The sequence below is a fragment of the Ammospiza nelsoni genome, chromosome 13, assembly GCF_027579445.1.
Source record: "Ammospiza nelsoni isolate bAmmNel1 chromosome 13, bAmmNel1.pri, whole genome shotgun sequence".
Lineage (NCBI taxonomy): Eukaryota > Metazoa > Chordata > Aves > Passeriformes > Passerellidae > Ammospiza > Ammospiza nelsoni.
The window spans coordinates 19232439-19303039 of NC_080645.1; the positions used below are offsets into that span (position 1 = coordinate 19232439).

The window sequence follows — 70601 nt, forward strand, 5'->3', positions numbered from 1 at the left end:
TGGTGGAGGAGTCCAACCCAATTCCTGATGGCTCCGTGTGTCATTTTCATTCCTGGCAGGGGCAGTTTATCTTCTGTGACTTCACCTTCCATAAAGTTTGAGTGGAGTTCGCCTAAAATGCCCGTGAGCTCCGTGCAGGGAGGTTGGCAGTGCTGAGCAGTTCCTCTGAGGTCCCTTGGACACCTGAGTTTGGGATGAATCACCCTCTGGAGAGGAAATGGCCTCAAGCTGAGCCAGGGGAGGCTGAGATTGGATAGTAGGAAAAATTTCTTCATGGAAAGGGTTATCAAGTGTTGGGACTGGCTGCCCAGGGAATGGTGAGGTCACCATCCCTGCAGAGATTTAAAAACGTGGGGATGTGGCACGTTGGGTAGTGGTGGGCTTGGCAGTGCTGGGGAATGGGTGGTCTTGGAGGTCCTTTCCACTCTTAATAATTCTATTGCATGCCAATTTTTCTTCAGGGCTTGCAGAGATACTGATTTTTTCCAGTCCATGTGTGAAATGTTAGTTTGGGATGGTGAAAATCAGGGTGACTGAGTGATGGGGCTCTCTGATGCAACCTCGTGGTTCTCTGACTGATAAAATCCCAATGAACACATGGAAACCACTCATCCCAAGGGCAGTGAGGGAAAAAAAAATGGAAGTTTGATTATTTTATTATTTCTTCCTCGTGTTTTGGTTCTCTGGACAGCATATTCCAGAGCTGTGTTTTCCAGTTTCTGTGCAGTGTTGGATAGATCAACAGTTTGGAGGAATTTGGGATGGATTGTTCCAAAATGGAGCAGAGTTCAGCCCAGATTCTCGCAGTTATTTGAGTTTGGATTTTACCATGTAAACCCAGCCTAGGAAAAGCTTGCTATCTTTGTAGGAAATAATTGGAAAAACAACATTTCCCTGCCTTAGAGTGAAACACTGCTAAAATCTCACCTGTGGAACACAATATAAATTCATTAAAGTACGTCTTGTCTTAATTTTGGTGAGGTGGAGTTTCACAAACAAATTGATGTTTTCATGAGTTGATTGTGCCAGATGTAATCTCTATCGAAACTCTTAAATTTTCAGACAGAGGATGATGTTCCCACGAATTTGTCAGTTTTGTTACCAGGGACATAACTTTAATTTTAGTTTTAAAATGTTGCCAAGGGTCCCAAACTTGAGTCAGAAACCGGCACCGTGTTTAACATTTGCAAACAAATATAGGAACCAAAATGTTTTGTTTCTGCCCTTTTAGTACTTTTAATTATGTTCATTATTAAATATTTTAATTGCCTTTCCTTCAGTGAACTTCAAAGTCCAGTTAGAAATGAAACCAACAATTTTTTTCCACAGAAAAAAGTATTAAATGAAACTTTTTCCTGTTTTCCATAATTATTTCAAGTGTTGATCAGCTGATCTCTTTCCAGAAAGGAAAAGAAGTCCTCTCAAGTATACACAAGGAATACCCACTGATATTTGTTAATGTGAGGAAATTTTTTTTTTCAAAAATATTGCAGGCATTTCTTATTTCTGAGAATTTACTTCTGCTTATGGAAAACAAAGAAGAGAAATTCCAACTGGTGCATGAAGGCATCAGGTGTTGGCTATGAAGCTCTTGCCAGGCAGGGACGGGTTTTTAAAAGGTCTTGGACCCCACGTAAGGGAAATGAGATTTTAATCAGATTTCACTCAGGTGTCCAAAAAAGGGGATTTATTTCTAAATCACCAGTGACCTGTGGCTACTTCTTTGCAAATCCAGTTGTTATTCCCAGTGAGAGCTCCTGTTTCTCAACACAGCTGAAATTCAGGCTCTTCCCATTTGGAAATCAAAGGGAGCCCTTTGTGCTTCTGAAATTCCGGCCCTGGCCAAGGGCTCTGCAGCCAAGAACAAAAGTTAAGTGAACTCAGAAAGAACAAGTCATCAGCCTGACCTTTGGTCGTTAGAAAAATGTAAAACATCTTGGAGTTATTCCCCAAATCCAAGTCAGGTTTCATCTGTGCTGAACATTTGGTGCAATAAGTGGGAATTTCACAAATTTCACCAATCAGCCAGCCTGAAGTCACTGCTGGCAAGGGGGTCTCTGGGTGATTTGTAATTGACAGTGTGTAAAGACCAGAATCCATCATTCCAACCTGGTGGAAAGAGATTTTAAGGGTTTTTTAGCTTGGTTTGAGTTTGGTCTTTTGTTGTGGGGTTTTTTGGCGGGGTGTCGTGGTTTGGAGTTTTTATCTTTTCTTGGTTTGTTTTGTTCTTCTTCTTGTTTGTTTAAATTGTTGTAAAGGATTTTTTTCCAGCATAGTGACTGGAGCTTGCAAAAGTTTCTATTTACTCCAAAGGGTTGTTATGTAAGAGCTAACCTCATTGTTCTAAAGCAAAATGAGTAAATGATAAATGAACGTGTTTGGCAGCAGGAAAGCCAAATAAGTTTGTCTGGAGAGAAAGGAGGTGAAGGCCCTGATATTTTTTTGGTTTTTTTTCCTCTCCATCCTCCTGCATGATGGGTGATGCTCTCCCATGTCCATCAGGTCATTGTCCATCATTGGACTTCAGAAATTTCTTGAATTATTTATATTTATGAATAATCATTACACAGACAGAATCTTTTTGGGAGGTAACAGCTGGAAGAACAAGGAGACCCTCCCAGTGGAGGTCACAATTTGTAGAAATGTAATGTTCATTGTAAAAAGAAATACCTGAAAATGGAAAGAAACATTTTGCTGTTAGTGCATCACAAATATCAAATTTCACCCAGGAAAGGAGGGAGCTGATTTACTAACATCTGCTCTAGATATCTTTGAAATGTAATTACATGTTAAGGATATGATTTCACACTGCTTATAATGTTAGAAGCCCACTGTTTCTAATTATACATTACCCAGAAAAGGGCCTTGCTGCCTTCTGTCCTTAAATTATTGTTTTTGTCCCGACACCACCTGTCCAGGTAGGTAGTATTGTGTCTAGTGTTGCTTCTGAGAACATCCTGATCATTGATGGATTTATGCTCCCTGCATAAAAACCCTTTTCCTGAACCCTGCAAGTTCACAGAAATATAATTATTGCTGCATTTCAGACAGAGGAAATTTCACAACAGTGGTAGGGGATTTTCAGTGGCTTTCTATGAATAAGAGAAGAAAACTTCTGTTCCAAAAATCCATTTAGTGACTTCTGCCTCACCATTTTGCATACCTACAAGTCTTTCATTAAGTTTCAGTCTCTCAGACACCTCTCCCCATATGCAGCACCGAGTTCCTTTCCATTAAAATCAGCCTCCAGAGATGGATGTGCAGCTTCCATGACCTGCAAACATCTTCCCCCATCACTTACCTCGCCAAAGAAATGTTATTTCTGACACCCTGCCCACAGTACTTTGTGTTCTCTCTTAATCAATCAAAGTGTCCTTATCTTTGCTGCACTTCATCTTGTCTAACAAGCGTTCCCAAGAGCACCTGAGTTTTATTTCTAGGAATAAAAGTGTTGTCTTATTGGTTCCATGTGTTCTTCAGAGCCTGCCCTGTGCCCTCACACGGGAGAATCCACATTGATTCATTCCCAGAGCTCCAACTTTGAACGCTCATATTATTTTCATTAAACTTACCTCTGGTTCTTTCTCCCTTCTCCCCTTTCCCCGGCACCCTCCAGCTATATCCAGCCTCAAAGCAGGAATCAATGGAAAACACATTGAAAAGAGGATTGTGTCCATGTGGAGGAGGATTGGCATCCATTTCCAAACTGGGAAGGTTGAGTTGTACCAGTTTTGCCCTTGGTTATCCATCTAAGATGCCTGTGCAGGTGAGTGAGTGCCTGAGCACCCAAGGAGGTGTCTCAGCACAAAGTGCTGGCCAGCCTCACAAATCCCTACTCAAATCCATCTTTCTGGGAAAGATTTGAGTTCTCTTCTCCCCTCCCTGGCTGCTCTCTCAGCTTGGATCATGGTAAGGCAATAAGGAACCAGCTGGAGATTCCTGGCTATTGGCTGGGCCACTGTCCCTTCATTGTCACTTCACAATGACCTGAAGAGATGTGAGGCCACCTCTGGGTGAGTTTCGTTTCTCCTGATTTTGGTAAAACTCGGCCCCAGCCTTGACCATGTCCTGGCTGGATTGCAGCTGTGGCTCAGAAAGTGATGTAAGAAAGCAGGGGGAGGAAAAAGAAGAAGCTGCCCAAACCTCAGCAAGGGTTTGTCCATCTTCAGGGCTGCTTTTGTGCTGGAGTGGTTTGGAGCAGGGTGCTGACATCTGTTTGGAACAAATGCCACGTTTTGTCCCTCCAGCTCCACCCTGCACAAGTCAGTCCTGATTATCTGTGTGGATGTGGTGCTGAAATCTGGTTCTGAGCTATGAAATTTGCTCTGTAACCTTTTGTCATTCCCAAAATGAAAATTGTCCAAGCACATCCTCATCCCACAACTTTCCTTGGAAATTATCCTTGACCCTCACATCATTCTGAGGGATGGAAAACATTGAGAGATCTCTAAAGCCAACAAGATCAGGGCAGGAGCCCAGATTTCTCCTCTCTGAACCACTGCTGCCCAAAATCTTGATAAATACCAAAATGGCTATTTTAATGGTGAGAAATCCATTTAAAAAACCAAAACCACCCCCCAAAAAACAAAACCAAAAACCTAGAATTGTAGAAATGTGAAAAAACCTTGCTATAATAGTAGCAGAGTGCTGAGAATCAGGCAAGATGGTGCCCACGGCTCAGTTTAAAAAAATAACCAACCAGATTAATGGGCATAATCAAGCCTGACATTGAGTAAGAGGCAAGAACAAGTAATCAGATCCCAACTTAGCTGATGCTGGCATTACTGGGAGCCTGGGGCACAGTCCAAGGATAAAAACATAATGTCTTATCTAAGCAAGGAGTCATTTGTGCACCACTGGTTACAACACGTCCTTAAAAAGGGAAAGAAGGAAAAGGAAAATATGGCACATTAAATTATTTTATTTCCCAGAAACGATAAGAAAGTAAAGCTGAAAGTTTCTACACCCAAACTTTATAGAGGAAAAGCCTGTCTGGAGTTAACCCCTTGCAATGTCCACTGTAAAGCCCCAGGATACGGAAAAAGATATTAAAAAAAAATTGAAATGGGGGTTGAATGAAATTAGTATAATGCAAACAGTTAAAACCTCAGATTTTTTGAGTATTTCTTGCTGTTTGGAGATTGCTGGGATCCTTGGGGCCAGCCTGCTCCTCGGTTCAGTGAGAGTTCAGGCAGTCTGGCAATCCCATCCTTTTGGCCAAGACTCCTTTTCTGGCAACACGTCTCCCTGTTTCTCAAGAACTCTTCTTTTCCTCCCAATTCAACAGGATGTTGACCTGGATCTCTCAGAACAGCTCATGGAGAGGAAAGACCCTCTGACACAAAAACCACGTCACTGGAGAGGGAACTGTAATGTCAGGGAGGGCATCTGGAAGATCAAAGTGGGAATAAACCAATCACTCCAAGCTGTATGGCTTTGCATGGCTGAGTTTTGTTTCCAGCCTTTTGAAGCACAGCTCATGTTCTTTCCTTAACAAGGAAAGAACTTTTTGTAAAATTCAGGAAATCAAAAAAGCTGGTTCGTGTAAAATTCAGTAAATTATAAAAAAGTCCAGACCAAACATCATGGGCCTGTGGGGGAAAAACTGGAATTTAATTTCTGTACTACAGACCTTTCCCAGAAAAGCCAGGCATGGGCCAGCGTGAAATGTAACACCACACATCTGTGGGGGATTCTGCCCAGTCCCCCCAGCCTTTTCCATTTCCATCATTTGCCATGTTTGGAACCTTCCATGATGACAATTCATCGGCAGAGCCCAGCTCTTCCCCAGAGGGAGCTCTGGGACACTGGGGCTGCCTGGAGTCGGGAGGAAGACACAGGTGAGAAGGGATGGAGGGTGGTGGGTGGAAGTCACCTCCTCCAACTCTCCTCTGCCTATGGAGCAGGGTGAGAACATGTGTAGGGCATGAAGGAAACATCATTTCCCCCTTCCAGCAGCAACTCACAGTGTGAGCACTGTGGTGTCTCACGGAAATTACTCAGGTTCTCCATGCTGACCTGCCTTAATGGTCCTCATTCGGTGGGACATTGATTTTTTTGTCCTTACCAGCCTCAAGTGACACCGTTTGCTCTTCCCCCAAGGGCTGGTAGGCCAGCAAGGTGACAATTGGTGATTGGATGTGACCACTGTGCCCTGGGAGAGTGACACGTGTGTGTCGGCCTCTCCCCAGCCCTTCTCAAAATGTTTGTGCAGGAGCAGCCATAAATGCTGCTGTATTGACCCGAAGATGCAATCCAAGGCGTTTGAGCCTGGGCCTTATCTGCATCACCTTATCAGGAGCCAGAGAGCGAGATGCACCCCGGGAAGGGAGGGGACTGTGCCAGAGGGTTTGGCCTCGTCCCTTCTCTTCTGGCACGGGGAGGGACTGCGGGCAGAGCTGGGTAATGATTTGTCACCGCCAGGAGCGGGGTGTCTCTCTCTGCAGAGGAAACCTTGGCCGTGATTGACAGCGGGGCTGTTTCTGCCACTTCCCTCGTTGTTGTCAAGTAATAATGAAGCTTTGTCAGTCCATCATGGACATGGATATGCCAGATTATGTCGACTCCTTGGACTCCTCTTATACCATGCTGGAATTCGACAACCTCCGCATGCTCCCCAACAACACGGGTGAGATTTTTATTCGTTTTTCTCTTGAATAAGCTCCGCCACTTTTGCTGTAAAGCTGGACACAGAGGAAAGGCTGGTGGGAGGTATGGGGCAAAGGGTGGAAGGGGTAATATTTAAGCAGCTGACCTGTCAACCTCTGTTGCATCCATGGTGATGTTTGGGCTGAAACGCGACCCCTTTGCTTGCCGGTCCCATTTTGGGTTATTCTTTTGGGTTATTCTTTTCGTTGGCGGGCTGATTGTCATGCCCTGAAGAGCCCACCAAGTTTTGCAGGTGTTGGTAGAGGTCTTCATGGCATTCCCTGGGTTTGTCCTGCTGTATAGCTTAGGAGGGGAGTTATTACCAATACTTGTCGTTCAAATGTGTGGCTCATTCCCATATACGACCTCAGTTGATATTTAATCCTCAGGAAAACATGTCGTCCCAAACGGCATTTGTCCATGACCGTGTGCCCTGTTTAAGTTGGTCCTGGGAACTTGAATTGAGAAGCAATATCCAAACCATTGCTAGCTTTGTATTCCTTTTCTGGCTACCAAGATGGTCCAAGAGTTTTTAGGGCACAAAGGACTTGGCTGGGAGGCGGGAGTGTTTATACGCCGACACTTCCGCTCGGTTCGCAAGAATAAAGCACTTTGTGTGGGATTTAGTTTTTCTGCAGTCAAAATTACTCTGGCATAAAGGGTACTCCTTCCTCTGAAATCAACTGCTCGCTGTCTAAAAATAAAGGACATTTTGGTCATCTTGCATGAAACCAATTGTACAACTGAATGAGATTCTGGTGTTAGCGATCCCTTTGGAGAGTTTTGGCAGGCTTTTAATTTGCTAAGAAGCTTAGTGAAATTAAGATGGGATTTTCACATTTGTTCATTAACTGGCTCATCAAAGGAAATCAGAGTTTCAGAAGGGATATAACCTACAATATAAAATTATTAGACTTATTATTGTGGGGCCTGGAGGGAGGTCAGGAGACAAGTAAAGTTAAAAGGCCCAAAGGAACTTGAATTTAAAATTGCCTTCTGTAAAGCTCTGACTGTCTCCAAATCAAGGTTTTTCAATATATATAATTTTTGTAAGCTCCAGCTACACTGGATCTTATTTTTGCAGAAAGCTTTCCACCCCCTATCCTACTCCAGAAATGTCATTTAACACAGATGTTTTGCTTTGTCACTTCCCATTGAATAAGAAGATATTTTCCACTTTTTGAAGCGGCACAAATTTCCCCGAAATTCAATATAATTTTGTAAACGAACCACCAATGTCTGTTTGGGCTCTCTGTTGATTCATGCAGTAGAACTGACAGGTTGAGTTTTTTTCTGAACTTTATCGAACTCGGTATTGTGCTATTTGTTTAGCTGTTAATGACTAACCAGCTCTCTCGGGAAGTAGCTGCTTTGAAATTAGCTTGTTTGTCTTGGGTAAGTGTCCTTCTCTATCATTTGTAAAAATAACTTCAAAAAATACATGAAATGGCCATGCATGGAAATCTATTGCTGTCCAGCTGAGTTCAGTCCCCTAAGGTAATTCCAAATTACAGTTTCCTTGTGGCTTCAAAAATATTTAAAAAATTCTTAGAATCAAAAAACAACCTCGTTTTAGGTACTTTTTGTAACTATATTGGATTTTTTAAAGATTGCTTATATCTCTCCTAAGGTTCATCTGTATTTTCCTTACTAGATGATGACAGCTTTGCCCTCTATAAACATGAACAGGAAAGGATGAAATATTTATTTTGGTGAACTCAGTGCAGTTCCTTATTGTCTGGACAATTCCAAAAGTGAAAATTGGAATATTTTCAAATAAGGTCATGCTTTCTTGAGAACAACTCTTTCCTTCTTCAGTACATTATTTCATCAAAATTTTGGGTAGAAAAATTGTGTGGAGCACTTCCTGTGCTTAGATGTTTCTTCTTTATGAAGCTGCTATCATTCTGAGATTTGCCCAGATATGTAGTTTGGATTTTCCACCTTCAAATAGCTCATAATTTGGCAAATGTTTTAGGATTAATTCAAAATAAAGAATAGAACACTTTATGGGAGTGATATAAGAAATATGTAAGGTTTAAACAGAACGACAAAAGGAAAGGAGCAAAAATCACTACTAATTCTGCCTTTCCTATGTGAAATATGTGTTGCAGCAGCAGAAATTTTCCCATTCTGTACAAATTTGTTTCCTTCACCTTGGCTGGCATTACAAACCATATTCTCAGTTTTTATGTGTGGTTACTGGCCATTCCCTCACACTCCTGTCAGAGCTGTCTCATTTTGGTGAAGATGTGAAGCGTTGCTGCAATGCAGCCCCAATTCTTCACTGGAGAGTTGGGGAGCACTCTCTGCCAGGGTGGTGGTGCTCGTTGTCCTCAGCCCCACACCCCACACTGATCCTTGGGGCCCTGGCACGAGGTTGGTGAAATCTTTCCCAGTCTGAGCCAGTTCAGAGCGTGCAAAAGCCACCAGAGATGTTTTGGCAGTGATTTCCCATCCCTTGAGCCTGGAACAGCACCGTCATCATCACTCCTCTAGGATGTGGGGTCACTAAACCACAGCTAGGTTTGATATCTCAAAAACTCCTCTGTTTGCTAAAAGCTGATGTGGAAAGAGGCTGCCCTGCACGTGGCCAGGGTTTAAACCCCCTCCTGCCCTACATTTGTGTGTACAGGTTTCACAATGCTGGCTTTGGCACCGAGTTTCCTTGTGTGTGTTCAAGCCCTGAACCCACATTTGTGATCTCTTCACATTCTAGCCCAGCACATGTAATCAGGGGATTTGTTAACTGCAAATTATGTGCACCAAAACTTGGATTTCCTGGTAGATAAAGGCCACTCTGGAAAGTATTACATGACAATTCTCTTTTACAATGTGCATCTAGAAGAGCTGCAGCCAGTAAAGGAACTGAAAGGAAAAGCAGTGCAGGAGTCAGGTATGATGAGAACATCCTCAGTGTCATTTCTTATCACTGTAAAACTGGCATTATCATAGACAATGATTAACATACAGAGGCAGTAGGTACCAAAAAATTTGTGTGCATTTCAGTTGTGAACTTGGCTGATCCCAAATCTGGAGAAGCCACTGGGTGTTCTTCTCAGCCTTAGGGAGTCTGCACACTGATTATATATAACTCAAAAAAAAAAAAAAAAATAGAATAGAATAGAATTCTGTATTATATAATATAATTTATTATCTTAATAATATATATTGATATAATATATGATATGTAATATAATCATATATAATAGATAATATTCTATTCTTATGTATTTCACATACGTTTTAATTATATATCACTCAAAAATTATAACACTATTTATTTTTATATATTTTATTATATATTAGATTTTAATATATTTTTAAATTATATATAACTCAAAAAATTATATATAGCTCAAAAACGAGCTTCAGATATTTCTGCCAGTGAAGTCGAGGGCAGTCCCAGTGAGGGGTCTGGCCACAAGCAGAGCCTCAGCTCAGCCTGGGAGCCACACAAAATCAGGATGAGCTGTGGTCTCTTCGTGGAGAACAGAATTGAATGTATTTCTGCAGCGGAGATTTCAAAGGCACCGTGGCACAGCACAGGAACTGTTCAGGTTATCTCCCTGTGGCAGGCAGGGATGGAGCACAAAAAGCAGATTTTACAGGCAGGCAGGGGACTCTGCTGCCAGGGATCCTGGTCTTTCCTCACAGAAAAACCCAAATATTGGGGAGGTTTGAAAGCTGTGTTAAAGAGTCTCCTGGTGCCTGTGATATCAGCTGTGCTTCTCTTTTCTCTGAGCTAATTCTCATTTGGAGCCCATCATTAGCTGGTGACAGGATTTTGTAATTATAATTGTGATCATAATTAACGTGCGTTCTGGATTAGGGCTTTCCTTTTATTTGTAAAAATTTGTGTCCACATTCAGCCAACTCAGCTGGAGAGCACACGTGGCTCCCTCCCAGGGTTTGAATTTTTAGCTGTGGAGCTGCCCTAACCCAGAGCCACCCAGCTCACTGGTGATTTGTTTGTGCTTCCATGGATACAAGTGAGGGCAAAATTTGGTTTGCTAATTTCCAAGGGCCCTCACACACACAGTGCTGATGGTTCCTCTCCAGTAACACCTGGTTTAAGGCCAGATTATTAATTTATTCCTTGTAACAGCAAGCAGATTCTCACATCCTATATAAAAGGAAATCAAGTCTTTTCTGGTGAGTAAATACTTCCCAGCATCAGGAATATTTTGCAATCTGGTCCTGGATGAAGAGTCTGTTGGAGATCTAAACTATTTGATCTTGGCTTGATTCCTCTGAAGTCTAGAGAAAGCATGAGGGGAGTGAAGAGGAAATTGGCTGCCTTATCTTTATTTCGGTTGTGCAAATTTTTAAAATGGAATCCAACACAGTGCCTTTGTTTATGGTCATGTGCTCCTCCAAAAAATGGATGGAACAACAGATGCCCAAATGTTCTGCAGTTATCCTCAAAGGAATATTCTGCATTGTTCATTTAATACTAAGTTATTAAGTAATATAAAATCAAGAATAATTGAAAAAAAAACCCCAAAATACCTAAAAATCAATCTAAATTGCCATTAAACATCTTTGACATAGATGTTGTTCCCAAAGGACCCACGTGTCACTTCCTGACAAATGTCAGGGCTGGGAGAACCTTACACAGAATTTGGGAAGAGGCAAATCTCAATTCCTGTCATTGTGACCTAGGAATGATTTTGGTGCTGTCATTCTTTCTTGTCATGTTGCTCCCATCTTGCTGTAACCCACTTATTTACTCATCCACACACCAGAAGGTGAATATGGACCAAAAGGGTTATTTTAGGAGGTGACAGGATGTCTGAACTTTGCATTAGTGAAATCTTGGCTAAAAATGTCTTAGTCTCAGCCTTAGCTAAGAAACTATCCAGTTTGTGAAAAACTAAAGCTTTGTTGGCTTTGCTATTTCTTTTTTCTGGGGGGGGGGGGGGGGGTTGATTACAGTTTTTATTGCACAGCAAATACTTTCACTATAAAGTTTTTACATGTATTCACACACAAAAATAACCTTCTCTCACTCTCTCTCTGTATATATCCTGTGTGTGGATTACCCAGAGCTGTTTTTATGCATTATGGATTAGAAAACGCTCTCTAGGCAGATCAGGTGGCAATTCCTCCCCTTTGAGCAGTTTTCTCTAAGAATCTGCTAAGCTGAGCATTCCCCACCTCTGTTGTGAGGATGTCCCATCCCAGAGACACATCAGGATGTGCCTTGTCCCAGGGACTTCTCTGAGGTCACTGGAGCACGAGATGGGATCTCCTGGAGCACAGAACATCCCAGAGGTGTGATAAATTCATAAAATCACCCTGCAGCCAGTGCCAGGCTCTGCAAACAGATGGAAGCACTGCCAGCTGCCCTCCTTGCAAGGGCCTCCTGTCCTTTCCTTCCCCAGTTAGGAGGATTGAGAGGGCAGCAAGTCTGATGGTTAGGGCAGAGGGAGAGGTTCCAGGGGGAGTTTTCAGCAGAGCTATTCCAGCCCCAAATGAGTGGGTACAAATAGAGGACATGACAGAGGGCATTCATATCACCTAATTTTAGGTCCCTAATTTAGAAATCTGATCTTCCTGCACACCTCTGTTGCTTTCTAGTGGAAAGCAGTGAGCATCTTCAGAGAGAATTTCAGAGCAGGGACCAGACTTGGAGCTGAAGTGATCCCTGTGGGAGCTGCTGTCTCTGCCTTCCAGCTGCAGAGGAGCTCTCAAGAGCAATCCTTTGTCTTCAGCACCTCTGTCATGGGCATGAAGCAGTTCTTCCTTTTTGCCTCTGCTGTTTCTTCTCTGCATTCTATTTATTCAAGTTAATGAGCTTTTTATCCATTTTATTCTGTGGACACCAGCTTTGAACCATGCTCTCCAGGCATCTCATTGAGGAGGTGGCTCCCCATCCCTCAAAACCAAAAAAATCACATGCAAGCGAGGTTTCTTTATATCTCTCCAGGAAAGCAGTGATAATTGATAAATTCTCAAGAGCAGTTTGGGCTATGCAGCTTGCAATCTCTCTGATCATTTAAGTGAAGAAAAACACCAATACCAGAAAGGAGCTGATCTTGGGAAGAGCATGACCATAAATTCAGAAGTTTCTGTGGTGGTGTTTGAGGGTCCCCAGGATGACAATCTTGACTTTATGTTTCAGAAGGCTGATATATTATATGATATTACATTACATTATATTAATTATATTATGCTATATATTATGCTATATATTATATTATATTATATTATATTATATTATATTATATTATATTATATTATATTATATTATATTATATTATATTATATTATATTATATTATATTATATTATATTATATTATATTATATTTATGCTATACTAAAACTATACTAAAAGAATAGAAGAAGGAGACATCAGAAAGTTAGAAAGGAATGAATAATAAAATCTCGTGGCAGACTCAGCGAGTCTGACACAGCTGGCTGTGATTGGTTATTAATTAAAAACAATTCACATGGTGAGTAAACAATTCTTTAAATCACATTTCAAAGCAGCAAAACATGGAGAAAAAATTTTGGCAAAGGGATTTTTCATGCAATATCCCAGTGCAGGTTTCCATGGCAGAGAGCTCTGACTGTCCCCATTCTGTGCCCACAGAGGCCATTGCGGCCGAGTCAGCAAACCCCAACCTGCTCCCCAACGGTGTCAGCTCCCTGTGCTCCATCTGTGGGGACAGAGCCACTGGCAAGCACTACGGGGCCTCCAGCTGTGATGGCTGCAAAGGCTTCTTCAGGAGGAGCGTCCGCAAGAACCACGTCTACTCCTGCAGGTACCAAATTTTGGCAATTAACAAAAAATGTGATTTATGTGGGAAATTATTTGGGGTTGGGATCAAGGGATTGTATCTCAAATGTCAAGTTGCCACGCTGTGAAGGCCAGCAGTAGCACTGCAATTTGGTTTACAAGGAGTAAACTCAGTCCTATCTCTAAATTCAGTCCTATCTCTTAACTCAGTCTTATCTCATTTGGACCCTGAGACCTTCTGTGGTGCATTGAGCGAATGCGCCATCACTGCTTTCCCTATGGGGTAAAATGAGGGAAAATCATAGACCTGAGAATGGAGGGAAACTCAGAGTCCACAGAATGGATAAGGTTGGAAAAGATCTTTGAGATCCTCCAGTCCAACCTAAAACCTGAGGTTTGACTGATGTGTAAAATACCTAAATACAGACACTGGGTGTGGAGTGGCACCATGACCCCGTCACAGCACAGCAAGGGGAGGCCAAGGTGGCAAAGGACCAAAGCTCCAGAGATTTCATCTTTCTTGTTTTTCCTGGTGAAAAACAACAGGCATCCAGGAATCTGTCACCTCCAAAGCCCTCTCACAGCTTCTCCATTCTTGTTTTGAAATACAATAAATTATGTACACTCACTTATCAGTGATGATTTTATGAATATTCTGAGAAATATGTGTGGACCAGAGATGATTCACATCCACTTTGGCACACAGGTATACATTTGAAAGGGTTTTTTTTCCAGGAGAAGGCTATAAATTATAAAGCTGCTATCTTGATTTGACCTTAGGAAAAATGATATTTATTTTAGCACAGGAGAAAGTGGAAAGAAATCCCAAACCTCAATACACTTAAGCCCTTCATCTCTAGTTAAAACCTGGAAGTTTTCTTTCTGTTCCAAAGCTTTTCCTCCTCTAAGGGCATTCCAAATTTTTCCAATGCGAGTCACCCTACTTGTTCGAAATGTTCCTGGTGCCCTTACCACTCCAGGACATGGAAGACACCTGAGGTGACAGCAGTGTCCATCTGCACAATGCCCATCCCATGAGCTGTGGGAATTCTGCAGGAGGAGATGAGCTCTGTAATGGTTTATTTGAAATTTCAGCTGTCGCTCTTCTGGGAGCGGAGTTGTTGCCTCTCCCCAGGAATCCATGAATCTCTGTGATATTTGACAGCTCAGGGAAGATCCACAGTATTGAAGCCAAGCTTGTGTGCAAGCCCTTATTTGGTGAGCTCAGCCCAGCTCAGAGCTGTGCTTATGGCAGATATGAATTCCTCTGAAAGTCTTTGGGCTTTTGTACCTTTGGCTTTTTCCCAGTCTGGGAAAGCGCCTCAGCTTTTACAGCCTGATGGTCCCACGTCGTCTCCTCTCTGCATGGAAGATTCCCCTTCCATTGTGTCACCCTCCATGGGGAGAGCTGCCAAGGCTGTGTGGGCCACCCCTGGAACAGCACAAGGGTTCCTAAATCCCCATGGAAAGGAGGAGGAATTGGGAGGCCATGGGCCTCAGAACAAGGCCGCAGCCCAAAGGCCTTGTGGCTCTTAACGCGTTTTTTTCTACACAGATCGTAGCATAGTTAACAAGTGAAACCAGACAAACCCCAACGCCAAACACCCAAAAACTGTCTGGACGTGGGAGATGGAGCTCCTACAAAAGCACAACTGGAGTCACAGTAGTGTTTTCATGGCCAAACCCATCCCAATCCCTGCAGGGTGGGTGGTCTGAAGCTCCCAGCTGGAAGGAGCGGCGGTGGGGAAGACGAGGAGCTGGGCCGAGCCAACACTGATTCAATCCATTTCTGGAAAACCTTTGACTCCTCTCTAGGATCATGCAGAGAGGAGCTCAGGGAGCCCTGGGGCTGTATTTGGGGCTGCTCAGGGTGAGGAAGTTGCTCCAAGTTGTATTTGCCATCTCCTCCCAGGTTCAACCGACAGTGTGTGATAGACAAAGACAAGAGGAACCAGTGCAGGTACTGCAGGCTGAAGAAATGCTTCAGAGCTGGCATGAAGAAAGAAGGTGGGTGCAAAGAGACATTTCCAGCCTTCCTGCTGCTGTCTTAGGCCCTGTTCCACTGCAGAGCATGGTGGGGAGCAGCAGCAGCACTGGCTGGAGAGATGATCATTGTGGGTCACAGAGAGATATTTTTTGTTGCAGCTGTTTGCCATTTTATTTCAATTTCAATGAGAGCCCAGTGAAGTTATTCACCCATCCTGTGAGGCTGGTTTTTTAGTCCTGGGAAAGGGATGGGCCTTATTACGTCTCTAAGTGCTTTACAATGGCAATTTCCTCTCTCCATACCCACTGGTGTGACCCCTAATCCCACCTGTGCCAATCTCAGCAAGGATCTGCCACCTCCAATCTCATAAATGCCATCAGTTTGCTGCTTCAGGTGGTGTGGTTGGCTCAGCTGATGCTCACGTAGCTGCATGCAAGGGCAAGGTACAGCCTGAAGGAGTGGGAGCCTCTCCTGCATGGCACAGGGCATGGGCAGAGCTCCAGCAGCAGGGTGACTCATGTGTCCCCCACAGCTGACTCATGTACCCCAGCAGGGGACATGACTCACAACAGAACCCTTTGGTTATGCTGCTGGTGACAGGGTGACTGTGGAGCCACCACCAGCACCAGCACTGAAGGGCCAATCCCATTCTGGCCAAGACTTTTTGTTGCATTTCCCATCATTTGTACTGAGGAGGAGCAGAGTTGTAGGTTTGGGGGCCAGTGACCAGCAGGATGTGCCTTTTCTAATGGAAATATTGTCATAGTGCCTAATGCTCTGCAAGAAAAAATTCATTTCTGTCAACCTGTGCCTACATGCAGCTTCCCTGGGGAAGTCTGGGATCTACCACAGCTCCTGTCCAGTTCTGCATACTGGGAGAGCATGGATGATCCTGTTTTATTGTGATTTTCCTTGTCCACTGAGTGCCTGACAAACTGGGGGCCCAACCTACCTAAGGTGCAGGTTCTTGGATGATGGTTTCACACTCTTTATTCACACTCTTTACCCTTTGTGCTGTTTCCCACTCTTTACCCTTCATTTGTGCTGTTTCCCAGCCCACAGACAGCTAAAATATGAGGGAGGTAGAAAAGAGCTTGAAAGTTTCTTTCCATGTCACCAAATTCACCCAAGGGGTGGAATTGTGGCCCCACAGAACCCAAGGGGAAATTTGCTGTCGATTTCTGGTAATTCATAAGATTTTACTGGTGATTAAATGATCTTTCCCATGTTCTGACCACATGTTTTCCTGGAGAAAAAGGTTGTTTTGAAACCTGGCATAAATCATGGATGGAGCAAAAATGCCGACTGGTTTAATTTAGGAGAAATGGAGTAAATACAGCAGATGGAAAAACAAATAGTACTCAAATTAATAAAGACAAAATTGAAGCTGATTTGGTCAGTTCTAGATGGGATCAAGCCAACTGCCAATGCAGCAAACTGCACTGCTTGGAAAGGCTGAAATCTCGCTATCAGATCTATTCTTTGAGCTGAAGCATGATTTTTATTGGTTTTTATGGTAAAAGTTATAAAACCTTGGCTCATGCCTCCATCACTGAGTGCAGCTTGATGGGACATGACTCATTTCAAGTTCCACATCGTCACATTCCTTGAAACTTTTTTATGAGTGCAGTCAGGTTGTGCGCTCGGAAAACGCTCCTGTGTTTGGCAAGGAAGATTTTTAGAGCACCTTGAGCAACTGCTGTGCAGAAATTCGCTTAGCTGACCAGAGCTCTGTCCCGAGCACATGTGCAGGACTGGGAAAGAAGAGTTCTTGCACAATTGTGTGCACAAAAAGAACACAGCTATTTGCTTTTGGGTGGTTCTAGATTAATATTAAACAGCATTGCGAAGCCTTATGGAGAAGGAGAAGCAATGTCTTGGATGGTGCTCACTATTGGAGTGGCCAAATATTTGTACAAAATCTTTTGGAGTGTGCAGGGGTTGGTCTGGGGAGGTGGCAGTGATGATATCAATACTGTGTCCCAGCACTGGCACAACCCTCTTTCCCTGGCACATTCCTTTGGGGCCAGCCCCAGTAACGGCAGTCAGAGTTTCCAGGGTGTGGCAGTGGCATTGTTTATCCAGGCAGAGGGGAAGGAGCTGGAAAGGATCCTATTCCCAGGCTGGCTGTGACAATACACCCGGGGTGGGGTCACCCTCGCCGTGCCCCACTGACCCACTGCTCTGTGTCTGTGTGCTCAGCCTGGAGAACTTGCTGTTCCCTGGCAGAACTAACTGATAAATGGGAATTTTGGATCCAGAGGGATTGTTTTTATTTTTTTTTTCTCCCCAATCTTCATGTGTCGTAAGACATGATGTGACACGTTTGGATATTTCTTTCTCTCTTTTTGTTTTTTTTTTTTTTTGGAAACTTTTCTAGTGCGTAAGGAATTACAAGGAACTGTGTAGCCTGGTAGAAGGGAAATTTCTCCCCTAATATATAATACAAATACCTGAGCTACATGGTGACCAGCTCTGCCTGGGGCTGCAGGATTATTTAAACTGTGCTGGCGAAGTTTAGGTTAAATATTAGGAAAAGGTTCTTCCCTCATAGAGTGGTTGGGCACTGAACAGGCTCCCCAGGGAATGGTTGAGAAAATTACCTGTTGATCTTTAGATTGCCTTGTTTGCACAGCCTGAATTTGATCCTATTTTCAGGAAGGACCAAGACTGCCCTCCACAAGAGGCCTGTGAACTGAGATGGGATCCAGGTTCCACCAGCACTAATGAGAGCAGGGAAGGGACAAAACTTGAGTCTTGTGGAAAGTCCAGTTCCCAGATTTCCTAGAAAACAGCTCACTCAGAATCACTGCTCTCCTGGTTGCATTTCTGGTATCAATAATTCACTTTAATAACAACCATTTAATTTAGGATGAGGAGGGAGGGATAGCCTTGCCTGAACAAAAACCCCTCTTATGTCCTAACAGCTCTGTGATCAGGATCTAAGATTTCTGCAGGAGATTCACTCCTTTATTCTTGTGTTGGGGCTGTGCCAGGGGGTGGTCTGGACGTTTTGGGGATTTACTGGCTGTTGCCCCTGAGTTCCTCTGTTGGCTCAGAAGCTTTGATTTCTATTGTCTTGCACAATGCCACCAGACAGGGTTTTGGGTCACTGCAGCATCAGTGGCTAAGTAGAACACCAGGTACTCAAACACCCAAAGAAAACAGCAGGATTCTATTTTTAGCATCTCCCTGAGATCATGTTTAACCTGGAACTAAATCAGCAGGGTGTGATTCCTCAAGTGAGCCAGGTCATCTCCTCACATGGAGCTGAGTGCCTGAAAACCTGGAAGCCTTTTAAAAGGGCAGCATTGCACTGTCAGGATTCAGCTTGCTGGTGGGGGGAAAAAAATGAGGGGCTAATATTTAACCTCTCATCCCCTTCAAAGCATTTTATGAATGCGAATGAACTTCTTTAGTTTTATACAGAAGAAAAAAAAATTGTTATATCACTTATTGCTACAACAGTAAGGAGGAGAGAGTTTTTGAGGGAGACTTTGAGTCTGTTCTTTTTTATTGTGAAATTGGACAGATTTATAGGACAGTTTTATTAGTGCTTCACAGGGCCTCTATCTTGTTTCATACCTTTTGTTTGCACATTTCTTTTGCCAGCTTTCAGAATGCTGGGACTGCAGTTTATTGCAAAGAAGGATGGAAAAGATAAAGGATCTTCTCTACCTTCAGTAGTCATAAATCAGTCCACAAGCCCCTGAAAGGATTAAATGTACATGTACCATTGGGATTTATTTGCAAATAAAACACACCACACCTACAAAATCCGAGGTAGCTCAGGAAAAAAAAAAAAGATTATTTGTGGATATAAATTAATCAGGCAGCAGGAGGTGTAAATCTGTCGGTGAAGACAGGAACACTGGTGAGTGCAGCACGCAGGCACTGCCCTCCTCCTGCTCCCTCTGTTACATTTATCACTGCATTTCCAACCCCAGCAGCATTAACTGAGGCTGATTTTAGTGGAATAATGATGGAAACAGTAATTCCTGTGTAGGCAAAGCTGGAACCCCTGTATTTGCAGTGGAAAGTTACTGGTTTGCTGCTCTCCCAGCCAGTGCCTGTGACGGTGTTCACAGGGGTTTTTGGTTGAGGGAAGAGACAGAGATCTGAGTCCATATTTCAGAAGGCTAGATTTATTATTTTATTATATATATTACATGAAAACTATACTAAAAGAATAGAAGAAAGGATTTCCTCAGAAGGCTGGCTAAGAATAGAAAGGAATTATGACGAAGTCAGCTGTCTCGGACTCTCTGTCTGAGCCAGCTGACTGTGATTGGCCATTAATTAGAAACAACCACACAAGACCAATCCCAGATGCACCTGTTGCATTCCACAGCAGCAGATAATCAATGTTTACATTTTGTTCCTGAGGCCTCCCAGCTTCACAGGAGGAAAAATCCTAAGGAAAGGATTTTTCATAAAAAGATGTCTGCAACAAGTGCCTGTGCCCCATTTACTGCACTCCCTGGAGGTTCCTCATCCATGGCAAGGCACTGAGCACAAGCAGTTTGGGAAGCAGGGGCTTGCTGCAATCCCACAGCCCCTGTTTGGTTGCCCAGAGCTGGAGGCAGAGTGTCCAGCCTTGCTCAGAGTAACAGAAAACCCTTCGGAGGGCTGCCCTGCGTCACAGGGAGCGTTTGTTTGTGTTCCCATCCCCTTCCCACTGCCAGGACATGCTGCAGCCAGGGACAAGTCCCTGGAGGGAGACACCAGCATCAATTCTGCCCTCTCTCCCCTCTCCCTGAGGGAAAGCCCAGCTTGGGGACAGGCTGTCCCTGCCCGCCACCATCCTAGGGACTCTTTGTAGGGCTGGGTGGATCTTTGTGGTGTTTTCTGCCTTTGGGAATGTGCAGAGAAGGGAAAAAAAAACAGCAAAGATTTTGCCAGGCACTTCTGGAAATAGCAGCCCCTGGGAAACAGAGGGATCCAGCATTGGGTTTTTAGTAATTCCTGCAGGTTTATTGGGTTTTATTGACAGCAAAGGCAAGATCCCAGCTGAGCCCAGCACCCCCAGGTCCCTGGAGCACTCCCACTGCCTCACCAAGAGTGACCTGTCCCTTCCCTTTCACAAACACAATAAATACAGCAATATAATCACTGCACAGTAATAGATTAATTTTTGTGGCAGGTGAAACATTAACTCTCCTTTGTATCTAATTCCATCACATCTTGGGTGCTTTCAGAGATAACACCCCAATCACCTTGAGAAAGTCACTCTGTACCATCCACTTGCACTGGAAGATTGAGCTTATCAGAGCATGAGGGAAGCACTGAAATATGTGCCATAAAAAGACTGGGGGGAAAAACAGGCTGAGGCTTCTTAAAGGAGTCTGCCATGGGGACCAGGACTGCCTGGCACTGTAGGATTTACAGAAAATCAGATGTGTAGCTTGATTGGAAAGGCAAAACTTGTCCTTTTTCTTGGCAGAGAGGCCCACCCTGAGAGTACATGGGGGAGCATCTGATATAAGTCCAGGTGTTTGGGGATTTTACAAAACAGTGATGACACAGATGGGGTCAAGCTTGTTTCTCCTGAGATGCTGCCCCTGACCTTTCTGGTGGTCTAGTAAAACCCATGAAGTGCCAAGATTGTGGTTCCTGTGACCACCATCACCTTCAGGCTGAGCCCTCATGCACAGAGCAGCTCGTGCTGCTGTCTGAGCAGGGTTAGCAAAGCCTCCCAAAAGCTGTTTGTTCTCTAAATTGGTGACAAATTGCCTCTCTGTAGTGCCCACAGTCTGAAAATGCTCCAGGGATGTGTTTGTGCGTGGCACCTGTCAGAAATGGATGCAGGTACAAAGCCAGGCTGATCCTGACTGACAGCCAGGCTGAGCCCCAGATCTTGGAAAATAAACCCTGTTGATAAGGGGAGGCATTGATTTTTGTCACTGCTGCTTGTTTTGTGCCCTTTTGCTTTGTTGGCCCCTCATCAGAGGTTGGTTAGGAAAACAGAGCAGTGGTTGGACATGAGCTGGGAGGAAAAAACACCTTCCCTCAAACTGTGCAAAGCAATGCCCACGTTTTTCCTTTGTATGGATTCCCAGGGATGAGTCCTGATGCTCTAAAACAAGACCCAGCAGTGAGGAAAAGGCTCAGAAGAATGGTGGCAAAATGACTCTGCTGATTCTGCAAAAAGGGAAAAAAAATTGCTGGAAAAATCTTCTCAAAGTGGCCACTTTTGCAGTAGTGTTTCCGCACCCAAGGGGTTAAAGCACAGAGTGAGTCGTGCTTTGGCAGCTCCGTTTGAGTCATTTTACCCCAAATAAAGTGAAATCTGTCTGGGATTGCTGCATGGAGGAGGAGGAGGGATGTGCTGCCCTATCACCACATGCTGAATCCTGCTCCCTCTGCCTCAGGGATGTGACAAATGCCTTTCTGAGCTGTTGTAGCCAACATCTGGGAGCTGCCAGGAGAACACTGAGTGTGTTCAGGCTCCTTCCCCAGCCCTGAGCTGCTGGACAGAGGCACGAGGGCTTGGGGGAGAAACCAGCACTGAAACCAGCTTGGGTTCAATTGAAATTCTCTTTTATGTTTTTTCTCTGCTGCTGTTTCACTTGATGGCTGCAGTGGAGGTGAGTCAGCTCTCAGAGGCTGCTGCAAAAATAAATGCTGAAGTGCAATCCCTGCCTTCTGTTCCCTGTGCAGGGCTGATGGAGCATGATGGATGTGGCTGGTGCTTCAGGGGGAAGGATGGCTTAAAGGGTGGAATGGGCCTCAAAAATCAGTGGGTTTTTCCCAATTCACCATGGCATGTCCAGCTCTGGGTTGATCTTCATTTTGCTGTGGTTCCTGCAGTGTCTCCAGGGTCTGTGGTGTTACTGTTTCAGGACTCTGAGCTGGTTTCCAGCAGCAATTTGCAGCAGCAGGGCTGGTGACAAACCCTGGCTTGGTGCTGTCTTCATGTGTCACAGGCTGGCTGAAATCAGCTGTGTGATGGGCAACACTGAGGAAATGGTTTTAAGGGAGATTTAAATTTCCTTCTCTTTGAGCTTCCTTCATGGAGTGACTCTTTCTATGCCCCAGGGGTGGGGATGTCCCCTGGGGTCACCAGCTCAGGGGCAGGGACACTCCAAGGCTGCTCTGAGGTGGCATCAGGGGATGCTTTCCCAGCCCTGCCATGAGGTGAGGTGCAGCCCCAGGAGCTCACCCTGCTGGATCAGGAGCTCAGCACAGAGCCCTCAGTGCAGCCATGGCACAAAGGGACACAAAGGGGCACAAAGGCCAGGGCTCCAGCGCTGCCAGGTGGAGAGAGGTCACACCAAACCCCCAAATTCCCCCTGAGCTTCGTCAAATTCTGTAGGACCAGCAAAGCCCCCCTGGGTGCTGCTCTGACTCCACATGGCCTCATCCCCCTCTGGTGCTTGGTTTTCTCCCTCTGGAATGGCCTTTTCCCCTCCCCAGAGCCTGTTTATTCCAAATCCAGCCACACTGGAGGGTCTTGAAGGAGCAAAGCCCCATCCACTCCTGTGAGGGACCACAGGGAGCAGCAGCCACTGCTTGGGGCAGATTTCTTACTGACACAGCCATTGGGATTTTCTCACTGCCACAATCACTGGGAATTTCTTACACAACCATTGGGATTTTCTCACTGGAAAAACCATTGGGATTTTCTCACTGGAAATACCATTGGGATTTTCTCACACAACCACTGGGATTTTCTCACACAACCATTGGGATTTTCTCACTGACACAAGAACTGGGAATTTTTCACTCACACAACCATTGGGATTTTCTCACTGCCACAACCATTGGGATTTTCTCACACAACCGCTGGGATTTTCTCACTGGCACAATCATTGGGATTTTCTTACACAACCATTGGGATTTTCTCACTGGCACAACAATTGAGATTTTCTCACTCACACAGCCATTGGGATTTTCTCACATAATCACTGGGAGTTTCTCACTGCCACAAGCACCTCTGTCTCTCCTTCCAGCCGTGCAGAACGAGCGTGACAGGATCAGCATCCGCAGGAGCAGCTATGAGGACAATGGCTCCCTCTCCATCAACATCCTCACCCAGGCTGAGGCCATGGCACAGCAGGTAGGACACGTGGGGACAGCCCCTCCAAATGGGTCCATGGCCCTCAGCAATCCCAGCCCACTATACCAGGGTTTTTTCTGCCCTTGGATGGCTCCTGCACAAACCCACAGGGAAGAAAATGCAAAATATCCAAAAGCAGACAGGAAAAATGCAGTATCAAGGCCATACATCCTGCAGGGAGCAGGTGCACCTTTGGTGGGAGATAGAAAGCTGAAATTCCAAGGACTGAGGGATGTTGGAGAGCCCAGGTCCCCTCTTCCCCCAGCCTAAATTGTGGCGGCACCTCTAAAATCTCACTGCATTCACACAGAATTTTATCCTTCCTCACTGCACTCTGTCCTGCTCTGAACACAATATTCCAGTCGTGGTTGATTGTATCTTTGCACATAACTTCTTTATCAAGGCAGAAAAATAATGTGAGTAAATCCACTGGGCTTCAGCTGACGCTGATTGCTTTTTTATTTCACGCCCCACCATTAATTTCACCCTGAGCCTCCTTTAAATTCTTATGCAAATACCCTTTCCCCACTGAAACACAGGGTCCAGATGTTGCACATTACATGCAGCAATGAGCCCACTTCCTTTTCAAAAATTATTGGTTTTAACCCTATCCCTGCCACGCAGAGATCAAAAAAGGCAGCTTTGGATCCCTGAGAGCAACCTGGGGCAGAAAAGCTGGATGCATTTCATGCACTTGGCTGGCTGGAGGGATTGGTGGGAAGCTGAGACACGGTGCTGCTGAGATGGGAATGTTGATTTTTGTCCTGGAGAGCGGGGAAGGAGGCTGAGGAGGGCTGGGTGTGCGTTGGGACTGAGCACCACCTCGTGGAAGCTGCTCCATGGGCTGCGAGTCGGACGCAGCTGAGCACGAAGTGCCCAACCACAACGGGAGCATCTCCCCAGGGATGAGCCCTTGCTGTGGAGGGGGATAAAACAGCTTTGTACTGGTGCAGACACGGCCAAAACTGGTTTCTCTTTCAGTATTTACCCCTGAGCCCCGTGCACAGTGCAGACATTGCCATGAAGAAGATTGCCACCATCAACGACGTGTGTGAATCCATGAAACAGCAGCTCCTGGTGCTGGTGGAATGGGCAAAATACATCCCAGCCTTCTGCGAGCTCCCCCTCGACGACCAGGTAAAAACCAATGGCCCTTCCCAGTAAATCCAGTGCCTTTGAAAGGAATTCCCAGCTGGGCTCTCACAGGAGAATCTGGCATTAACATGCAGATCACCCTCTGCAGAGAACAAACAAGAGGAAAGAAGGACCAGTTAAAAATAACTTCAGGAGCCTAAATCCCTAAAAATATCGATTTAGTCAGTCCAACCTGTAAAAGATCCAGTCAAAAAATTCTGATTGTGTCAGGCTGATGCAGTTCTGAATTACAGGGCAGTTCTGATTTTGCCTTTAGTGGTACCTAATAATTGAATATAGAATCTGATTATTTCCTAAGAACGCAAATTACTTAAAGCCCCTCTTCGCTCTTTTAGTTGAAAACAGCTTCTCTTTTAGTTTGCCATGAATGTAGCGCTTCTTAAAATGAACATACACTGGTATTTTCTAGCCCTGAACAGAACTTTATCTGTAGATCTGCCAGACCTAAGCAAACACCAAACTGAACAGCACCAGCTCAGCACTCCATCCTCTGCTTTTCCAATGGAATCTCATTTTTGTCTCCTCCAGGTTGCCTTGCTCAGAGCCCATGCAGGTGAACATCTGCTCCTTGGGGTGGCCAAGAGGTCCATACCATACACTGATTTCCTGCTGTTAGGTAAGGTAGTGAAACACACTCCTGATTTTATAATTCACCCCTCCCAGGTCATTCCCAAGCATTGTGCACCCCTGAAACCCCCTCTGCACTCCTGGGCTGCACATCTGGGTAGAGACACAGTGCTGGAGTAAAAAAGGAACAAATAAATTCACTGGGATTTTTGTAACTGTTCCCTCAATGCTTTGAAATTGTGGATGAGAAATCCCCAGGATTTAAATGGCATCTCAAATTGGGTTGTCTTGGTTTTGTACCTGAAACTGCCAAGGCCCAAGCAATGAGGTATTTGGATATAGATACTTAAAAATTGATCAGAAACGTCTATTAAAAATTACAGAGCAAATATGTGTTTCCTTTTATAGGAAAAAGAAAATTATTTATTTATTTATTATTTATTATTTATTGTTTATTGTTTATTGTTTATTGTGTATTATTTTATAGGAAAATAGGTGTTTTCCACCACAGGTGGGATTGTTCTCAGACAAATGAGAATACTGACCCTAAAAAGCTTCACATTAAAGGAAAGAGGGAGAGATAACTTTGTGTGAGAAAAGAAAACCAAAAATAAAGCAGCGCAGCCCTGCTTACAAACAGATGCTTGATTTAACACAGGGCAGAGCAGAGCAGAACATGGAGAAGGCTGTGTGCACAGTGTGGGTGAGATAAATGAGCACCCGGGGATGAGATCTGGGCCTTGCTTCTCTCTCAGATCAGATTATAAAGCTGCAGGCTGGAAACTGCTGCAAACAGCACTGGGACTATCAGGGAACTGCTGGATGAGAGCAGAGCCGGAGCCAAAACCTGATGGGGAGTTCCTCTTGTGTTCCCAGGGAATGATTTCATCATCCCAATGCACTGCCCAGAGCTGGAAATCGCTCGTGTGGCCACCAGAATCTTGGACGAGCTGGTGAAGCCCCTGCGGGACATCCAGATCGACGACAACGAGTACGCCTGCCTGAAAGCCATCATCTTCTTTGACCCAGGTGAGATTCCCTCTCAGGGCTTGCACAGCAGCTGGGGGCTCTCCAAAATCCTGGCAAACCCCTTGGAAGCTGCTCTACATCCCAGCCTGCCCGTGCTGTAATGGGCAGTGCTCAGTAGTGCAGGTTTAAGGCAGAAGTGAGCAATTCCTGAGTGTGAATTCCAGCCAGGCTGATGTGCAAGGCCCTGGAGGAGTTTGGGTGCTGTAGGAGCTTGGTTTTGGAAAAGCCCATCAGCCTGAAATGCAGGAGATGATCATTAAGGACATACATACCTGCATTAATTATGTATAATAAGCAGAGAGAGCCAAACAAGCAGCATTGTGGAGAGTCCAGAGAGCACCACCAGAAACCACAGAGAGCTGGGTTGCTCAGAGTGCCCAGAAATATCAGGGATGTGCTAATGGATCTTGCTGGAAGCCAGCAGCAACCCAGGGCAGGGCTGATCCACAGGATGGAGATCAGGGAAATACAGAGAAAAACCAGTTTGTTCTGGAGCTTTGCTGTGTTTATTCCAGAAGCACAGGGGGCTCTGCCTCAGCCCAGGTTCCAGTGGGTATCTGTCTGGAGCTCAGGGAGGACATGGGAAAACAATCCCAAGTCCAGACAATGCCCTTTTGTCTTTTAGCATGGAGAAACCAGAGTATCATCCATTAATTATTGGGTTTTTTTGCTGTATTCACTGATTCAAGATCAAGATCCAGGAGTTTCAGGAACATCACGAGCTTTGGCTCACCAAAGCCTGCTGTGAGCAGAGGAGGGATCAAACTGATTTTGACAAATTACCTTTCATCAAACCGATTTTGACAAATTACCTTCTCAGCTGATCAGTGTGCAGCTTTAGATCAATGTGACAACGAGGTGCTGAGGTTTCAGCTGGAAGGAGGGAGTGTGAAATGAAGTTCATCCATGCTAACGAGCAGGAATGTCCTCAGAGCTTGGTGCTGACACACAATCATTTGTTAACCACTTTATCTAATCTCTTGGCACTGCATTCCCCAAAATGTGGTGCCTGTGGATTCCTTGCAGACAGTGAAGGAAATGGGGCAGTGATCCAGAAATCTCAGGTTTAGATAGCAGCAGAGGCAGGAGTGGGAGGCTGCAAATGCCAGCACTCGACCCAACCCAGGGATAAATTTATTTGCTTAAGATGGACAAGTGGTCCTTGAAAAAAAGGATTGACCACAGGTCAAAGGCAGGAGAGCAAGACAAGAACCTGATGCTGCAGTGAGTGTAATCACAACATACAGGGACTATTTAGTGGTGGCAGTTGTGACTCAAAGTTTTCAGGGGAAAATTCCAGGCTGTTTCCTTGGAAGGAAAAATATTTTAACTTCTAAATTTTTCCCCTTGGCTAATGGCTGTAGGCAGACACATCCGTGTGAAGCAAGCTCCTATTTTCTTACAGTTTCCCTTCAAAGTCTCCTCAAATTGCTGTTTCTCCTCCAATTACTGTTTTCCCTCCAATTCCCCTCAGTTTTTCCTTGTTCCATGTGAGATGTGCAGCAATGGCAGCCCAACCTGCCAGCTGATCTTGGACGCTCAGAGCATCACTGCCATCTCATCTTTTTCCTTGCACACATCCTGCCTATGAGAAGTGATACCCACTTCCAAAAAATTTAGCAAGGTTTATTAAAACCTTATCAAAAATACAACAGAAGACAGGTAGGCTTTTCTCTATTCAATTGAATAGAGAAAATATTACGCTGCCAGGAACAGAGGGTCTTTCCCACCATGTGCTCACCCACACAATGGAAGCTTCACCTTTTAACCTTTTAGTCCCTCCCAAAGTTCTGTCCATCAAATCCTTCATGTCCAGTGGTGGAGATCACGTCCTTAAATTCTGAATGGAGCTCAGCTGTTGCCATAGTAACGAGCCAACCCGCCCAAATGTCCCAAACCCAGGCCACCCCCTGATAACAACACAAGGGGGTAAAACAGAGCTGTAAATCTATAAAACTTCTCTTAACATATATATATGATATTTAATTGTGATAGTCAACCATCCCATTACTCCCTATCCCCAACATCTGCCTGCACAGGTGTCCTAGGGTGGCCTTATGATGCTTGGATCCCCATTTGTGTGTTCTATTTATGCTGGATATTATGTGCTGTGCCTTCAAGACCGGCTCTGAAGAGTGAATGTTTTGGTTTGGGTTTTGTTATCAGCTGCTCTCCCACAGCTGGCGGGACACAGAGACAGGGCAGTACATGGTGCTGCTTTTGCTTTTTGCTTTTCTCCTGCTTTTTGCTTCTGCTCATTAGTTAGTTTAGCTAACAGTCCAAATTTTTCCCTGGACTGTTTTTCCTTTCTCTTTTTTGGAACCACTTGAGCCTGCTCTGGACTGGGACCTGGGAAACACCGAGAGTTTGCACCTTGTGGCTGATAACAGAGCGACCTACCCTAAGAGAGACTTTCTGAATTTGTCATATTTTTCCGATCAGTGACAGAGTGAAAGAGTGTGAAAGGGTGAAAGAGTGTTGTCATCTGGCATTGTTCATTTTGTGTGCTAGGGGGTGCTTTGCCTGTTAAATAAACAGGTTATTTCCACTTCTCTCCAAGGAATCTTTACCAAAGTGGCTCTGGGGAGGGGCTGTGTGGGTTTCCTTTCTGGAGGTTTTCCCCCAAATTTTCCCTAAACCAGAACACACGAATGGCAATACAAGCATCATACCCTCACCCTAGAACAACAGGGCAGCAACTGTAACTGCATTTCCCCCTGTCCCAGACTGCAGAGGGCTGAGCGAGCCGAGCAAGGTGAAGAACATGCGCTTCCAGGTGCAGGTGAACCTGGAGGATTACATCAACGACCGCCAGTACGACTCGCGGGGCCGCTTCAGCGACATCCTGCTGCTGCTGCCGCCCCTGCAGAGCATCACCTGGCAGATGATCGAGCAGGTGCAGTTTGTGAAGCTCTTCGGAGTGGCCAGGATCGACAGCTTGCTGCAGGAGATGCTGCTGGGAGGTAGGGATGGGGGGATTTTCTGGGGCTGTTGGAAGGAAATGATTGAAGCTGATTCCGTGTTCTTAAAAGGCTAAATTATTCTGATATATGATATGATATATGATATATGATATATGATATATGATATATGATATATGATATATGTTATATGATATATGATATGATATGATATGATATGATATGATATGATATGATATGGTATGATATGACATGATATTATATGATACTATAGGATATTACAATACATTACATTATATTGCATTATTTTATATTGCATTATATTGCATTGCATTGCATGATATATTATATTATATTATATTATATTATATTATATTATATTATATTATATTATATTATTCATAATATATAATTATTTAGATGAATATACAATAATTATTAATGCATAATTAATATTAATATATTAATATAATTATATTAATTATATTATGTTACATTGCATTATATTATATTACATTACCTTATTATATATTACACTACGTTACTTTATTATATATTGTGCTATACTAAAACTATACTAAAGAACAGAGAAAGGATACAGAAGGCTACAGAATGATGATGAAAACTCGTGACTCTCTCCAGAGCCCCGACACAGCCAGACCCTGATTGGTGATTAAGTCAAAACAATTCACATGTTGGATCAACAATCTCCAACCACATTCCAAAGCAGCAAAACGCAGGAGAAGCAAATCAGATAATTATTGTTTTCATTTTTATATGAGGCTTCTCAGCTTCCCAGGGATTTTTCAGAAAATATGACAGTGACAGACGAAGTGTCACTGGAGGGTGTTTTGGGGCAGGATGGAGGGAAAGGGCTGGGGGTGTTCAGCCTGGAGAAAAGGAGACTCAGGGGTGACCTTATCACTCTCTACAGCTCCTGAAAGGCGCCTGTGCTCAGGTGGGGTTGGGCTCTTTGGGAAATACAGGTTGGATACTAGGGAAAACGTTTTTTACAGAAATGGTGATAAAGTTCTGGAATGGCTGCCTGGGGAGGTGGTGGAGTCCCCATCCCTGGGTGTGTTTAACACAGCCTGGATGTGGCACTGGGTGCCAGGGTTTATATTTGAGGTGTTGGGACTGGGTTGGACTCGATGATCTTGAAGGTCTCTTCCAACCTGGTCATTCTGTGAATTCTGTGAGGATGGAGGGAAAGGGTTTTAAGCTGAAAGAGACAAGGTTTAGGTGTGATGTTGGGAAAAAATTCTTTGCTGTGAGGGCGGGGAGGCCCTGGCACAGGGTGTCCGGAGAAGCTGTGGCTGCCCCTGGATCCCTGGCATTGTCCAAGGCCAGGTTGGATGGCGTTTGGAGGAACCTGGGACAGTGGGTGGCATCCCTGCCCATGGCATGGATTGAAATGAGATGAGCTCTGAGATCCCTTCCAACCAAACCCATTTCATGAATTGTAGCTTGAAGGATCCTTCTCACTCCAGTCCAACCCCAGAGCCTTTCTTTCCAGCCTAGCTCTGGAAATTTGGTGAGATTCACAGCAAAGGAACCCCTCTGTGGTGTGGGACTCAACTCAGGCCTCCAACCTGAGGCATTTTAAGGAAGACAACACATCTTTTGTTGGAAATGTGTAAAAGTTATAACTTTAGGGGAAATCCAGGTATGAGCAGCACTTGGGACACAGCCCAGGCAGCTGCAGAGCAGCTGAAAGCCCAGACATCCCAGGGGGCTGCTCCTACACAGCCAGAGGCTGAGAGCAGGGGAAGGAAGCAAGGATGAGCCATTAACCTTCACCCACAGAGGTCTTCCACATCCTCTGCATGAAAAAGATTTAGCCCAGAGCATCTTGTGGGGAACTATGCAAGGAATGATATGAATGTCTCTTCCCAATCCCACCTGCAGGAACCTCTGCTGATCTCCAGTACCAGTCAGCACCTCCCAACCTCAACCTGGAACCACTGCCAGGACATGTCCTGCAAAGCAACATGACCTCTGTGATCCACACTGCTCCAGACCGTATGTCTCTCTTTTTATGTTAATTACAGCCCATTTTTACATTATTTACAGCCCGTTTTTACAATATTTACATTATTAGTGTCAGCACAGGCGAGGAACTGGTCAGCAGACACAGCTCAGAAAAAAACCCCCGTTTATTTAATTTATTTTAAATTTAATTTCTTTTTTAAACAGTTTATTTATTTAAAAAGTTTATTTATTTATTTAAAAATAAATTTAACTTAAGTTCTTTAAGTTTATTAAAGTAAATGTAAGTTTAGTTTAGTTCTTTAAGTTTATTTATATGTGTTTAAATCTTACACTGGAATCAGAGCTCACAGCCCCCCTGACTGACTTCTGTCCATGATTCCAAAGAGAAATTAGGATTTTTAATGGTAGCATGACCCAGGGGGGGTTTTGCGATGTTACTAAAACAACACAAGGCTGAAAAAATAAGGGCTAGAAATCAAGATTGAGTGTTTCTATGGATTTGGCAGCACTGGGAGATGCCACAATAGAGGACAGATGGTTCTTTATGGCAGGAGTTCCCTGTGGCTGCTGCCAAACAACAGGACCTGAATACAAGCCCATCCTCAATCACCCTGGGCACTGCTGGGGGTGGGTTAAGGCATTTATCCCCTGCAGGACCAGGCTGTGGAAAAGGGAAAGTAGAACAGGAGGTGGAATTTAACAACCACAATGTCCTGTACTCACAGTCTCCCTCCCTCTGCCAGTCACAATCATTTACCTCCTGTGGTGTATTTGTGTACTTAGTGTATTTTGCTGTTTCTCAGCTATACAAATGTTGGCATCATGAATTTTAAGTGGCTTTTATTTAGCTTTTTAGTCCCTTTCCAGCAAAGGAGATTAGAGGAGGTACAGTGGGGCTGCAGGCTCCTCTCTGACAAGGAGATGAAGGATTGAAGAGCACTTGGGGGCATTCCCCAAGTGCAAAACCCTGAGGAGAACTGGTCCATGCCTGCCAGTCCACCCAGTGCCTCCTCACAAACCAGGAAAGAAGGACATGCCAGGATCCCCCAAGCTCCTGCTCCTGGCTTTGTAGGATGGTTTGCCGCTTTCCATTGAACAGCATCCACGTTAATTCTGTTTGTTTTCTCTCCCACAGCCTCTCCTGAGACATCCCTTCCATCTCCCTCTGCCAGCACAGGCAGTGAAGACTATAAGCTAGGCTCTAGCGCAGGGCCCAGCACCGTGGTGCAGCTGCTGCCTCACACAGCCATGCCCAAGCAGGAGATCTGATAGGGAGAGGAGGAAGGAGGAGCCGGGAGCTCGGTGGGGTCCGTGCTGACAGTGAACAGGGCCCTTTCTCTTTGCAGAGCCCAAGCACAGCTCACCCCTGCCCGCAGCCGCCGCTCCCGCCCTTCCCCGCCCGTGACCCGGCACAGGCTCGGCCTGCAGAGGAGCCCCAGCACGGAATTCCCACCAGGAACACCCCCTGGCACAAGGATTGGGGTGGTGCCCTCCTCAGCAGGGCCAGGACTGGCAGCTCTTTGGGTTTCAGGGGTTGTGACCATGGCCTGTGACCCTTCGCTGTCTCCGTCAGTCCCAGAGCCTTGCACAGCTCCTGTGTGCACACAGCAGGGCCTCGATTGGGATTAAAAGGTCTATTCCAGCATAAATTCAATTAATTGCACTCCCATTTCTCCTGTTAAGCTGTAAGAAAAATTATCATCACAATCCTTTGAAGGCCAAGGCCTTATTCCACCCACAGAGGCCTTGTCCCAGTAGGGCAGCCCCTTAATGCTGCCCAGTTCTTTTTCATGATCAGAAATGCCAACATTTTGCTATTTTCCATAATTTCCAGTATATCCAGAGTCCATTTGTGAGCCAGTGGATGGACTCTACCTTGTGAGCACATCTAACAGCAGCAAGGATCTCTGCCTCTCACCATGGCTGCTGCTCTGGTAAACCCCAAATCAAGGCTGACTTATCCCAAACCCTGCTTGTTATCTCCTGCAAACATTTTTGGAAGAAGCAAGTGCCCCAAAATACCTTTTCCCAGTACACAGATGTGATTTTTCTGTGGTTTTGTATTTCTTTGTAATGTCTGCAGTGTGGCTCTAAATTAGCCAAGAAAAGGAACAGGCAAGTCTGTGAGCCACTTTTTTAAAAAAGGGTTTGTATTTAAAACAAGGTGCTTCTGCCTCAATGTAAAATTTAATCAGCAGTTCAACAACAAATTAAATAAGCCCAGTGGTGACTACACAGCCCCAAGAGCTCCCAAAGTGCTGCCATTGTGCTATGGAGTTGATTTAAATGAATGGAACCTTATTACAAAGCAAATTATCAGATTTCCTCAAAACCTAAACTCATTTGTGCACCAACCTGTACCAAACAGCCACTGAGGGATCAGGAGCGGCCATCCTGAGCCTCGGGACACGATGGAGAATTCCTGGTCCAACCCTCTGCACAAATTGCTGTTCCACCCCTCCCTGCTGATGGCAAAGCTGAGCTGGTGGAGCCCAGAGGGGCTTTGGAGCTGCTCAGGAAGCACCTGGAGCTGCAGGAAACACAATCCCAGCCCTGAAAGGGAACCTGGGAGCAGCAGCAGGACTCCCAGCAGCAGGGGAATTTCAGCATGGCCATTCTGCAGCGCCAGAGAGAGCTGGGAGCCATCAGAGAGCAGCTCGAGTTTCACCTGGATCAGAATGTTTTGTTTTTCTCCTGCCTCTGATGAATTTGAGCTGACATTTTATGCTGATAGGCCTGATTTGAAACAGCTCTATCTGGAGAGCAGGTTCCACTGCAGGCATTCCTGCTGCATGACAGATGCAACTGTTGTGAGCCAGCTCTGCTTCCAGTGCCTCCAGCAGCTCCATCCCATTCCTCTTCCAGACATTAAATGTACATTTATACTCATTAATGGTAAGAAAATAAATCTATGGGGGAAATAAATTCCATATTCTCGTATTTCATCTGGACAGTTTGCCTTTTTTCCTTGAATTCAAAACCCAGTTTCCAAGGTTCTCCACTGATTTCTCCAATACAGGTATCTATTTTTCATATTTTTCATTAAAAAGAATCACCTCTGGCTGCAAAGCCTGGCTTTCTCTGGATACTGATGGAATTCACAAACTAAGAAGAAAATAAAGTTGTCAGTGCACCTGTGGGTATCAGACTCAGCCCTCAGCGTTCAGCTGGTCTGGTGAAGATTTGCAGCAACAATAATTCACTGTATAAAGGCCCAAAATAGAGAGTTTTGCTGTGACTCTTTCTGGCTTCCCTATCTCAAACCTCACTCTAATTAAACCAACATTTTTATGCAAACACACCTTGCAAGTGACTATTTTATTGCAATCATGGTTTGTTAACAAAAAAGGTTCAAATCCATCATTTAATAATATTTCCCTTGTCAGGTGCCAGCTACTTATCAGAATGGGGCACCTCAGGCAAGAAAATATTGAAATATTTCTGAGTTATCCCTTTCCTTGCCAATTCTAATATTTGGCATCTTTAACACTGAATGTGGGTCCAATATTAACTTTATGCTGCACTATAAAACCAGGAGAAATTACAGAAATATTTTGGAGGTGCAGAGTTTTGTTCGTGTTATTAAAAAGCAGCCTGTGCTTGCTTTGATGCCTGCTGGATAATTTCCAGGGCTCTGGTTGGGGATGACAAGAGTGAAGTGCAGGACAGGTGCAGATGTGCTACTGGAACACAGGCAGGAAAAAAAATTTAAAATACATTCAGAACATAAAAAACCATGACTAAGTGAAAGAAGGAGAATAAAAACTTAACAAATCTCATCAATGAAGAAGCACCAACCACATTAAAATTAAAATTGACCTGTAACCCTGTTCAGAAGAAAAAAATAATAAATATACAGAACCAATGCTGGTGCACTTCATGTTAGCGTTATTAACAGATTCCAGAATCATTTTACAGCCCAATTTCTGTATTGCAAAACCCCTTAAGCCATTTTCTTTCTCTTGGGCCTGAAGCCAACAGGGAGAAGCAGAACAATTATAGAAATTCATCATTTCTGCAAGGACAGGCATAAAGAAATCCATAAATGAATTCTTGCTAAGTCCAAGACTTCAGAAAGGATGTCTGGAACAATACTGACATTGCTACTAGAAATTAAACAAGAAAATAAAAAGGAGATAAATTGGCAGGATCCATCTGCTGGGATGTCTGTTCCCTTCAGAGAATGAACAAACTCTTCCTTAAAATACACATGAACATAATCAAACATAATCATTAACCTGCTCCAAAATATCAGCAGCACTGGCACAAAGTCTGTGTTCACGGATTTGGAGCTCCTTTCTCCATAGAAACATTAGAGTGTGATACAGACCCAGAAAAAATCTCAAAGTGTTTTTTAGAATTATTGCAAAGGGGAAGTGAACAGTTTTGAGTCTCCCCATCCTTTCCTGCCATTTGTTCCTCCTCCCCCTTGTTTGGGTGGACGCTCCCAACCTGCTGCTCTCCAGGCTCAGAAATCTCTTTGCTCCAGAGGCTGCAGAAACGGAGGGAAAATCCAACATTTGCACAGAAAATCTGGAGACTCCAACCAGTATTTATCCCAAATTCCCTGGAAGTGCAGAGGCTGGAATACTGGGGTGAGTTTTCAGACTGAAAATGTTTTCCCACTCACCTCAGACAACATGGGTGGGAACAAGATGAGCTTTAAGATCCCTTCCCATGTAAATCTTTCCATGGTTCTTTAATAAAATAAGCAACTACACCAGAGGATGAAGAAAAGGGAATGATCAAGAAGGGCTAAAAAAGTGTAGCTTAAAATTCTTAATAAGCAGAGGAACCTCTTTAATTTGGAGCAGTTAATTAATATAAATACAAATTAATTACCAAAGGATTCAAGACTATTTCCCTGAAGCTGCTTCAATCTAAATATATGTAAAAAAACCCCTGACATACAGAGAAGTTAATCAACTAAGACTTCAATTCATTAGTTTATTTTTTTTTACATAAAAAAAAAGACAAGGTAAGGATTTGAAAAGCCGAGTAAACCGGATTTCACACGCACACATTTGCCAAGTCACAGGGTCCAACCACCTGGAGTGCTATTTTGCTATTTTCTGATTTTCCCATTGAACAATTTACACAGTAAGAGCCTCAGGACAAAGCCAGACACCTTTTTTTTTCTCCCCAGTCTTTAAGATGTGCAACTGAACCTGCACAGAATCCTGTGGAACCTCTCCAGCTTCCCCCTCAGTTTTGTTCACAGGACTGCAATTCCAGTGGATTTCCACCTAGGAAGGCTCCAGCATTCCACACCACCACCCTCCCCCAAAAGCAAAGTGAAAACACCCCAAAGTATTGCACAGTTTTGTTCACAGGGCACAGCCAAGAAATGGATCCCTCAGTGCCTTCAGCCACGCCATGGAACAGAAACTGATGGAGCTGGGACCAGGATGCCACAGAGAGATGGAGCAGCAGGGCACTGAGAAAGGAAACAGCTCCTGCAGGGCACAAAGGGTGGAATGCAGAGCTCTGAGCTGCTGCAGGTGGGACAGGTCACCAGTGCCACTGGCTGAGCAAAAGCAAGAACAGGACAATTTTAAGGCAAGTCCCAAAACAGGGAGCTATTTACTTTCTAGGCACGATTTCAAGCTATGCATCAAGGCTCCTGCTTTATCCTTTATATGGTCAGTCATTTATAGGTTAACAATAATACAAAAAATAGTCTAAATGTCATTTTTAAAGAATCAACTTTTAGCTGGATTTTTATTACTTGCAGCTTGTATTTCATTACTTGCAGATTTATGAACATTTTTTAGCACTACTGTTGTTTGTCAGGCCCACATAAAGCAGTTCTAGATCTATATTGCTCTCGTTTCTTCAAAGTAGTTTTGGTTGGAAATGGTTAAATTCAAAAGAATATTGCAGATGTTTCTACATTTAAGATGTGCTGTACTTGAGAAAGGAGGGAAGTTGCCTCTTTCTCTGCTGTCTTTGTCCAAGGGATCATGAACAGCTTTCCCTCTATGAAGGGTCTGTACAGTAAAAAAGGGGCAGAGCAAGACCCTACGAGGACAAAGTGTTTGCAGTGAATGAGCCCCAGTTTGTCACTCAGTGTCACCTCACACTGCAGGGCACTGGTCCCACTCATCCCTGCACAGTGCACACCTGAGCTCCTCTGCAATCAAAGCAGGTGGAACTGGAAATGCACATCCCAGAGCAGGATTTGGCCCCCAGGCAGTGAAAATCCAGCCTTTCCCTAAATGCCAGATGGGACGGGCACTGCCAAACACAGGGCATGCTTTAGGGAGCCCGGGCAGGGTGTGACAGTGCTGGGCACCTTCCTGGGCAGCACCCACACATGAGGAATGTGTGGGACACACAGGGACAGCTCTGCTGAAAGAGAAAGGAGAACTGAACAAAGCACAATTCCCTGAAATCTGGACTGACAAGGAAGGCTGTGTCTCACTGGAGATCAACTCCCACCAGAAGGCTCCTCCTAATGATTGACAACGGCATCCAAGGACTTAGACTCATTATAAAAACACACAGGTAATTAATTCCCCAGACATTTATCAAATAAAAAGGGTTTAAAACAAAAAAATGGGGAAGTAATCTCAGAAAATAAATTACAGTAGCATGACAACATTTGGCTTCTTTAGTGTGACCACGTGCTTATCCTGCTGTGAAGATCATGGCAGATCCAGTTCCTGTCTCAGAATTAATGAGATGTCTGTGACAAACGTAGAAAACTCTGCTTGCTACAAGCAAATGTCTGATATCAGTTTCACCTGGTCACAGATTATATGTAGACAGCCTTCTCTGGCCCCAAAATAAATACTATATAGGATTCTTGCAAGTTCCAACATCTTCAAACAGAAAACTCGGGTCCTCCTTTCTTCCCTCGCAGCAGAAGCCTCCTGATGCGAAATCCTGCGAAGGGGTTGATCCACAGCAGGGAGGGCTGGCCCCCAAACACAGATTTCATCCCTTCCCAGCGCAGCCTGCGCTCCCACGTCGGCTTTTCACTCTTCAGTCTCTCAATCTCCTGCAAATAAACACAGGCAGGCACGTCCAAGGTTTAGTTTAATCTAATATAAAACCTGGTCGTAAAAACCGGGCTTGCATTTTTATTGTGCTGTTTCATTGTGCCTCAGCTGATTAGTTTCTTACTGTTGTTTATTAATTATTAAGGGAGAAGTTAGAAAGTGTTTTAGCCCTGTGGATACAGGGAAGAAGATTTAGAACATAAAATATGTACAAGAAGGTTGATATCTCTATCTCTTTCCCCCTCAAGCTAAAAGACAGAAATCCCAGAAAAGCTGATGGATCCACGTGCAATATCCTACACTACAAGTTGTTTACCCAGTTGATGAAAGCAGACAATAAGGCTCCTGCTCCACAATTACTGCAGGCAGGATTACTCTCTCGATGCATTATTTTGATGGTCATTTTTTGTGCTTCCCACTAATGAAGGCTCAATATTTACCAGTTGTTTTGCACTTTCTCCTCAGTACAGAAATACACTTGTAAACATGAGAAAATATTGAACAGTCACAGGATTCAATTCCCTTGTGTTTCCAAGCAATTATTCTCTCCAGGTGTGACACTGCAGATCTAAGGATACAGGAGCCAAAGGCCCAAACTGTTTTATCCTCTGATAAAATGTATCACAAAGAGATGAGAGAGAATGATTTTTCAGTGTAAACCTGAGAAAAGCAGACACTTCCCATGGCACCCAGCAGGAATTTCTACCAGCTGAGAAGGGAAAGTCAAACCTCAACTCAGAAGCTTTGCATTCTTTGTCATTTTTAAACCAAATTACAAAATGTCAAAAAGCAAATAGTGCAAGAACTTCTGTTAGAAAGCAACCCCCAGTAAAGCATTCCAGTCTTCCCCCAAGTGCAGAAAATAAAAATGATGAATGATTGACGTTTTGCAGCTTTCTCTGAAATAAGAGCCTCTCCTCATGCAAATAAAACCCCACCTAATCACATCTTCCCAGAATAAATGTTACAGAATAAAAAAAGTCAAGGTTTTTACCGTTTCATCATTGCATATTGAGTGGATTTGGGTGCCAAACATGACTGCAGTGAAAGTGAGAAACAGAAAACCCTCAAGGCACAAGAAGATCATCAGGATCACAGTTACAGGTGGGGAGAAGTCACTGCACTCTGTGAAAATGAAATATTGTAGTTACAAAACAACCAACAGTAAATTATAGAGCATGTCCTACATGTCTGACACTTGAAATAATATTTCACATTTAAAACAAACTTCTGATTTTGCAGCAGCTTTATTTGCTGATCAAGAAAATAAAGAATTTTATGGTAGTAACACTTCTGGCTTCCTATGAAGCACATGGTAACTATTTCTGCAATCCTGCCTCAGGATTTCAAGGCTATCAAATAAATGGTTGCACATGAGGGGAGTGAAGAACTCAGAACTGCACAGGACAGAAGCAGCTTGGAGCTTTCTGCAAGACAGAGGCTGTAAAACCATCCCCACCTCAGCCCTGACTGCTAATACAGATGTTCCACTTGGCTGTCATTGCTTTATTACTCTTTTTGTTTTAATTCTCCACACAAAGTAATCAAGTTCTGCCTCACACATCTCTGGAGAGCCTCTGATCACCTGATTAACTCAAATATATTTAAACAGGGATAGTGTACAGAAGGTGAATGTTTCAAGTAAAACAAAGTTCTAAGATTCCATCCATTTAATGAAATACTCAGAAAAAAAGAAAAATCACATGGATTTCCCTGTTGCTTCATATACCAAAAGCACAAGACCAAAATGAGCTCTGGCACATTGGAACATTAAGAAATACAAGCTAGAAGCCTAAATTAAAAAAACTGGGATAGTTTAGGGAATTTCCTTTCTGCAGGAGCTCCAGTAACGGAAAGAGGGAGAAATCTGTTTAAATTTCAGGTGCCATTCCCAGAACTGAGGTGGGGCACACAGAGCCCAGGTTTAGGTGATTTTGTGCTGAGGTGATTGAGGACCAGCTCAGTTTCCTTCCCACTACAGAGGCAGTAAATTACTACTGTGAGTAAAGGCAGTGAGAATGCCCCTGACAGCCACAGCCCTTACAGAGAATGACTGAAGGAAAGGGAGAGGAAAAACCAGAAAGGAAAAGGAAAGTGATGGATAAACAGATCTGAAATGTTTTAAGGATATCACTGAAAGACGGGACTAAAATAGGAATGCTATGACTTTTCCCTAATATCTACTAGACTATGATAATGAAAATTAAGTATTTATTTGCTCACCAGTCCACTGCCCTCGGACACAGGAGAAGAACTGAAATCCACAGAGTACAAGAGCATGAGCTGAAATTAGGGCTATGTACATCTGCAAACAAGAGACAGCATCATTTCACTCACTGCCACTGCATAAAACACAGCAAAACTTTGAAGAAGCAACTTTGAAACAACAGCACAAAACTAAAATGAATGTGGGTAGAAATCCCTTGCACAGAAAGAACAAACCCACACAATTTATCAACACAATCATGTCCTAAAGCCATTACTCACCAAGCACAACCTAAATTGTTATAACCAAGGGAAATTCAGACTAAAATCAAGCTGCTGCTGCTGCTCACTTACCGTAAACAGAACAAAAAATCTCTGATTTTTCTCCCCCACACAATTGTTCACCCAGGGGCAGTGGTGATCCATCTTTCGGATGCATCGCTTGCAAATACTGGAAAAAAGGACAAGAGGCTTCTGCTGAGAAATTGTATTTGAAATTGTAGAAATTGTATTTGAAATTGTAGAAATTGTATTTGAAATGTAGAACCAAGGGCAGCCAGTGGTCACAGCATGATGTGCTAAAATATTTCTTGACAAACTGCAGACAGGGATTTTATTTGCATTTCTTTAAAGAAACTGCTTGTTCATTCTCACAACTCAGCTTTTGGGTGCTCCAAAATGGACTGTGTACATAAAATACTCCTCAGAATAAAACAAATCCAGAACTTCAGACACCTGCAGCTCAGATAGCTGAATTCAGTATTAATAAGACTCTCTCATTCAGTATTATAAGACATTTCCCTTCTGGAGAAGTATTTTAGATAAATATTTCACTTTTAAAGGGTTTCAAGTTGTAAATTTTGTTTGTGGATACGAAGAAACCCAAGAAATTCACATCTTCAAGGGAGAAACTGTCACTCTTTGAGACCTCAACTGGCCATAAAATTCTAAACTTATGCAATCAAAATCTCAACTAAAGCACAGCTTAGAGTATCAAACCTCACTTCCTCAAGAGAAAACACAAATATTGAAATTATAACCAGCACTTATCAAGTAGCTACTTGTCCATGAGTTCTTGAACACTCTTGTTCTCTGCTGGTTCTCTTGTTCCTGCCCAGTTTGGGGTCAAGGCTATGTCCACAGAAGTCAAATAAATACTCCAATAACTCCAAATAAATGCTCCAATAACTCCAAATAAATACTCCAATAACTCCAAATAAATGCTCCAATAACTCCAAATAAATGCTCCAATAACTCCAAATAAATACTCCAATAACTCCATTTTACATCTGCCATACAGCAGCAGAGGGCTCAGTTCTGCAGCCAAATGTGAATAATTACACACCAAAAATGAAACAGCTGCAACATCTGTTGTAGCTCTTCATAAATCAATAGCTTGAGCAATGCTGATATTCCATTTTCCCAGCTTTGTACTTAAGACAGCCACACACTCAGTGCTCCAGATTTTCCCACAGAATATTAAACATTTTCACTTCAGCAGTCACCAAGCCAAATAAGCCTAAAAAATGCAGGCACTGTTATTAAAATCTCTTTGTTTTTGACACAGGCTGATTTAGGTGTGGTATCTACAAGTGCTGCAGTGACAAAGCACAAAGCAAGGCTGGGTGACTGTCACTGGAGAGACAAAACAAACAGGGAGGTGTGGGGGAAATCAGTGCTCTGAGGCAGAAAGTAATTGTTAAGTTGTCACTTTTGTATGATTCTAAAGTAATTCAGCACGAGGCAGAACACACCATGTGCAGGTTATGGGGCAGAATCCCAAGTGAAGCTGCCTTTGCTCTGGGCTATCAAAACCCAGCACCACATTCCCCCTGCTTTTTGTTTTGTGGATATTAAAGGATTCATCCTCTGCTACAAATGATTTTTTAAATACAAGTGAAAATCCCAACAGCAGATAAACACTACGACCACTCCCTGGTGCAGGAAAAGGGGGTTTCACACAGGAAGAGACACTCAGGACGCTCCTCCAAAGTCTTTCCTTGCTGCCTGCAAGTTCAGCCTCTCATTTCCCCGAGTGCCACAACCAGACAAGGCTCCTGATGTGCCACAGAATCCATGCCAGCACTCTAAAAAGCAACATTAATGTGAAGTGCTGAGTAAAACCTACCCAGGCTCAATCAAGCTGAAGGCTGGAGGATGTGAGGTGGGCAGGACTCCATTCTGCTCATTCAGAATTTCCCACAAGCCCACACAGAGCTCTCACAAGAGCTCAGATATCTGGAACCCTGCCTTCATGCCTGATCTCCCCCAAACAATCTCACAGCAATGCTTCCAGCAGTGCTTCTGCCTTCTTCCTACCTCATCCCTTGTATTTTATTCCTTTTTATGCAGCAGGAGTTTGGGGAAATCCCTCCTCCAGCTGCACCCAGGGTTGTCACAAGAGAGAAGCAAAGAGAACATCACCTGTGCATGGAGGAAAGTCTCTCCATGAACTCAGGCAGGTGCAATTACAGCTCTGAATGGCACAGATAACATTCAGAAAGACACAGCTAAAGACTCAGGAGAAATGGGTGTGGGTAACAGATATTCCCTGGGAGCCTGGTGGAAACATCTCAGTGACTTTATTCAGAGTTCCCCACACACAAACACTCAGAGCAGGCAGAAATGATGACAGCTGTGCTCCTTCAGTGAAAATGAAATCCCTTTCACTCAGGATAGGGCTGAAAATGTTAACTGCTCACTAAAACATCACTTCAATTGCATCACTTGATTTCACAGATGCTTAGCTGCAAATAAAAGGTTCTTGCTCTTTTCCCCATCACTAATGTGTATTATGAAACTATTTTTCTGCCTTAAAAGAACTTCTGTTGCAGTGTTGCACAACAATTTTCGTAACTACATCCTAAGAGTCTCTTCTGTTAATAATTTACTACTGAAAACATGCACTGTGGCTTTCTGAGTGTAAGTATTTCCCAACAGCAACCAACTTCAATTTCCATTTTCAAGCCTCTTCTATCAGCAAATTGCCACTTTAAATACTTGGGACTAGATCATCCTTTTAATGTCCTTGGAATGAGTTTGCAAACCAACAAAAAAAATTGGCAGCATAATCAAACAAACCCTTTTTCTATTGGGTAAACTCCTGCAGTGATAAATTGAAGGCAAAGAATCAAACTAACAGAAACAAAGACAATTAAACCAGAAATCCAACTGCTGAGAAAAACATGACAGCAGCCTCACAACACCTTCAGGCTCTGGATTTCTCTTTTAGATATTCTGTGGAGCCAGGGATGCACTGAGCAAGCCCCAAAATGCCTCCTTTACCCTTAAGTAAAATATTTGATCAAGGATTAGAGGATTAAAACAATGCCCAAACAGGTGCTTGGGAAAAAAAAAAACCTCTGAAAAGATCAGGTATTTCCTTTATCACAGACGTTATCCATTCTTGCTCTGCTTTAAAAATAAATGCTGCTCAAATTCTTGCTCTAAAGGAGGCATTTGAGCTCCAGGATCTCTGATACATATGACAGAAAAGGAGCTGGAGTATTTCAACAGATGATGTCTTCACTTAGGGCTCCTTCCAAATTAGCTCTGCCTTTCTCTTTCAGATATTGTGTGGAGCCAGGGATGCACTGAGCAAGCCCCAAAATCACTCCTTTACCCTTAGGTAAAATATTTGATCAAGGATTAAAACAATGCCTAAGACAGACAAAGCTGGAACCCCAAACAGGTGCTTGGGGAAAAAACCCCTTTGAAAATATCAGCTTTATCACACACATTATCAATTCTTGCTCTTCTTTAAAAATAAATGCTGCTCAAATTCTTGCTCTAAAGGAGGCATTTGAGCTCCAGGATCTCTGGTACATAAGACAGAAAAAGAGCTGGAGTATTTCAACAGATGATGTCTTCACTTAGGGCTCCTTCCAAATTAGCAAATTCTACCAGGACCAAAATGTGGGGAATGCTTTCCACAGATACCTGCAAGGTCTCAACCTGAATATGGGATGAGGAAATGAGATGCAGGCCATGTTGGCAGGGCTCCCAGCTGTCCCTCACAGACACAGAGGCAGGCCATGTGAGCTCTCCTGGATCCCCGGGGATTTTCTGGGAGCAGCTGTGCTGCCTCCACCCCCAGGCATCCTCCAGGGAGCCCTCCTGAGCTGACAAAGCAGCAGCAGCAGCATCTCTGCACAGCCAGGGATGTGCACCTGAGCAAAGCCAGCCTAAAGCACACACAGAGCAACTGGAGAGCATTCCATCCTCCCCTGTTTATCCATGGAACTTCTCCCTTCACACTCCAGATCCAAAATCCCACTCGGAGCTGAGAGAGGAACAGGAGCTCCATGCCAAGGCTGAGGATTTATAAATGGGAGCAGCTTCTCAGCCGTAGCACTGAGCACTGACACACACACATGAGGTTTTTAATTTAGAACCCACAAAGCTCCAGAATCATCTCAGAGTCCTGACAAGACTCTGCTCTGTTCTTTTGACAGGCACTAAGGCAGAGATTTCGATTTAGTAGTTCTCACAATTCAACACACATCACTCCCCACACCTAGAGAGCCACCAGAAGCATTTGCATCTTTATGTAAGCCCTGATTATGCAGGCACAGCTATTTTCAACTGGCACACAATAAACACTACAAAAGCATTTCCACAGTGCCTGAACACTCCAAAGACTGGGAATTAAAAATATACATTTACTATCTCCTCCATAGCGTGTTTAGTTCAAATGATCATCATTTCTGTCCTTATTCAAATGGATTTTCACTAAGTGGAAGTGCATTTAACCCATTATTCATGCAACTTTGGGAAAATAATCTGCCAATTCACATATAACTTCAAATGCGCTGCAAAGAAAAGATGACACAAAGTAATGATTTTAAACTACTCTAAATTTTGTTCATTTAAGACTGCAGGAGTCACTTAAATCAGCTCCCTGAGAAATTTGAGATTCTTTTCTTTGCCCTGCATTACCCACAGCACAGCACAAATAACTGCAATGATGTACAGGAAAAGATATTCACTGATCTAAATTATTTAAGACACCAGAGCACAGTTATTGTAATAAAACCTTAGAGTTCCTTACTTCTCTCCCCTCATCCACAGTCATTTTTTGTACCTTACACTTACAAAATACACTGCAATGTAGGAATTTGAAAGTTTAGTGGATACCAAAAGAAATTTGTGAGGGAAAAAATGAACAAATATCAGGATTGTTATTCCAGGCCTCCAAAAGCAGAAGTGTGGAAGGAAGTCTGGCATACCTGCAGTGGTGTGCACGCTCAGGTTTGATACTACAGCACTTGGGACATTTGTAGATCACTTCTCCTGGTTTCAGCTGCAAATTATCCATGTATTCTTTAGTGGCATTTCCTTTGGGCACAGCCCCCTGAAATCATTTCAATTAGAGGAGAAAAAGCTTCTTAAATGGCATGAGAGCATTTAAAAATACATTTCATAGACTTCATACCAGTAACCTCAGGATAATTGCTGAAATAAGTTCATTTATTCAAAGCCAGTCTGCTACAAGCCAGAATCAATTCCAAATGAATAAATTACCTCTGCTTGACCTCAAATTCAGCTTTATTCCAGCAAGACTCATCTCTGGCCAAGTATTAGCTTAATTCTCATAGAATATCCTGTCACCAGCCCACAGAAATGAAGAGGGAGACACATCTTACCCTGCAGATACAAACACTGCCCATCATTTGCTGAGGAGTTACCCTGAATATTTCTTGTGGAATTTGATTAATGGGTGAAGCCATCCACAAAAATCAGCAACTACTTGAAAGATGTTATTTCAACTGTCTGAAGCCAGGGTTTAACCACCTGCCCCAAGTTTTTGAGAAATGTAATTTTCTTTCCTAAAATCTTTAGCTTGACCACTGTTACCAGGACCAGCAACGGCTCCTTTACTCTTCTTTATTGTGCAGCTTTGTGGTAAAGAGTTGAAGGAACTGATTCAAACGAAAAATAATTGATTGGGAAAAGAAATTAACTTTTAGTGATTAGTTCTCTGATCTGATTACCACAGAGCTGCATCCTGAGATCAGGATCTAAATTTGGATTAGTAAGGAGAAAATAATTCAGCATCAACGTCACCCTGCTCATTGATGGAGATAAAGCCTCATCTGTGAGGGGAAGTGATTGTGAAACAAACTGGGATGTGGCAGCCAAGTGGATTTTCTGCACCACTGCTCCAGGTCAGCACTTCCTTCACACAGGGAGAGCCTTCTGCAGGTCAGCCTGAGCCAAGTGCAACATTCTAGAATTAATTCTCATTCAAAAAAAAAAAAAAAACCCTGGCAACATCAGCACTTGACACAGACACCATAAGAACATCTGGGACAGAATAAAGAACCCAGCAGGAACTCAGATTCCACTGCCAAACACCTCTCTGCTCAGGGGAGTTTTTGTTACCTATAGCCTGGAATAATAAATTTGTGTTTGTGTTGGCCAAGACAAGCCCAGGTCCTGTCCCAGGTGAGCTCTGTGGCTGAGTGGTGCTCCAAACCTGACCAGGTGCTCACAGGGACTTCCTTCAACACTCATGTTCTACTCCTGAGCTGGATTTTGCAATCTGAACGTTCTCACCCCAGTTAATATTTGGTGTAAACATCTCACACTCCCCTGTTCACCTGCCACAAGGATCAGAACCTCAGACCATGCTTTCAAGCATTCTGCTGACAAAAATACACTCTATTTCAAAACCATCTTTCACAGTCACAGCCAGCCAGCAAAAATCTATTTTTTATAGTTACAAGTGTAAATTTAATTCACTTGAGTTTTGAGGCAGTTCATTCCTTTCATCTTAGTTTCTATCACACAGTTGTGCCTTCCATTCTGGGAGTCAGCACGAAAGGAATGGAGGAAAAAAGCAGTGACTCATCTCAGTTTGCATCATAAAAAACACCACAGGTCTAGAAAGACACCCAGCTTTACCAGCTCATATTTATAAGCAATAAATCCTTAAACCATTAACTCTCTGAGCTGTCACAGTTTGTACAAGTTGTGATATTCCATCACTGGGTGTGGACAGAAGTAAATCAAAGAGCTAGAAAATCATTAACTGCAACACCCTGCTGGGTTTTTGAATGTTTCTCTATACACTGCTACTGGAGAAAAATCTCCATTTTTCTCCAAAAATCTGGAGAAAACAGATGTTTTTCCTAAACTTATTCCTTAAAAACAGTAATAGATTTTAGTACAAAATCAACCATTTAATCACTTGAAATCTTGAGGAGTAAAAGTTCTAAGAAATGAGCACTTTCAAGACCTCTTACACCTACAATGCTTCAATGTGTGTCCAGTTTAAATCTCCCTTCCCTTTCCAAATATCCAAGGACAAAAATTCAGGAATCACAGGGAACAGTGGTTTTTCCATTATGCCAAGTGTGCCTGAGGTTTTGTAGCACATCCACCTCTAAAAGTTCTTCCGTGGGAAGCATGGGAGCATTTCAAGAGATGCAGAAGGATAAAGGCACAAATTTTGAAAATAAATCAGATGAAAAAACAGTAAGAAAAATGAGGACATAGAAGACTAAACTTTACTAGCTACTTCAGGACCTGGAGTAATATATTACTGATTTTTTTGAGTCTAACACTTTTATAAATTTTATATTGACTGTTCCATGGTTTTATTAATAGAGTAATAGAAGTAGAGGTACCATCCTGATGATTAGCACAGGTATCATCAAAACCTTGAGGGTTTTGAATCTGACACGAGGATTTTGAATCTAACACGAGGATTTTCAATCTAGCACGAGGATTTTGAATCTAGCACGAGGATTTTGAATCTAGCACGAGGATTTTGAATCTAGCACGAGGATTTTGAATCTAGCACGAGGATTTTGAATCTAACACGAGGATTTTGACTCTAGCACTACTTTTCCCAGCAGAAGACTTCTCCAAACTTCTGTGCAGATGGAGGGGACAATCCAATGCCAAGGAACTCTTGGATACTTACTGGATCAGTCAGCATAGTCCTCAGGTGTGATGACAGAGCCAGCACTGCCAAGCAGTTAAAGAGAACCCCGTTGATCACGGAGTACCAAAAGTCTTTGGAAGGCAGCAACATGACAAAAGTCACTACAAAGTCTGCATAGACCACCAGGAGCCAGGTCATGATGGCACAGACCATGCCACAGCCATCCCTGATGAACCAGACCCTGTCAGCCATGTCAGCCTCCGAGGAGGAGGAGGAGGAGTCGTAGCTGTCATTGTCGGCCAGGAGCGGGTGGTGCTCGACATCGCGGAAACGGTGCCCTGATGACTGCATGGTTTGCTGGCCTCGCCCTGCAGGGACAAACACAGCACCACCACCATCATCATCATCACTGTTATTCATTATTAATGAGGAAATAGAGCACAGCTGGCTCTGGGGTTTTGTTTCTGGGAGATAAAGCATGTTCAAGTTCAAAACAGAATTGGGATTTTTTTTGATCGACACCTGAGCGATTCTGTGAGTGCAGAAAGATGAATGTGAAAGAAGGGGGCACAGCTTTTAAGGTTTTGGTGGTTTTTTTGTTTGTTATTAGTTTTGTTTGTTTGTTTCTTACTTTGCCTTTATTTCTTATTATTGTACTCTAATGTCATTGGTAATAAATTAAGCTGATTTCCTCAGGTCAAGCCTGTGATGGTAATTGCTGACTGATCTCTCCTGCTCTTACCTGGACCCACAAGGCTTTTTTTTATATTTTTCTCTCCCCTCTCTGAGAGAGACACAGAACAGCTTTGGTGGATGTCCAGCCAGAGTTAACCCACCAATAACATGCAACTTCAATGCCTGACAAAGGGATTTTAGACTGGTTTCATTTCCATCATGCTGTGCTCATAAACCACTCCTCCTCTTTTGTCAAAAACTCAACTTCTCTCTTTTATCTCAAACTAAACTGGCAAAGTCATTAAATTACAGCTCATGTCTCTTTTAAAACAGCAAATTATGGCACCAGCCTGTTGACTTTTCATTCTGCTCCAGCAAGTGAGGGAAGAGTACAAAGGAACCAGGATGGAAATAAAGCTGCTCTAATACACTGCTCACAACAAACAATGCAGCAAGTCAGAAAGCAGCTAAATTTGTTGACAAAAAATGTTATTGTTTTGGAAAAACCACAAGATCTATTGGATAGCTTATCAAATGGTCTCAGATCAGCCCAACCTTAAGGGAAACAAATGGTTCTGGTTAAATGAACATGGCAACAGATTACATGAATCAGATTTTCAAAGAACACATTAATTCATTTAATTTCATGAAACTCTTTTAGGCCTTTGTTGTCCTTCCAACATGGAGCCAAAACCAGACATGAAGCCTCAACAGTTCTCATGAAAACAGAATTATTTTCCAGACATCTCTCCCAAGGAAAGACATGGAATAGCAGAACTGAAGTGCTACCAACAAACAGGAGACAAATTAAAACTTAATCATTAGGCCTCAAGAATATCCTGCTGCTTTAAAAGTATACTGTGTTCTAAAAATCCTATTGATTCCTGCTATTAAAGGCCTTGTCTGAGAGAAACCTGAGAGCATTTCTATTGATTTATCACAGGCACACAGAGGTCTCCCTTTTCCCCCCTTATTAATGGCAGCCTGTACATGACTGTAGGGATTATGGCACAGCAATTTCAATTTCCATCCCAAGATAGTGAATATGGGATCACTTTGTTCCTCTAGAATGGCCCAAGTGACCATTACCAGATGAAGACACTGGCACTGAGATGGTGTTTGATAAAGCTGTTTAATAAAACCCTTTAAAAACTCTCTGATTCAGGAATCAGAATAACACATTCTGCCCAGGAAATCCAGGCAGGAGCAATCCAAGAAACCAGAAATGAAAATAAATCCATGCAGATGCAGCAGAGAGATGTGAGAGCAACTGCAAAAACAGCTGGGAAGCTCCCAGGACACTGTGAGGTGTCTGAAGGACACATCCTCTGCTTGTGGAACACAACAAACTGAAATCCAGCTCTGCTGCTTGCATCTATTACAATTTCTTGGAGTTAAATTGTATTTTCTGTTCACACATTGGGCTTTTTTTGGACAAAATTCCTCTCTCTCACCAGAATGCAGCTGCTAAGCCAAGGATGAAGATGTCAAACACTAGAAAATTACCTTAGGAAAGAATGAACTTTATCTCCTTTAAAAGTAATTTAAGCTTAACTTAACCTAAATATGGCCCTCTTTTCACTCAGTTCAAATTATCCTGATTTTTCTTAATGTTCAGAATTAAAACTACAATCTGTCCCTATTAAGTCAAATAGCACTTTGGGACAACACCAACCATTGTGGTCAAGAAAATTTAAGTGTCATAAAAATACGTAATTAGCAGTTGAAACACGAAGATAACCATGCAAATCAGTTATTACTTCATCAAAAAAGGGCTTCTAAAACTTTTAAGAAATGTTTTTAATATGGAATGGCACAGAATTCCTGCATTCATTTTGCTTAAATATCTTAAAGACAACAAAAAAAATTTTAGCACAATAAAAGAAATCCAAAACAAAATAAATACCTCAAAAATGTTTTGTATGTTATTCTGACATCCTGTCCTGCCTTTGGCTTGTCCCTGGTCATTCACATAGTCATGTCTGATGGAATCTGCAAAGACATCACCAACAAACTGATTAGCAAAGCTGCACCAGGAAAATACTGTTAAATACAAATAATAACAGACATCAATAATAGAACAGAAAAATATACAGAATAATAATAGAATAATAGACATCAGTAGTAGCACTCTGAAACTTGCTGCATGTAGCCACAACGAAAAAGATTGTGTTTTATTTAGAAATCAGGTACTTGAAACCTTGATATTTTTGGCTGACTTTTGGAAATCACCACCTGGCACTTGGAGCAGGATTGCAGCACAGAACCTTGCATTTCATTGCTATTTGGGGAAGAGAACAGGAGGTGTGGGCCTGAATTGCTGTCTGGTTAAAGCTGCCTAAAGAAGCACCTTGGGTTTTCTTATTCATTGGTTTTATTTTCTATTTATTTGAAGTAAATTTTGAGACATTGAAATCACTCTTCTTTGCAAAGTTAATTTAATATATTTTGAAAGTAACATAAGGATTGACATTTCAGAGCCACAGCAAATACAAAGTCACTTTCTTGAAAAGCTTCTGAAAGCAGCTTGTAAGAATCAGATACTCCAAACACAACATTACTGTGGAGTTCTTCAGTATCCATTTTCAAAAGTTCCCAGCTCAAGGGGAATTGAAAAGGAGAAGTCTCTTATATAGTTAAATAAACCCAAACATTCTACTGCAAGACCAGACAGTAATGCAAATGTTTGTTATGAACATATCAGAATTATTGAACAGATTGGGTTGGAAGGGACCTTTAAATGTCACCTGGTGCCACCACCTACCATGGGTAGGGACATCTCCCACTATCCCAGGTTGTTCCAAACCCCCAAGCACCTGAGTTTGAATATTCCTGACAGAGCTTCACCACCCTCAGTGAGAAAAACTTCTGCTATCAAACCCCAGCTGACCCTCTTTTAGTTTAAAACCACCCCCTTCTCTCCTGTACCACTGCAGGAAGCTGCGACTGCTTTGTGCTTTGCTGTACAAATAAGCTTTTAGACTTCCCTTAAACTTCACAATATTGTGAAATGCACAGCCATTAAGTTGTCACTGAGGTGGCATCTGGTGGCAGCTGAGCAGAGACAGGAGCAGACAGGCTGAGTGCTGCCATTAATGTGCAGTGCCACCCACCCGTGGGGAGCTGGGGATGGCAGTGACACCCTCAGCCCTGCAGGTGACACATTCAGCTCCCAGCCACCCGCTGCTGCTGGAGAGCTCACTGCCGAGACAGGGGCGTGATTTGTTCACTCAGCCCCTAACCCCACCTGCAATCCTGGGCAAATCTGTGTTTGTCACAGCCTCACCAGCTCCTGGAGAGCTCACTGCCGAATCCCAACTGCAGTCCTGGGCAAATCTGTGTTTGTCACAGCCTTCCCAGCTCCTGGAGAGCTCACTGCCGAGACAGGGGCGTGATTTGTTCACTCAGCCCCAAATCCCAACTCCAATCCTGGGCAAATCTGTGTTTGTCACAGCCTCACCAGCTCCTGGAGAGCTCACTGCCGAGACAGGGACGTGATTTGTTCACTCAGCCCCTAACCCCACCTGCAATCCTGGGCTAATCTGTGTTTGTCACAGCCTCAGCAGCTCCTGGAGAGCTCACTGCCGAGACAGGGATGTGATTTGTTCACTCAGCCCCAAATCCCAACTGCAGTCCTGGGCAAATCTGTGTTTGTCACAGCCTCAGCAGCTCCTGGTTTGTGTGCAAGTGTCCCCTCAGCTCAGCTTTGCAGGGATAATGGATTCAGGCATTCCCATGGGATCTGCCCACACCTGGGTCCCTGTGAGGGAAGGGGATCAATGTTTGGAAGCTCTCCCTCTATGAAGAGCTCAGCATCCCCACTGAGATGCTCACAGCTTCCCTCTATTCTTCATTTATTTGCTTCAGTGCCTGTCTTAACCAAATTTACTCTTAGAGTACAAAAGGGCAAAGCATTACACTTCAACCTCTAACACATCAAGCAACAGTTTTTAATTTGACCTTGTACAAATCTTTATTTAGCATGAGAAGATAACACCAAATTATTCAGTGTTTCATGCCCAATGTTATGTTTGCACACGTGGTTATATCAAACCTGACCCAACCCTGTTCCACTCTTAGGTGTTATTTGAAATTCTCATCTGATCTGCACCTCACTGGTACTGAAACTCAGGTCTAAAATGCAGATGTACTCATGGAATAAAAATCCACACACAACTTTTGAAGAAGTTATGCTATAAACTCATGATCACCAAGATGGCCTTGTAAGATCATTGGGTTTAGTGGGACAAGGTTGCAAAGGGCATTAGGAAGACAAATGACACAACACAACTAATTGTATCATAAGGTCCCTGGATTGGTAATTAAATTTATAAAAACAGGCACTTCAGGGTTAGGAACAGTCCTTTTCTCTGCTATTTTTTGAGGATGAACAGAAAAACATGGTAGGAAGAAAGAAAAGCTTATTTCTCTGTAATTTTTTTGAACAAGTAAGAATTTATATACAGGCTAAAAGCTGTCAAAGCAGAAATTTTTTGGTTGCCTTTTCCTTCAAGCTACACAATGGACAGCTCCTAAGATTCCTCCCATTTCAGTGGTAACAGAATAAAGAAAAAGCCTTTATTTCAACATTTCTGATTTCTCTCCATAGTTGTACAGACACCAACACATTAGAATAATAATCCTGCAGCACTTAAATACAATGGGTTTAAATCCCACCTGGAAGCAAATCAAACCCTGTGATCTCCCTAAGAGGTTACAGCACAAACATTAACTCCAGGAACTTGGGAGTTTGAAGCAAACCAAGCAGGCAAAGCTCCTCCTGCACCCATGGGCAATTTGGACAGATAAATATCTATCAGATAATGTCTGCACAGAGCCAGGTCTCATGCAGAATCACCTCCTTTCATTACAGATCCAGGTAAGCTAAGCTGTAAAGGCATTTAAAAAGTCAGCTGTGGCTGTTTTGATTCTTTTCCAGGAACTGGTCTAGCAGCCACCTTCTCAGCAATTTGGGAACCTGGGATGTCCTTAACACAGCACACAGCTCTGGAGAGAGCAGCTGGAATACTTGTGATGGAGATCCACGACACAACCCTGCAGTGTTACCATCAGCTTATCCCAAATCCATGCTCAGGGGCACAGCTCACCATCTCTCCAAAACCCTGCTGTTGTTGTTCTACAATATAATAAGTGTTTATCTCTTGGATTTCCCATTTATGCCTTGCAGCCTTTTCCTTGTGCTGGTCCATCTCTGCTCTCCTGCAGGCACACATTAATTCTGAACACAGAATTAATGGGAGATTATTTGTGTGCACACATTGAAGAGAATATTCACCAAGCACATATTTAATACAATTCTCCTTAAGCCAGCCCATCATGAAACACTGGAATTGCTCCTTTCCAGCTGTGAAAAGGGGATGTGCTGCTTCTAAATCTCCTCAGAATAAAAGTAGACAGAAATACTTCAGCATAAGTATTGGGAAGTTGATCATCTAATTACTGATGTCTTTTTTTAAACTGAAAGAGAAGAAATTTAGTCTAGATGTACAGAATGAGTTGCTGCCTGTGAGGGTGGGCAGCCCTGGCACAGGTGCCCAGAGAAGCTGTGGGTGCCCCTGGATCCCTGGAATTGTTCAAGGCCAGGCTGGATGGAGCTCTGAGCAATCCCATCTAATTTGAGGATGTTCCCAGAGGGGCTGGGAACAAGGTGATCTTTAAGGTCCCTTCCAACCCAAACCATTTCTATGATTTATGGCAGTAGCATCTTTACAAACATCCTCAAAACACAGATATGAGAATCCACAGCAAAAGAAGTTAATAAAAAAGCAAGAAAACACCCTGATGCATGTATTCCGGACACATGTTTACACAAAGTTTTACAAAGCTTTGCTATCAGACATGGAATAGATTTATGATACCAAAACACTTTAATAAAAAGCACAAAGTAATACCAGAGATGTTCAACAGGATATCTTTTTCAATAACAGATCTTTCGCCCTGAGATGTGAAAGTCAAAGAAAATACATTACCCTGACTTTGCTGCCCAGCAAAGAACACTATCTGATCCAGCAAGAGCTCCCTGGGCACAGCAGCAAGGACAAAAGGCTCCTGGATGAAACAACCTTCACCTGAGAAGGACACAAACACAATCTGTGGCTGGGCTTTGATTTCTGCCTCTTCTGGATCAGGGCCACAGCTCAAATTCAGATCAGACCCCACAGGGCCGCAGGCTCACACCAATGTCAACACTGGCGTGTGACACCTGAAAGTTTTGCCTCTTTGCCAACAGCAATGGATCACATCCTACTTGAGAGAGTAATTTTTTATTTCTAATTTTTTCATTCATCTGGGCATGCTCTGCCCTCACACTCCACTGAAGAGAGCTCAGGTATCACACACAGTGATTGCTCTGTGATACCAACCTGGCAAGCACATTTTTATCTTAGCTATTATATCCACATCCATGTCCATGTGATTCTTCTTCCCAGGTTCAAAAAATAATGCTATTGGTCAAACTATTCTCACTAGCAACTTCCAATATTCATTAGAGGAGTGCTCAAGCCTTTGTTTCAATTGTTCCTCATGTTGAATTGCTCCTCATTTCATATTTCCACTATATTCTTCATGTTCAGCCATTCAACCACTGCAAAATTCCATCTATTCACTTTCTTTAAAAGCTCTCCACCCTCATAAAAGGCATAAAAAAGAAATCATCAGATCTGTATGATACAAAATATCCCATGCTAAAGGAAAACCAAGAAGGGAGATGAGTATTTAGAGAGATAAAAGTATTACCAATTCCTTTCAGCCACAAAGAGATCTCAGCTATTTAACTCTAATCTCAAACCACTGAAATTTCACATCAGTTCCATCTCCTAATGAACCACTACGGCTCCTTTTTATCTGCAAATTTTCAAAGCCAGAGAGCATTCACTTCAAAAGAGCTAATTTAAGTCTGTTAATGTGAACAGTCACGGCGACTTCAACCTAATTATGTCTCCAGCAAAGCAAACACTTACATCACTGTAATTCTGCATCCCGATACCATCACACCAGTGGATACTCAGTAAAAAAAGTACAGACTTTTAATTCATAACGCGTCAATTACCACCTGATTTGGACCAATTGACCGGATTTGTCCAAGGCGGACGGACCACCTTTACTTAACCCGGAAAAGGAACATACATTATTTATATGTGTTCGAAAAATAGCCAGTGATTTCCCAATCCCTTTTTTTCCACGGCACAGATCACACTCGCGCCGTGCCGCACGAACCCACCCTCTCGTTTGAGAGCTACGTGCATTCCCACTTCCTACAAGCGCCTGGAAATGAGGCAAAGGAGAAGCACAGAAATGAGGGGAACTCCCGGAGCAGGCGGCAGGGCACGGCCGGGAAGGAGCCGGGCAGACACGGGAGGCGCCCGCTGCCCTTCGGCCTCCGCACCGGCGCTCCTGCCCACAGCTGCCGGGGGAGAATTTTTAAGTTTTTAGGCGTGTAAATAACGCGGAAAGCGACGGGAGATACAGAAACACCCCACGAAGTGCGCCCACAGCGCTCAGCCGGCCTGAGGCACCTCAGCCCCAATCACCTTCCCCGCTCGCCCTTCCCGGGGCCACCGCGCTCCCTGCCGCGGGGACCCGCCGAGGGACCGCCAGCGGATTTACCTCAGCAGCAGCGGCAGCAGCGGCGGTGGCGGCGCGGCTGCCCTGGCGCGGTGGGGCGCTGGGGCCGGGCCCCGGCCGCTGGAGCTCCGCGCCCGCCGCCACCGCGCCCGCGGCTCCCGAGGCTCCCCAGGAGCCGCAGGATCCCGGAAGCGGCGGGGGCGGCGCTTCCGCGGGAGGCGGAAGGGACGCGCGCGCGGCTCCGCGCAAGCGCGGCGGGCGGGGCGTCCTTGGCGCGGCCCTGAGGGGAGGGCAGGGCTGGGAATGGGGCTGGAGCTGGGCACATCCGCAGCGCCCTCATGGAGCGGGCACGGAGGGCAGGGCACGGGCACAGGCACTGGCACACCCGTAGCGCCCTCATGGAGCGGGCGCGGAGGGCAGGGCACGGGCACAGGCACTGGCACACCCGCAGCGCCTTCATGGAGTGGACACGGAGGGCAGAGATCCTCCCGTCCCGTCCTATCCCTGCCCCCGCAGGGACACCCGCAGCGCCTTCATGGAGCGGGCGCGGAGGGCAGGGCTGGGGCTGGGCTCACCTGCGGCGCCTTCATGGAGTGGGCACGGAGGGCAGCGATCCTCCCGTCCCACCCCTGCCACCGGCAGCAACACCTGCAGCGCCCTCATGGAGCGGGCGTGGAGGGCAGGGCTGGGGCTGGAGCCGGGCACGGAAGGCAGGGCATGGGCTGGGGCTGGGCGCACCCGCAGCGCCCTCATGGACCGGCACGGAGGGCAGAGATCCTCCCGTCCCGTCCCACTCCTGCCACCGCAGGGACACCCGCAGCGCCTTCATGGAGCGGGCGCGGAGGGCGGCGATCCTCCCGTTCCACCCCTGCCACCGGCAGGGACACCGCCCGCTGTCCCCTGGATGGGGCAGCCGCAGCTAAGCTGGGCGGTCTGTGCGCCCTGGCCTCACGTGGGAGAATTTCCTCCTAATTCTAATCCAAACGTACTCTGTCAGTTTGAGGCCATTCCCTCTGGTCCCGTCACTCCAGGCTCTTATAAACAGTCCCAATTCCATCTTTCCTGTGGGCTCCCTTCAGGTGCTGTGAGGCTGCCATGAGGTCACCTTGAAGTTTCACTTTTCCAGGTGAATATTCCCAGCTCTGCCAGCCTTTCCTCCAGCAGAGCTGCTCCATCCTCTGATCAGCCTGGAGCCTCCTCTGGGCTCTCTGCAGCAGCTCCAGGTCCCTGATGTCCCCAGGTGCGGACATCACCCTGCCCCTGCAAGAACCGGGCACAGAGGCAGTGTGTACTCAGTTCTTTCATGAAGAATTTGTGCTTTATGTCAACACATATTTTTGTGGTCAAATTCCATTACAGTCCCTCATTGATTTGTACTTATCCCTGGCAGTGCCCAAGGCCAGGCTGGTCGGGGCTTGGAGCAGCCTGGGACAGTGGGAGCTGTCCCTGCCAATGGCAGGGGGAGGAATGGGATGAGCTTTGAGGTCCCTTCCCACCCAAACCATCTGTGATTCTATGATTTCACTTCTGAGAACATCAGGAATGTGATTTGGCACCTAATTCAAGAGCATGTTCAGCAGTTGTTCACTGTGCCTAAACATCAATAGTTAAATTGTTTGATAGGGAAATATTATATGACACCAACTCAGGATTTCCCACTGTGTATTAATACAGACCCAGTGGCTCAAAAAGTACAGGGAAAAACCTTGCAGTGTGTGAGCTGCGGATATTTTTAAAACAAAAACGCTGAAGGATGACAAACAGAAACGATGGCAACTCGGGCACGCTCCTGCATCCTTTTTTTCTTGTAGCATGACCACCATCTAGTGGGACACGGGCAGCCAGTGCACAAGGGTGCTGTGTGCTGATAATGGAATAAAATACAGCTGCTCACGTGCCTGTTTGTCTCCTCTTCTGAGCTGAAATATTGGGGGCTTCTGAAAAGCTTGATTTTGCATATTTTCTTCTATTTCCCAACAGCTGGTTGCACATACGAAAGGAAATTTGTCTATACCAATGTCTCAGCTATTCAAATGTAATTATGTAAATATTTATAGACACAAAATCATAAGATCTGATTGTTTTCTAAAATTGCGTTCTCCCTTGGTGTTTTCCTTAATGTAATTAATATTTATGCAGGAATAAAAATGAAAACAAAATAATATTCTCTTATTTTTTATTCAATTACAGTGAGTTTAACCCTTGAGAAAACTACAATTCTTGTGCTTTTTATCTCAGGCTGGCTGAGATACCAGAATTATCCAGGAGTTACAAAAAAGCTAGGTAGTGTGACATCTTTTTTCAGCAATATTGCAGATGCCTAAGACCTTATACAGAAGTTTAAATTTATGCTAACCAGAAATTCTTAAATGCAGCTTGCTTTTTCTTTGTGTTTTAGCACCGCACATTGGTCACAGATTCCTGATTTCCTCCTGATCTTAAAAGCTAATCAGTTGAGTATTTTCCTCCCCATATTTTTGCTGAACACGTGGAGCAGCTCTTAGATTTGTTTCTATACACAAGAGCTGGTGTTACACTAAAAACATCCCCAGGACTTTGGTTCTTCTGCAAGTCCTGATGATTTGGAACCCATTTCCACCACAATTAAATAATATTGCCAAGATAAATTGTTTGCCAGAGATAACTTCAAGCCCTCAAACAAATTACCTAAGAAATGTAGAAACAGAAGGTGGCACGAAACAAATTGTTTCCATGTCCTGCGCTGAGAGGAAGGAAGGAGCTTATCTCTGGTACAGATTCACACAATGCCTTCACCGTGGCCTGGGGAGACTCAGGGGGAGGCTGGGAATGCTTCACACATCAGACATGCAAATATTGAAATTCAAATTACTTGTGTAAGGACTCCAGCAATTTGGGGGAGTGCAGCAAAGCTGCTCATGGATTGCATTGGGGAAAAAACGAGTTAAAAAGAATCTGTCATTTGTTGTAGCCCCTTCCACCTCAGGCAGAGGAGGGTTTAATTCTGTGCATGTTTGTAAAGTCCCAAAGGTTTGTCATTTGTGTGGATCTTTCCCCACTGACTATAGCTCTGCGTCAATAATGTGTTCAGATTCTAGCAAAAAAAGAAAAGCTGTTTTTCATAATCTATTCCCTTTGCAGCCTTTCTGTGGGCTGAGCCACATCTGCCGTGCTGCAGGTGCAGGGTGATAACATTGTGACACATCTCTTTCTTTCAGGCTGTTCTCAATCCCTCCACAGCACAACCTGAAATATAAAAACAACCTTATTATTATTATCCCTCTGACCCTCTGGAAAACAACCTTATTGGCTTTCTGCCTGCTCTAGGTGCTTAAATTTAGGATGTGCCCCTTCAATATTGGCTAAAGCAATGGTGATTTACAGAAATTAATTTCAGAACTTCATTGTCTGTATCTCTGGTGCCTTTTGTCCTTCTCCTTTTAATTTATTTGATGTGGCCCATGGACAGCAGTAAAGCACCACAGAACAGCTGTGCCTGGTCTCAGAAAAGGGGACCTGTGTAAAACTCAGGAACCTTTTTAAGAAGGTAAAAGGAACACCTAAAGTGCTAAAAGGTTTTGAGGGAACAACAGAAACATGACCACTGAGGCAGTGTAAGTGCACATCAGTATCAGGACAAACTGGGAAAAGGGCAAAAAGGAGCAGCAGAGCTCAGGAGGTCATTAAAAACAAGAAGAAAATCGAAAGAACCATAAGCACTGATCCATTAAACACAAACCAGGGCAGAGGTGGTTATAAAACCAAACTGAGGCGCAGTTGAAACAAGGCAGAGAAATGCACAATAAATGTTTTTGCAAGTAACAGGGAATCTGCTGAGAAGTTTGGAGAGCTAACGGGGAGTCCAAACACCCAGGAGAAAAGAAAGCCCAGGTTCTGAGAGCCCCAGCTTTCTCCAAAGTGAGACTGGCTGCACTTCAACCTCTCCTGAGAGGCTGGGTTTGTTTCAGCGCAGGGAAATGAGACTAAATGCTAACTGTAGGAGGAATAAAAAAGATCTCATGTACAGCCAGCCAGAAGCCTCCAAAAATATGGCTTCTAGAAATGGTACCTAGAAGAACAGAAGAGATGTTGAGGTGCCTGCTGTGGGTGGGGTTGTTTGGTCCTTGAGTGAAATGGGATGCTGCCTGTTGGCGGGGGCTGTCAGTGGGAATAAGAGAAGGACCCACTGATGCCAAGAGCCCAATAAAAGAGGATCAGAAACCACAGAATCATAGCATCATAGGATAGTTTGATTTGGAAGGATCCTTTTGCAGGTCATCTGGTCCAACTCCCCTCTGCCACGGGCATCCTCAACTAGACCAGATTGCTCAAAGCTGCGTCCAAATGTTTCCAGGGATGGGGCATCCACTACCTCTGTGTCAGTGTTTCACCACCCTCCTTGTCAAACACTTATTTCATATCTCTAATCTTAAGCGGACTGTCCTTCAGCGATCTGCAGCAAAGAGTTGGGGAAGAGACTCTAACACCCGCTTTTTCTGCCGCGCATCACTAGAAGCTTTGCTCTAGTGTCCTTCCAGAACTGCCTGAACTTCCCTTGGAGTGCGTAGTAACTAAACCCAGCAAATCCAATTTCCCGTCGCGGAAATGACCGCGATCCGAGCCGGGACGGGGAGCGGCCCCGAGGCGGGGTTTGGGGGCGGCCGGAGCCAGCCCCGCACCGCGTCCCGCAGCGCCCCGGGCTCCGCTCCCCGCTCCCCGCTCCCCGCACCGCTCCCCGCACCGCTCCCCGCTCCCCGCGATGCCGGCGCTGCCGGCGCTGCCGGCGCTGGTGGCCGCGGCGCTGCTGGCGCTGCTCGGGGCCGGACGAGCGGCCGCCCCCGGCTCCTGGGCTCCCCTGAAGCGCTGGGCCCTGGGCTGCCTCCTGCTCTGCCTCGGCGCCTGCCGGCAGCGAGCGGCCACGGGCACCGCCGAGCCCCGCCGGCCGCGCCCGCTCCGCGCCGACCCCCACGTGAGTGACCCGGGACCCCCCGTGCTGGGACCCCTTCCCTGGGACCCCCTTCCCACGGACCCGCTTCTGCGATACACTGTTCTCGTATCCTGGCATCCCTGTGTCCCGCATCCCTGGCACTCCCATCTCCCTGTTCCCCTGGCACACTATCTCCTGCTTCCCTACGTTCCCCCAGTCTTGGAACTGCCGTCCCCAGCCTTTCCATGTTCCCCTAGTCTTGGACCTCCCATTCCTGGCGTCCCCGTGTTCCCCCAGTCTTGGAACTCTCATCCGTGGCATCCCGACGTTGCCCTAGCTTTGGAACTCCCATCCCCAGCCTCTCCATGTTCCCCCATCTTGGAACTCCCATTTCTGGCGTCCCCGTGTTCCCCCAGCTTTGGAACTCCCATCCACAGCATTCCCACGTTCCCTCAGAACACCTTTTTCCCTTTGGACTGAAACTTCCCTGGCCCTACACCACCTCTACCCCACTGCATCCTCTGCATTCCAGCCCTTGCATCCCCCTGGCAATCCCTCAGGTGCTCCAGTTCCCTGCGTCCCGGTGCCTGGCACCCCTCAGTGCCCAACCCCATTTTTTTGAGCTCTCCTTTCTTTTGGCTAAACTTTCACTGCTGCTTTTAAAGCTGCCTGGCTGTTCTCAGGGTGCCTGCTATGAAATACAAAAAGTGAAACCAAAATTTGATCCCTGAGCAGAAGCCTACGGAAAACAAAGGATTGCTGACATTCTCCCCTCCCTTTCCTGCCCCCAGCTGGAGCTGAAATGCATTTCCCTTTCCCCAGGCTCTGGATTCCCTGTACTTCACCGGCTTTGCAGAGACCAACAGGAGCTTTGTGATCGCTCGCCTCGCCCGACGTCCTGCTGGCCTCTGTGAGATGTGGCTCTTCCTCAGGCTGGATGGGATAGGAGAGTTTGAAGTGAGTGCTGCATGTGGAGTGATGTTCAGGAGCAGTGCTTGACTCCTTTCTTGAACCTCTGATGGAATCCCAAGCCAAAAATTTATGTTCTCTGCATCTTCGCACCAGTAAGGCACCAGGGCTGTGTCTAAAGGCAGTGGTGGAACTGGTCAGAACATAAATCAGAACTGGTCAGAGTAGTGGGCATGTCCCTTTTTTGTAGGATCTGACACTCATTCCCCTTTCCCATAATCTGCACAAAACAGAACAGTTTCTAAAAAGTGCCTTATTAAATCCCCCAGGAGGAATTTGAGCATCCAGCCTTTCCAATCAGGTGCAGCACATGGTTGATGAGTTCCATTTTATGCTTATGGTTGGTTTTTCCCCCTTTTTTAATTTTCATGCTATAAAAACCATTTGGAATTGCCTCTTTAAAAGAGAGGGAAAAGCTTTTAGGGAGTTTTATGCACATCTGCTTCATTCTTGCTGAAAAGAAAGCTTAATCAGATACCATTAATCAGATTTTTGCCTGAGGATTTTCTTTTTTTATTAAGAGCTGGCTACATACTAAAGGGGAGAAGACCTGACATAAATCCCTTTCCACTTAACTCTCTTTATATTCACAAATCTCTTTCACTAAGTAGCCATGACCAGGAAAAGCAGGAGAAATCCTATTTGGAGAATATAGAAAAAAAGAGAGAGGATTGATGTGCATTATTTTGGGTTTTTAGTCATATTTAGTATAACAAGACTGCTTTGTGGCATCCTCACAATTGAATTAAGCAAATGTTTTCCTACAATATTTCCTTTTTTTAGCACCCACAGCACCCAAACATGATGGTGAGAGATGAATCCAAAGAGATCTGGAGTGGAGGAGGACTCACTATGGAATACTTGGAGCCCCAAATGTGCTGGAAGATAAATTTTGATGGATTACTCAGGTACTGCAGCACTCCCTAATTTCATTTATCTACACATAAACCCAAGACTTTTTCAGCACTATCTGGAAATATATTACATTTATTTTAAATTTAACCAGCATGAACCAAAAGCTGTTTGGTAACTGAGACACTTTGATTTTTAAGGAATGAAAATAAGTCTGGTGGTGTAGAGTATTATGAATTCTTCTATTCCAATTCCAAACATGAAAGAAACATTTTGCTGTTTGTTTAGGATATAAACAAAATTATAATATAAGACAAAATTATAATGATATAAAAGTGCTTTGTCTTGCAGGAAAGGATCCTACAGACAGCAGTGGAGTGAGGAGGAAGGAGAACTTGTACAAGTTAAATTCTCTTTGCAGTAAGTTTTTCAGCTTTGCTTTGGGATGTACAGTAAGCTCATAGCTCATTTAAAATGCCAAAAATCAGAGTTTTCCAATAAAGTACAAAGATTGCCTCTATCAAAGTACAAGTGCACAACTTGGCCTTGCATGAACTGAATGCTAATAATGTCTTTTTCTTTCCTCTCTCTTTTTCTAGGTGGGAGAACTCCACAGATGTTTTTAACTTTAATGTTGACAGTAACCCCAGCACATTTGCTCTTGCTTTAGCCCAGGAGCCTTGGACCATCGAGCTCTTCCAGAGGGTCAAAAAGTAAGATACAAGATTAATAACTTCTGGGGTTAATAATAATTTTTTCTATAGTTATCTTCAAGGTCTGATGTGTGTTATAGTTGAATTTTGAAGGTGGGTTTAATTTGAAGTGCTCTAATAAAGGACATGGCTCTTGGTTTCAATGCCACACCACACCTGGGGGATCCTGCACACAGATATCTGAGTGAAGTCCTCAGCATCAGGAATATTTCTTATTCGTTCTGTTTTCATAGGCAGCTCCCAAAGTCAATGGTCCAGGTATAGCTAAGAAAAGGAATATAATCCTATGAGAAAGGAGCTGAACTGGGTGTTTAAAATACTATAGAAACTCTGGAGAGCTAAAAATATGAGAATCAATGGTGTGAAATTATGTATATCAATAATGTGTGTGTTTTGGTGATACCTGCTGAGTTCTAAGCAGCAGCTGTTTGGCAGCCCAGCATTTCTTCAAACAAAGGGTGATTTTCTATCCTGTCAGGGTGAGAATTTGCTGCTGTTTCATTCTCAGGTGTCTCATTATGTAACAGTAACTGGGAAATGTAGAAGTGATGTGTAAAATCTGGGATAGCCATGGTCCAGATGCTCTGAAATTTCCTTCATTTTGGGAGATAAATCCATCAGATTGGCACTGAGGAGATTCCTGAGGAGGATTGGAGCTCTTGCCTGTGCTGACCCACTCCTTTCTTTCTTTCTTCCAGGCAAAGGGAGCAGCATTTCCGACACGAGCAGTGGGGCCGGTCTGTGGGAGAGATTGAAATAGAAAATTCTGGGAAAACTGAACTTTCCCTCCAAGGCATTCGGAGCCACTCCTATGGTAAGAGCACAGGAAAGAATTCCCTGCCTTGGGAATGCCCTCAGTGTAGCTGGCACTGGCAGGGCAGTGAGATGGAGGATTAGCTGTTAAAATAACCAGGTCAATGCCTCGGCATGAAATAAAGACATTCCAGAGGAAATACCAGCACTGGTTTGGGAACATACATTGGTTACCATGTTATCCATGACTTGATATTTCTTTATCCAAAAAGAAATATCTTTTTGGATATTTATTTATTATTTTGGATATATTCTTTATTGTGAAGTCAGGGACTGTTAGTTCACATTTCCCAGGAATGGTGAAACTCCAGCTTGAGGGATTTTGGGTTTTTTTTGCAGGTGTCCGGGACTGGGCTGAGATTCGCCGTTATGTGATGATTTTGGCACACTTTGAAGTAGGTATTAACATGGCAATACAGGAAATTTTTCTGAGCTTTTCAGGCATGTTTAAGTATCCAGAAATAAGGATTTGGGAACATCCATGGTGCACATCAAAAGTTCTCACTGGTGGCACCATTAGCCCAGATCAGTGTTGAGAGCTTTTGCTCTCTCTCAAAAGCAGAGCTGTGTGTGTAAAAACTGAGATTTTGTTACACTGATTGAAGCAAAACTTGTTCGATAACGTGAAACAGTTTGTTTTGGCTTTTTCAAGAAAAGTTAGGCAGGCAGCTTTACAGGAGAGATTCTCAGCTGCTGCAAGTACCCAGCACTCCCTGGAGCTGCTGCAGAGCTGATTCCCATTAATGGGAAGCCTGAGGTGTTTGAAGCATCCTAAGCCTTCATGACAGCAGTCAGCAAATATTTCTGCCTGTGCTGAGCCATAATTCTCTGCAGTGCTGTGTGGGGGAGAGGCAGAGCTGTGGCTGCTGGGAGCACACAGCCCAGGGACATGCTGAGGGCAGCCCCTGCCAGCTGCCAGCCAAGCCCAGCAGATGCTCCTGAAAGGGCATTTCCTTTGCCAAGCCAGGCATAAATCAAAACTCTCTATTATAGGCAGCATTACCGGGGTTTAGACTGAATTCAGGATAAAAGTTCTTTTCCCAGCTTGGAAAATCCCATTTCTGTACAAATCCTGATTTATCATGTGCCTGTGTATCATCAGTGTGGATAACCAACCTCTCCCTGTTGTCCAGTTTTTCAAGACTCAAAGTGTCTGTGGCTGTTCTGCCCCTAATTAAAAGGCAGCTGACTTCATTAAGAAGTTTATTGCAGCTTGAAGCTTGGAGCCCTCTTACCCTGAGTGTCTGTACATTTATATCATCAGAGGAGGCTTAGATTTGCCTCAGAGCAGCCCAAGTGGAGCATGAGGAGTCCAGACCTACGGATGGAAGAGAAATTAGTAAAACCAGGAGATTCCAGTTCCTTCTTAACATTTTCCAAATCTGCTGCTCCCAGACATAGATGGATAGAGGTTAGAAAAGTCGGGTCATAGTAAACCAGTTTTGTTCTTCTTTGCAGGCTTTGTTTCCCTCCTGTGTCCTCTTGCTTTGGACTTTCTGTTGTTCCCATTGTCCTTAATTTGTCCTGAATGTGTTTGGTTTATTTTCCTGGATTTGTTTGCAGCCAGATCTTCATGGGAGATGTAGTGAGAGGATTTTAAAGTGTGAAACCATAACACATTGCATAGGCTGAGTTCTATCCTGTGTCTTCTTGGTCCAGCCAGTGAAGCACCCTCAGAAATGAACCTGCACAACTCTGGCTGCTTTTTCTTTCTCTTGCAGGATGGGACTGCAGCACATTTAACAGTTATCAGCATGCCAGCTACCACAACTCAGTAAGTGACCAAAGAACTTTATGTTGCTAAAACCACTCATCTTAGAGGTGGCAAAAGCTGCTCTGCAGGACACCTTTGTGTGAATTCCTGCTTTGAGCCTGTACAGCCCAATTTCCATCCACTCCCTCATGCTCCCAGTTTTCTATTTGTAGTTAGTCACAAGGACAGCTTTCACCTTCCCCTTGCTTCCTTTCCCTTCAGCTGCTGAGGGCTGATGGAGCTGTCTGTCTGTCTGTCTGGATGATTTAGAGGTACAAGCTGGGCACTCCCAGCTGTTTGAGAAGGCTCCAGCTGCAGTGGGGCATTCCACAGGAGCCCTGCCTTGCTCACTGCTGTTCTCTGCATCCAGAGGGTTAAAGATCAATGTCCATGGCCCCAAGGCTGCTCCAAGCCCCATCCAACCTGGCCTTGGACACTTCCAGAGATGGGGCAGCCACAGCTTCTCTGGGTACCCTGTGCCAGGGCTTTCCCATCCTCACAGGGAAGAATTTCTTCCCAATATCCCATCTAACCCTGCCTCTGGCAGTGGGAAGCATTTCCCCTCATCCTGGCACTCCCTTTTCCAAAGCCCCTCTCCAGCTCTCTTGAAAGTCCCCAGAGCCTTCTCTTCTCCAGGCACTAAAGTCCCAATTCTCTCTGCCATTTTTCTGGTGCATTTGAGTTTTGGCTGAACTTCAAACCTGCTGCATTCCTGTCCCCTTCAGCCTCACTGTAGGTTATGTGTTTTTTCCTGATGGGAGGAAGGCTGGCGTTCAGTGGTCCAACGCCTCCCTGGCCGAGCTGGCCGAGGATGGGCTGATCCAGGAGGAGTATGGAGTCAGTTTTACTGCTGGTAAGCTCCACACAGTCCAGCTGCCTCTGCCTTCATTTCTTGGCCTGCAGTTCCTTTAGTGGAGGAAAGAGTGTTCAGTGAGATTCCTGGGGAATGCGTCATCTTACACCCTGAGAAATCTACTTAGAGCCATAAAATCTTGGTTGGGGTTGGAAGGGACTGGAAGACCCTCTGGTTCCAACCCCACTGTCATGGGCACTTCCCTGCTTAAATGAAATTGTAGTTGTGGTGTGTCCTGGGTGAAATGTGTCCACTGCAGGGTCAGGGTCACAGGATACAGAGGGAGAGTTACAGATTCTGTTTGTGCTAGTCCACATAAAATAGGGATTTCAACATTCTTGGGGTGTCAGAACATCTCTTATGAGGTGGATTCAGCTGGAAATGTGGTTGATCATTTTACTTGATTTACAAAGCAGGCAGAACAATCACTCTTCAGAAAAGCATAAAAAAACCCATACACAAAAATAATAGATATTGGGATTGTTTTGAGATAAAATACTACTGAAAGTTGGTGACTTTGTTCCCCTTTTCACTCTTCTCCAAGGTGGCAAGAGCTTTAATGTTTCTGCAGCTCTGGATAAGCAGGCCTGCCCCGTGGTGTACAATGGCCTGACAGGGAGAGGAGTTTTCCACGAGTGCATTGCAGATTTCCAACTCAATGGCTTAACACCAGGCTGGGGCCTGGTTGAATTTTATTACAGGTAAAATAATTACAGGCAAGAAAAGGTAAAAAATTACCATCCTCCTGTATTTACTTGTATGGTTACAACTCCATAGATATTTGAAGCATAAATGCACTGATTTTTTTAACTGATGTAAAAAATTGTCGCTCATTTAGTGCTTAATGTGTTTATTAAGTTGACAAGCACTCGTATTATTTGAAAAGGAATAATTGCACAAGCACTTCATGGGTGCAGGATATAATTTGTTTGTTATATAGGTTTATGTCGGTTTTATATAGGTCTCCATGTAGGTTTATGAGTTGTAGGATGCTCCATTCTGGACACTCTTATTTAGAAAATCTGTCCCATTATAGAAATAAAGAATCCTCACCCCAAACTGAGGCAGTTTACAGGGTGAAACTTGCTCACTCAAGGATTTATTTGGACAGATAAATGTTCAGAAAATCCCCACAGAAATGGCTCTGTTAGGGGCAAAATTATATCCACAAAGAATTTGCTTCCCTTTTCAGGGAAGTGCTGTTCCTCCTGCCATGTGTTTGTCACTCTTTCCCTGGAGCCTTTTCCATATGGAGCCTTTGCTCTCATGAAAGAAAAAGGCAAATTTTGTTGCTTACATTTTGTTTGCTTTTTAAAATAAACACGAATCCTTGGCTGCTAGAGGAAATGCCATAAATGACTTTCCGCAGATGGAGACCTCAGCTCCTTTGGAAAACCAGGCATATTTAAAGCACATCAAACAGGCCAAAAGTGCAAAATACCTGCTGGTTGAACTTGAACCTGCAGCTGCTGCCAGGTCTGTGCTCCCTCCCCTTTTGGGCTGTCCTAACCTGCCTGGTGGAGGAAATGACCCAGCAGGGAAAGCCTCAGATAAAACCCAAACCGGGCTCGTTCTGCAAGCCCAGACAGCCCCAGGGATCCTTCACTTGGCACTGCTGACACAATTCCTGTCAGCTCCACCTCATATCTGCTCCCAAATCAACCCCATGGGACAAATGAAAGGGTGGGGATGTTGTTCTTCTTCTCCTCCACAAGACATCAGCTCAGCATCGCTGCTCTTCCCGCAGGGACGAGGCCGCCCAGCCGGTTCCAAACCTGCAGCTTGGTTCCAGAACAGAGGGACCTGACCCTGCCACTGATGCCTCTCCCTCATGATCGTCTACAGGCACATCCCAGCAATGCTAGCAAGCAGCAGCTTTCCAAAGAAATGTAATTCCCTGCAAAAACCAGCACTGGTTTGAGTGTAGAGCTCGTCACAGGATGCCGGGGAGGTCAAGGGTATAAAAGGATTTGGAGAGAAATGAGATCTATTTTTATTAGTGCAGCTTTCAGTGGTTGCTAACCAGGGTGGTCTGGAGGCAATTTGAAGGAAGTCTGATTGCAGGAGGAATGCACTGGGAGGGATCATTCCATGCTCTGTCCTTTGGTGTTTTTCCTAAACTTCAGCTACTCCCCACCGTGACGACCAGGACCTCAGGCTACGTGGATCACTGACCCAATTTAGCAGCTCCTCTCTTCTCTCAGATTTGTTTTTGAAATAAAAACTGTGTATTTCAGAACTCTCTGGTTGTTATAGTCATTAAAACATGGGAAAAACCTGTTACAGGATTTGATAGTTTTGTCTGTGGCTTTGTAAAACATGAAGTGGAAGGAGCAGGAGCAAGCACATCTAAGTGAGGTGTCCTCTAGGAATAGCATTAGTGGCCAATGAAATAAGTGGTACAAACATGATTTTGCCTTGTCTGAAGGAAAGCCAGGGTCTGGTAATCCAGTTTACAAAGGGAACTGAATTCCTCATCATTCCCTTGTAGGGATTAACCACAGAATCCACAATAGTCACTGGCCTGAGGTAGGTATTGCCTACCTAGATGCATCTTGCCATTAATTACTGAAAACTAAACATACTTAAAATATGCAAAAAAAAAAAAAAAAAGTTCAGTGGAAAGTGTGGAGAGGAGAAATTAAGGAAAGACACCTTATAATTAGAATAATGCCACCATTCTATTTCAGAAAACAGTGAAATCTGGATGCACATGTCTGTGTTTTTATAATCCTTGCTTGTGCTGACAGAGGAAGAGATTTTAACATAATTTAAAGAAGAATTTTTTGTTTCTGAGGCAGTTGCTACACTTACTGCTGCAACAACTTTTTCTGCAGAATGGGTGCATGAATATAAAATTATTCCCCCTGCATTTATGACATGCATGTCCCAGTTTGGGATGTGTCACTGAACAAGGCTGGGGTGCTGCAAGCCTGGTGTGCTGTGACAGGCTGGTTTTATCAGCACCCTCCTGCAGCTGTGAGAGATCCCCATTCCTTAATTAATTCCCTAATTAATAACCTGATCCCTGTTCTGCACTCGTGCCCTTGAGCTGCACCCCAGCAGGTGCAGGTGCTGTGCCCCTCCTTCCATCCCAAAGCACCCCTGGATGAGCCAAGCTGAATTTTGGGTGCATTTCTTTTGGGGTTGGCACTGATTCAGAGCTTTGGATTGCAGCTGCACCTCCATAAACCCTTCTCCAGTTACAGTGGTATTAATGGCCACATTCCTGTGAGCCTTGCACAAACTCAAAGATGTCTTAAATCTGTCTGTGCTCTC

At 44.3% G+C, this 70601-nt stretch overlaps 3 protein-coding genes across 4 annotated transcripts; 2 read left to right on the forward strand and 1 right to left on the reverse strand.

Moving 5' to 3' along the window:
- The first annotated feature begins 6470 nt into the window (after positions 1-6470).
- LOC132079017 (hepatocyte nuclear factor 4-beta-like) lies at positions 6471-34044 on the forward strand. Its single transcript, XM_059481431.1, has 10 exons — positions 6471-6628; positions 13248-13419; positions 15307-15401; positions 23334-23440; positions 24422-24577; positions 25124-25211; positions 26039-26191; positions 28918-29154; positions 31021-31134; positions 32240-34044. The coding sequence occupies exons 1-10, from the start codon at positions 6514-6516 to the stop codon at positions 32371-32373; spliced, it is 1371 nt and encodes a 456-aa protein (XP_059337414.1). The 5' UTR covers positions 6471-6513; the 3' UTR covers positions 32374-34044.
- Positions 34045-36031: 1987 nt separating this feature from the next.
- On the reverse strand, positions 36032-56655 carry ZDHHC7 (zinc finger DHHC-type palmitoyltransferase 7). 2 transcript variants are annotated; one of them, XM_059481651.1, is made up of 9 exons: positions 56506-56655; positions 54870-54968; positions 50786-50871; positions 48244-48572; positions 45542-45666; positions 40668-40764; positions 40332-40413; positions 39103-39233; positions 36032-38107 (listed from the first exon to the last, which is right to left on the reverse strand). In XM_059481651.1, the coding sequence occupies exons 4-9, from the start codon at positions 48553-48555 to the stop codon at positions 37931-37933; spliced, it is 924 nt and encodes a 307-aa protein (XP_059337634.1). In that variant the 5' UTR covers positions 48556-48572; positions 50786-50871; positions 54870-54968; positions 56506-56655; the 3' UTR covers positions 36032-37930. The 2 variants fall into 2 exon arrangements, with proteins under 2 accessions (XP_059337634.1, XP_059337633.1); XM_059481650.1 differs by lacking the exon at positions 54870-54968 and having other exon boundaries at positions 56506-56651.
- Positions 56656-61178: 4523 nt separating this feature from the next.
- Positions 61179-69561, forward strand: LOC132079038 (uncharacterized). The gene is made up of 11 exons (XM_059481459.1): positions 61179-61411; positions 62192-62326; positions 63122-63246; positions 63542-63610; positions 63790-63903; positions 64602-64717; positions 65056-65111; positions 66438-66490; positions 67195-67322; positions 67867-68023; positions 69070-69561. Exons 1-11 carry the CDS (start codon positions 61202-61204, stop codon positions 69155-69157), a joined length of 1251 nt encoding a protein of 416 aa, XP_059337442.1. The 5' UTR covers positions 61179-61201; the 3' UTR covers positions 69158-69561.
- Positions 69562-70601: the final 1040 nt, after the last annotated feature.

Coding starts and splice junctions, on each gene's coding strand:
- LOC132079017 (XM_059481431.1), top strand. CDS start 6,514: ATGAAGCTTTGTCAGTCCATCATGGACATGGATATGCCAGATTATGTC. Junction 15,402..23,333: donor AGCTGGCATGAAGAAAGAAG/GTGGGTGCAAAG, acceptor CTCTCCTTCCAG/CCGTGCAGAACGAGCGTGAC. Junction 25,212..26,038: donor CACTGATTTCCTGCTGTTAG/GTAAGGTAGTGA, acceptor TTGTGTTCCCAG/GGAATGATTTCATCATCCCA.
- ZDHHC7 (XM_059481651.1), bottom strand. CDS start 48,555: ATGCAGTCATCAGGGCACCGTTTCCGCGATGTCGAGCACCACCCGCTC. Junction 40,765..45,541: donor GAGCGTGCACACCACTGCAG/GTATGCCAGACT, acceptor CCTTTTTTCCAG/TATTTGCAAGCGATGCATCC. Junction 39,234..40,331: donor TGTCCGAGGGCAGTGGACTG/GTGAGCAAATAA, acceptor TCATTTTCACAG/AGTGCAGTGACTTCTCCCCA.
- LOC132079038 (XM_059481459.1), top strand. CDS start 61,202: ATGCCGGCGCTGCCGGCGCTGCCGGCGCTGGTGGCCGCGGCGCTGCTG. Junction 63,247..63,541: donor AATTTTGATGGATTACTCAG/GTACTGCAGCAC, acceptor TTTGTCTTGCAG/GAAAGGATCCTACAGACAGC. Junction 65,112..66,437: donor TGATTTTGGCACACTTTGAA/GTAGGTATTAAC, acceptor TTTCTCTTGCAG/GATGGGACTGCAGCACATTT.